Here is a 57,780-nt window from a genome sequence, read left to right on the forward strand (position 1 = left end):
TTTCCTTATAACGTTTACAAAAACCAATGCCTTGAAGATGTGTGTACTATCTTGACGTAGGTTTACGTCTTTGTTGGTGATGGACACGTTCCAATTAGTGATGGGAGTTCCAGCTCCGTTCAGGGATTCGAATCATTTGGCTCATCTCCTCAAACAGAGACAGCTTTGCAAACAAATTTTTTGCGTGTGTATTTCATAATTGTGGTCAATTTTTATATTTAATTATGATGTTTTCAAGCAGTCTGTAGTAAACTAGCATGAATGCAGTAGTTTTGTATGTTGTTTGAAATAGATTTGATAGCTTAAAACACAAATAAATATGAGCGTCTTAAACCGGTAGCATACAAAGTGGTATCTGACCTTTATTTGTTTTCATGTTCCTTTAGAGTCTAACTGCCTAAAATGGAGATTAATGCACTGTCGTCGGTATCTACAACAAATACAAAATTAGAACCTGAATTGGACTTTTGAAAGGGTTTGCAGGACCTGCACCTTGGCACACCTAAAAAAAAAAAAAAGTCCATACCCTTGTCATTTTTATTTCCAATTTTTTTTATTTGATTAATTTAATTTTTGTGTGGCTAACACAACTATTTGAAAACTATGATAGCATAAATCGTTTTCCAACCTAACCTTTGATCTGAAGCATGTAATATATAGCAGCAAGCATATGCCTTTTGTATCAGACCAAAATGTAACTTGCATTTTATTTCAATGGTACAGAAAGATACAGGGCAATAGGTGAGCAACCCTCCAACATCACCTTGCTAAATATTCTGTGATAATCTGTAAGAAATATCTTGAACACATTCACAAGTTCTGCACAAACGTTGTAGGTCCGATGCCACCATTACCACGCACAGAATCACCACAACTGTGACTCAAACGTCAAAGCATTGACCTAATAAAACCATTGCTTAATCTCATAATTTGCCATGCAAATTCAGTGCTCATGGAAATTTACTAATCTTGATGTGCAGAATGCTTGAAACTGAAAGTGAAACTGACTACATTATACACATTCTGATTAATTTGATCAATAACTGTCTGCTTGGGGACACTTATAAAGCACTGAAATTTAATTCTCGGATGGTCGATGCTGATGTTTTGGATGGGGACAGTGATGTCAAGACAAAAGAAAGTTGCCTAGTTTGATGCAGTAGAACACTGTTTCATTCCTTTGATCCCAATGGTATGATTCAAACCGGGAGCATATCAAAAGCGACACATATTTCAATGTTCAAAACAATCAGCGTCCTTTTATTATGCATTATATAAACGTGACATGCATTTTTCAGCCTCTTTACATGACAAGTCAAGAAAAAGCCCTTAAAAACACTTCAGGGTGATGCTGTATTTACAACCAATTTTTTTTAGAAATTACTAATATTTTGTGAACACGTCATTTTCATGAGGACAAGTGGATGTGCACCAAACTATTGCTCAATTGTAATTTACATGTATAAAATAAACTTGTCTGAATTGCGCACCAAACCTGTCTCTGGTCCAGGGGCTTGGATCTTTTTAAAGCTGGCCCTGATGGACAACATGACTATTGAAGAGAGGAAGTCAAAAAAAGCCATTGCCTAAAATAAATAAATAAAACCTACCTGTTCACAGAATGCTTTATGAAAGCCTTTTGAAGTAAAATTTAATGGGGGGGGGGGGATATTTGGTTGAAATAGTCTTTAGAGGACTGTGAAGGAAAAAAAATAGCACCTATCAAGTATAAAGTATACTGTACTGTTTATGGAAGCACTTTTGCATTTCAACATTTCTGTTTGAGAAGGATGTTTCATTAGTCTGTAATACTCAAACTTTCTGTGAAACAAAAGTTTGGGTTTTCATTATTTGTAAACCAGCTTTCACTCTCCCTAATAAATTGTTTCATTAATATATATATATATATATATATATATATATATATATATATATATATATATATATATATATATATATATATATATATATATGTGTGTGTGTGTGTGTGTGTGTGTGTGTGTGTGTGTGTGTATGTATGTATGTATGTATGTATGTGTGTGTGATTTCATTTTAAATATTATTACTTAAAATCATGTCTGATATATCTATAAATAAATATAAAACCATTAAACACAATGAAATAGGACTGTTTGTTGAATTGTTTTGTTCCTGTTCTTTAGCGCTCCATTTCTTTCAAGGAAGACCAGAGTTGTTCACGTTAATGAGTTAGCAAATCGAGTCGGCTCGGCCACGGGCGACACATCGCTGGTTTCAATATGGCCACTTCTCATCCGGCAGTTCCCCTTCATTTCAATTTGCCATGCAGTTAATAGCGCAAGCCAGGGCATGAGCTGATATCCAGAAAATGACAGCAGCAATAGCTGATGTTAATAAAATAATTAAGTTTACTTCTTGTGTAGGAATTGCTTAAAAATATATATTTTTTGTATATCCAAATTAATAAATGCGGTCTAAGATGAGTTTCCAACTGGCAACAGCCAATCAGTGGATAACTGAGCCACCATGTGACATATTCTACTTTTATTGTACGCATCTGAGTTTTGTGCATAAAATAAATCTTACAGCGGTGGATCCACGTGGAAAAGTGAAAACGCGCATTATGCGCAACTTTTTCTTTCCATCGACTCCTTCATGTATTTATTCATAGGGCGATACGTCTGTGTATATACTTCCAGCACGTGCGGGAAACTTGTACTTTTATAAACACGAATATGTCAAAGTTTACATTTCCTCGTGAGAGCAATAACATGTCTTCTTCTTTAAAAAAAAAAAAAACTCTTATCTGTTCACTTTCGCTTGTAGGGAAAACACCTGCATATATTATTCAAATCATTTCCACGTCCGCACCTTGGCCGGACCCAAAAAAAAAAAAAAAAAAAAAAAAAAGAGAAACCCCCCCCCAGGTAGAAGGAGGAGAGCAGCGCAGCCAGGTGTCTGAACTGCGCGGCCGTGAGACGCACGTTTCCCACATTTCTCCCCCTCCCTGATTTTCAACAGTTTTATCCATGGATTTAACTCAGGAGTCCATCGTTTCTCTGCTGGTGGCGGAGGGGGGCAGAGTGAAGAAATCTGAGCTGGTGGGAAAATTCAGATCCTCGGTGGAGTGCGTCGATCCGGCGCAGAGGGATCGGAACAGAGAGCTCTTCAAGACCTTCGTGAACAATGTCGCCTGCGTCAGAGAGATCGACGGTGCCCGGTACGTTGTTCTCAGAAAGACCTACCAGCACTTGCTCGGTGGGAGTCAAACGACTGAAAACGGTAAGAACTATGGCAAACAGGAGACGTCAGGCGAGCAGGATCAGCAGAGTCCACATGCGCAAGATGGAAAGCCTGAGAGCTCCACGGATCCAGGAGGGTCGGCTGTTTCTGAGGAAAGCAATGCGCATTTATCTCCCATACAGCTGGCTCTGCAGAGGAGCAAATGTGAGGAGGTCAGAGTTAAAAGGGCGCTGAATTTTGGGGTGAACGCCACGGAGAGGGTTCAGAGCAAGCCCTACGGTCTTCCCCTGAGAACGCCAAATCCTACCAGGGTGGAGACCCACAAGCTAAAGGCGAACCCAGACGATCCGCCCCAGAGCCAAAAAACCGACCCCACCAGGGTGAAGAGGAAGCCGTCCTCAACGGAGAGCCACTCGCCCCAGCTGAGGAGGGCGGCGAGGAGCTCCAAGGTCCCAGAGGAACCCAAAGACCAGAGGGTTTCCTCCGTGGTCCCCCTGGAGGAGGCGGAGCACGACTGGCTGGTGAAGTGCGCCGCGGGCCACTGGGGCCAGGTGTACGGCCTGCTGCTGGGCGACTGCCAGCTCGCCGAGAAGAAGGACTTCATCTCGGGCTTCACCGTCCTGCACTGGGCGGCCAAGTGCGGCAACAGCAAGATGCTCCTCAAGGTCATGGAGCTGTCGCGGGAAGGCGAGGCCGACGTCGACGTCAACGCCAAGTCCCACGGCGGGTACACGCCTTTGCACATCGCCGCGCTGCACGACCAGGAGTACATCATGGCCATGCTGGTGGGCGAGTTCAGGGCCGACGTGAGCATCAGGGACAACTGCGGGAACAGGGCCTACCACTACCTGCACAAAGGCATCTCCAAAACCGTCAGCGAGATGCTGAGGGGGCCCAAAGCTCAGGAGAAGGAGCCTTCGCCCCAGAGGGAGGAGCAGGACCTGCTGCCGGACCTCTCCAGGGGTCTGCACCCCTTTGGCCGGTTCCTCCAGCCTCCCGTGATCAGCCTGAAGAAGAAACCCAGCCAGAGGTCTGGAGTCTACTCTCTGAGCGACGACTTCGGTGGGGAGAAGCAAGACTCCGGCTTCAGACGCAGAGCGATGTCCAACGCGTCTATGTGTTGATGAATGATTGAAGCGTAGCTTTATTCTGTTTTTTTTTTTTTTATTCTTTCTTTCTCGCTGTTAAATCTTGCTGTCTTAAACGAGACAAATGCTGCACAACAGACCAGGCATGAGCCGCTGTGAGATTCTCACAGAATAATTGAGTAAAAAGATCACAGGTTTAGGTTTTACACACAAATCTAAAAAATCCTTTAGCCTAGTTCTAGTGGTTTGGCAAAAAAAAAAAAAAATCCCAGAAAAGCAAACAATTACTTCTGCTGCTACTAAAACGACCCGATTTACTGCCAATTACAGGTGTAATAAAGTAATCTCTACCACGTTATTGATTACTTAAATTATTAAAAAAAAATGTAGGAGAAGCGCCTGTATTTAAGAGGATCTGAACCGTTGAACCAGAATATCTGACTTTTTTTTTTTTTTTAGCTGTTCTGCCTTTTATAGAGTAATGCACTTATCAAAAAATATTAACTGGTAAATTGGGCTAGCTAGCTCGTGTTAATAGGAGAGATCACGTCACTTTAGTTTTTCCGTGAAGCAAATTATTCTTTCTTGTAAGCGAGGGATAAAAGTAGCAGTTTTCTTTCAGCTGGCTGACCAGCAGTGCACAGCACCGAGTTGAGGGGGGGGGGTTCACGCTGCGTCACTCCCGCTATGATGACGGCGACGTGATACAATTGTCATTCCTAATAGCGCTTAAATAACCAGGCATACCAACAGTTACAGGTGCAGCGATATTATCCATACCATTTGTTTTTGATTGCCATACATAGACTAGATCATAGGTATAAATAGAAAATACACAGCCATTACATTTAGGCAAACGTTTCAAATGTAGGATATACATTTCTATGGACTGAGACACGTATAACAAATTGTGTTTATCACGACCCGAATTACTTCCACACAGCCTAATTTATCTCTCTTGTAAGCTAGGGTTAACTGCGGTCGCCGTCGTTCAGCCTGCTGACCAGCAGGACGCAGCAACAGGTGGGGGAAGGGCCGACCCAAATCCTTTTTTTTTTTTTTCAATTCATTAAGAACTTTGAATTATTGGAACACTTTGATGACATATTATTGTGGGTTTTAAGTCATAACTCTACAATCTTGGCATACCTTGATCAGAACAACCAGCCCACGGCTACAACAGATTTAAGGAATGTACAAGAACAACACCTTGAAAACAAAAAAGTGGGTTTCTGAATCAAAAACATTGAATGTGGTTTCCACTTTTGTAAAAATTATTTTTGTGGATTTTGTGTCATTGTTTTTTTTGTTGTTATCATTTTGATCTAAGAAAGAAATGTTCTCACAGTTTGGAGTCTATGTTCCCAGGAATTCAATAGAAGCCAAAGATTCACTGATCAAGACTCGACACGTTTCGCTCCCTGAACTGTTTAGTCAGATATGAAGAAAAGGGAGCGATTACAAAAGGAAAAAAAAGGAATTAAGGGACGCATTCATGTATCTTTTTGTTACAAAAAATATTTATAATTTCTGTTAAAGTTTTTAGATGTTCTCAACCACTGAGCTGATTTTATAAAGGTATTTATGATGCAACTAAGGACATTAAAACCTGCTAAAAGCTTTAAAAGTGAGTCGTTCCGTGGGGGCTGTCCAGGTGATCCTTAAATCTTTTATGTGTCTCGGTGCCAAGATTTCCCTGAAATATTGCTCGGCTTGTTGAGACAGCTGTGATTCAGCCTGATAAGCAGCAGACTGGGGCTGGATGTGTACACATGCAGCTGGAGGCGAGGGTTAACGGCATCGTCATCCTTCATGATAAGCAGTCTGAAGCTGAGACCCGCGAGAGGAGAAGTCTGCTGGGGGGGGGGGTCATCTCCCTCCCCACTGTTCGTCCGTCCTCTACTTCTTCTGTGACTCACTTCCCCGCCAGCCTCCATTGTTCCTGCGTCAAGACGATAGGTCAACTCCAGGCCTGAAGGTTTTGTGACGCAAATGTCCATTTTCTGAGGCAGCTGTGTCGGGGGGGGGGGGGAGTAAAGCTGGGATGAGCAGTGTGATTGAACGGAGTAAAAGTATGACATACATTCCTGAGCTAAAGAGCCAAGATTGCTATATATGGAAGTGTTGGGATGAAACGTATCAGGAAAACATGTTGTTTTTTTCATGCATGGTCTATGTTAGCTTCGTGACGGTCTTTTAAAGAAAATAGTCCCTTTTAAGTGGTTACTTTTTCTACATCTTAGCTGTTTGACATTGTATTAAAGCTATAGTTAGTAATCCTGTTCAGAAACACTTATTGTCATACTGGGTGAAATAGTGCTTCCATCCTGACAGTAGTCAATACAGTATGCATTCAGAAAAAGGAGGTTAAAAATTAGATCTCTGTGAGAGCTGCAGGCCTGTAAAAACTCTAACCAATTCCTGCCATTCGGTCTAAATGGAAATGACCAATCAGATGCCTTCATGTCTCATCCTGCCCTTGCTCCCCCTCTGTCCCTTGATGTCGGGGGATATTGTCTTATCCATTGGCTGTTCCGCATGCGGATCATTCTGACGTTTTCACGTGACGTTGTGCATGCACCTTATTAGTTTCATGTTGCTTATTTGGGGTCTAATATAAACGCCCCGGTCTTGCAGCTGCACTACACATAGCGAACATCTGATATCGTCCCACCTCTCCCCGTACACACATACACACATAAAGGGGGAAGGAGACGAACAAACGAGCCATCTCTGCCTGCCGGGAGGACAGAGTAGCCGCTGGACCGCGACTGGCCTGTTTCTAACATAACGGCAAAAATAAACTTCACCGTTATATTGAATTAACTTACCTACTATCCAGCAGAAAGCCTGCAGCCTCTGCATCCGTTTTGAATGAATCGTCTCCAACTGGTAATAATAGCTGCGCCGATATAGACTCTAATTTCTCCCATTACTATTTTTTCTTTTCTTGGTTACTTACTCTTCCCTCTCGCTGGGCAAATAGTATGGATGGTCTTTACATTTCGACAGAAAACGGCAAATAGAATGACCTATAGTTTTCTTTTCTTGTATTCTACTCCTCCGCCACAGACAGTGGGTCTTCATATAGAAAACAGATGACAAGTTTGGTCCCTTTCAGCTACTAAAATCAGAAAAAGTGACGCAACACGGTGTCTCCCAGTGGGTGCACTGACACCTATGTATTTATAATACTAATATCTCATAACTAATTCTAAGTTATGAGAACACTTTCATTTTTGATGTAATGTTATTAGCCTTTGCCAGAACATGTATTTATAAAAGCAATGCTTGATTGTTGCTAATTAAAAGCCAAATTAGTTCACTTAATTTTTATTGCGCCAATCCACAACTAATGTCCTATTATGGAGATGAACAACACAAAAGGTCCAATTCATATCCGAGAATGTAGAATCCGATTCGGTCACCAATAGATCTAACAATGGCTTTATCCAGGAAAGTCCATTACAGAGGGTCCTGAGCCTTTCTCTGGGAAAGAAAAACAAGAGGAACTCACACAATGAATCAATAAAAGCTCTGTTAGTGGCTTTAATCAGGAAAGAGACAAAGAGAGTATACAATGTTCTAGGAAGCAAAAGGTCCATCTGTGACTCCTTCCAGGGAAAGAGATGCTGCTAAACATAGAAGCACTGAGTCCTTTCAGGGTAAAACACAGAAAAACATTTTAGCAATGACAACTACTTGATTTGTATTGAATTTGCATAATCAAACATAGCTTTTCTGCAAGTATATTACAGCAAAATATAAAGAAAAATAATGAAAATGTGAGTTTTGTAGTGATGTCTATTCTGTTGGTTAATATTAGTGGCTAATTACCCGAATAAAAGGGGAAGATGTCTTTTTCTTTCAATCTAGGTAAGCTTTTCTCAAAAACATTGTAAAAAACTTACAGATTTAGTAAAAAAAAAAAAAAAAAGCTACAATTAAAAAAAAAATAGCTGAGCAGCTGGGTTTGTTTTTATTCTAATTATGTTTAATAATCAGTATTTCTGGTAGTTCACAGTTTCTGTATGCAAAACAGCAACTAAACAACAGAATTAAGTAGGTATATAATATACATTTGTGAATATTTACAAAATGCCGATCAAAGTATGCAGATGTAACGGGAAAGGGTTGTAATATCTTCCCCAAGAGAAAACTGACATAATAGCCTTATAGTTTCTGTTTTAATTTTTTTCTTTGATTTCGAGACACAGAGATACAAGAGATTCCCTGATTAAATTTTTATTGGAGATACATTGAACAGACGGCTTTGACCTCTAAAACACATGTAATCGGAGTTCAAAAAGTCACTTCGATGTCTTTTTTCCAGGAGAAATTTGCCAACATTTTCAACATAGATTATTTTACTAGGATAGATAAGATCATTAACTTTCCCACTTGAAACACCCCTAGACAACCGTTTAAAGGGATTTTGTGGGTCAAAGTTGTTTTTCTTCCTCCTGGCTCAAACCAGCTGCTCACCTGCACTCATGTGATGCCATAATATCAACCCCCATGCTTGCAGTTTTCCATTATCCCAACAAGCCACATGCTAATGGTTTCCTGTTAACAATTAACGTCAAATGGCTCCAGCAGTGTGATCAAAACTGAACCTGTGGGAGATCTAACATAACCAACAGAGCTGCCCCAATGCAAAAGTGAACTGAGCTGCTTTATCTACTTTACAATTTGTTCTCAATGTAGCACATTTTAAGACATTTTCAAAATCTTTTATATGTGCATTTACTCAGGATTTTAATCAGAAAAACAGGCATACTTCACAGTCATAATGTAACGTCCTGCCGCTTGTGTCTGTGCTGAATGTGCATTTCTTTGACAATTCAACTGCAAGTTAAACCTTAAAAAACATGGCAACTGGCTCCCTTTTACCAGCTTTACACTGAACTGCTCCACTCTGATTAAACTTATGACTGACAGACCAAATTAATATATATGTATATATATATATATATATATATATATATATATATATATATATATATATATATATATATATATATATATATATATATATATATATATATATATAAGCTCGGTAGCCAGAAATACATAATCTGATGTATTTCTAAACTGCTTCACTCTGATTAAACTTATTAAACTTATGACTGACAGACCAAATTAATATATATATATATAGTAAACATGAGAAGCTAAATTTAATTCAAGAAAGACAAATAGTAACAAGCAATAGACGTGAAGTGTTGAGACAAAGTTAAAATGTGACTTATAAGACTTTATGTCTGGCCAGATGTAGAAAAGTAAAACAGAAGCTAATTGTAAAGAAGAATTTGACGACAGTTTTGTCTTTCGGATCCTGCTGATCTGCATGTTTACATGTATATTTAGTCTGAGGACAATCTTTGGTTAATCTTCATGGGTGTGTTAGGTAATGACTGACCGGCATGGGTGGGAGGCTGACTCAAGGTGTGCTGACATTCCTGTGGGTGGGGAGTTCAGAGTTCAGGCTGAAAACAGAGCCTTGAAGCTATGTGCGCCTGAATCATCCGCTTTTGTATATTATGGTGCGGTTTCTTTACAGCTGAGGCCACCATGATTTGGTGTGTGCAGTTTTCCACCAATTTCTCACTCTCCGATCGCTGCTGAGGCTTTAAGGTTTTCACCCTGTGGTTAATATTCATGGCTCTAACACCATGCAGCTGTTTTCCAACAAAGTTCTTGCTTTAAAATAAAAATAAAAGTCCCTCGTTTAAGCTCCCTGTCTCTGCTGCTTCTGTTTCCACAGGTCTTTGTTGCTTTTAGGGTTAATCCTCCTTCTTCCTTTTAATTATCTGTTTGGTGAGGCTAGAAAAAGTGGCAGCAGGAAAGACAGGGACGATTGCTGCAGCCCCGGTCTGCTCTCTGTTCGTGCTCGGAGATGATCGGCCCTGTTGACAGACTACAAGGAAGGCGGATGCAGCTACCGTGGCTCTGTTCAAAGTTCAATAACATACCTGTCAACACACCTTGCAAATTAGCTGTGTCTCTCTGTTTAACCTGCACGCACTAAAGAGAAAGACGGCTCTTTGTATTGAGCAAGCAGGTAGTTATTTATAGAGGCGCTCATGGGCGTTGGCTTTTTCTTTTTACCTTTCAGGAATTCAAACATGCCATTTCCTCACCTTGAGTTTTAAATCCTATCTCTTTACTTCCTGATACAAATGACCAAACCCCACAGATATTATGACAAAAAAACAATGTTTCTTGTTTCGTTCTGTTTAATTCAAACCATTTGGATGTTGAATCCATTTTAAGCAGACACAGGATGGCAACAGAATCATGCAAAAATACCCATAAAAGTGGCGTCCAAACTTGTTGGTTATGATTACTAAAACAAATCTATTTTTAATTTACGCTTGAGTTCTTCATTTTCTATGAGTGGCGAGTGAATAAATAATCAGGGATACATAAGTCTTTAACAAAAAGGAATTTTGACAGGTAAGCGTTTTTCTTTGGGTTAAGCATCAATCTTTCAAGTTGATCATCAACTACATTAAAGTACAGAAACTGTATTTGTAATGTTTTTTTTTTAATATCACACAGTTTAACAAGGGTGTATTAAATACTTCTGATTAATTTTGCAAGATCTCTGTGATACTTTTGACACAGTTGACCGTAACATGGAATTATCTGATACTGAGTGAGTTTATAATGTTTCAAAATATTTAGCAATTTTGACTCTTAGCGAGCAAAAATCACATGCGGGGTACCTCAAGGCTTTATTCTCGGAGCACCTTTATTCAATATCTACATACACCGTCTAGCTCAGCTCAGATTATGGAATAGTACAGCATCCCTTTTTATAGGTATGTTGATGACATACAACTTTATATTTCTGTCATCACATGGCAATACTCCCTATAGTGACATAAGTAAGTGTGTCTATAATATTAAGGCGTGAATTGATCAGAATAACCTCCAATTTAGCGCATAAAAGAAGGATTTGATTCTTTTTAAAAACTACAGAGCATGCCAGAAAGCTAACACTGAACAGTCACGTAAAGTCAATTTTTAAATCAGTCTTCTGTCATCTTGAAACCATTGTCAGATTAAAGGGTTTCCTTTTAAAACTGGTACAGGCTTTTTTCATCTGGTCAGATTATTGTGTTATTTCCGTTCTCTGGGGGGGGGGACAAAAGATCAGGCATGTCCTGAACAACACCAGCAAAACTAACCAGTCCATAAATCAGTGAAGTGGTTCCCTGATTCTAAAAAGGTGGGTTATAAAATCTTAATTACCAAGAAATCACTGAATAGTGGTGGGTCCAAAAACCTTTTCGAGTTGATGTTCAGATGGGAAGGGACATAAATCCAGACCCCTCAGGTGATCAGAAACCTGCTTACTCAGTGATCCCAGGACCAGAAATAAACACAAGGAGGCAGCATTTAGTTTAAGCTCTGGAACAAACTTCTAGGGTATGCAGAAACTGTTGCCTCATTTTTAATTAGCATTTTAATTTGATTCTCAAACAGGACTATTATTTCTTAATTATCTTTCTTGTTTAGTGTAATGTTGTTTCCCTCTGTTCTTTTATTTTCCTGTAACCCGCTTGTCGTAAAGATGAACGGGTTTTGCAGAAAATAACTGCAACAAAATAGATTTGAGAACCGACACATTCTATCCATTCTCCCAAATACTCTGACCTGCTTTCCAGTTATTACTGGAAAAAAAAGCAACCCACAGCATGATGCTGCCCCTATTATGTCTTACCATATAGAGGTCAGATTTAGGCTCACCTGCCTGGAGTACCTGCATTCTTTGTGTCAAACTAAAAAGGTGCGTTCTCCTGGCTCATGGGCTAACATGGCCTCCTCTTGCTTCTCTTTGATGAAATGCAGATGAGATAAAAATGTATACTTAAATTCAACTCAGGTGAGATTTATTAACATTTAATCTGCCTTTTATTTTATTCAGTGAACATGCCACCCATTTCAGATTTTGATTTGTAACCATCTGTCATTCCTCTTCTGCTTCACAGTTATGCACAGTTATGTGTTGGTTTAGCATAATTCAAGTAGAATGCATTGCAGTTTGTGATTTTAACATGACATAATGTGCATAATGTGCTGTTGAACTGCTGAACTATAACCCATAAACTCTGCACAACATTCGCATATTTGCACATTTTGCATCATTGCATCTCCATCTAGCATTACAAATGCTGCCGAACTCTTAGTTTTTAAATCCATTCTTGCACAAAATGCCCTTTGCACAATCAATTCTGCACACACAAATGGTTGTAAAAATACTCACCTGTACACTGTGGCTTCTCCTGCATTGTCTACATTTAAATTGTTTACTTTTAAATCACTGCTGCATCCTATACTGTAATTTAATTTTACTGCAATTTACAAGCTGTATGCAACGGAATTTAATTCTGTACGCACTTTGTGCATACAAAATGACAAATAAAGTTGTCTGAGTCTCTAAAAAAATGCAAAAGTTATACATAGAAGCCGGGGACCATGTTGTCTTTTCGTTTGTCACTTTTTTAAGTTACTATTTACACCTAACAAAGTTTATTGTTTTATTATTTTTAGCTCTCATAGATTAGGGTATATGTGTGCAAGTCCTATCAGTAAAACAGTACTTCCGTCACTGTTAAAAAACAAAGTGTGCTTATAAGCCTGCAGAGGGCAGAAGCGAGCCAAGTCCACTGCAGACAACTTTTTCTTGCACTTTTGTGCACACTTGCATGAAAACACAGTCACACACAATTACATGCACACAGCAGGTAAGACAAATATCTATATTTGCGAATAAGTGGTGCAGTTTTTCTTCTCATTTATATAGCCAGTATTAAGTAGTAACCCCGCCTGCTACGTCATTAATTTGATAAAGTCAATTGTGTGACAGGAAGCATATCTTATTTTCCTTGTTATTGAGCAAAGCTGCCTTTGCCACAAAAAGGAAACAAGCAAAACCATATGAAACAAGAGAAATAACCAGATTTGTCTGTACGTCTTGTGCTGTGCTGTACAAGAAGTCTTATCTGCAGTGGAGCAAAATGATCTCAGAGGTTTATAAAGTAATTTGAATAGACATCTGCTGGGATCAGTTGTCCTGGTTTGAACCCTGAGCGAAAAAGACTGTACCTGTAGAGTTCAAATATAAACTGTGAGGGAGGAAGTAGAAAACGAAGACCAACAGATGAGCAGTGAAAGCTTAATTTATTCACAATAATACAAACATCATGGATTTTCTAAACCCCAAACAGGCACAAGCCAACGCTTCTCAAGAGAAAATGGCTGTAAAACAAAGCAGGGAAAGTAGAATTTGAACCGTTTACCATGAGTACTCTTACACTGGGTTGAAATGTCTTTCTTACAGAGATCTGTAGCGATTGAAATATTATCCCATGCCATATAAACACTGGTTTAATCGAATCGTAAAAGCGTGGAAGTTGGTACATACAGATTCATCCATGTTCTGGACCTCTCCCATAGTTTTCCTCACTTGTTTTTGTTTAGCGGTCCAAAATGTTGGGAGTTTTGCATAACTTAGGAATTCCCGCCGGCTGCAGAAAACAGCATGACAGTTTTTCCAGCCTTCGGCCCTGTGTCAGAACCATTTTTTTTTTTTTTTTTTTTTTTTACCGTTGTGTAAATCTGCCTTTCACTTTTCTGCTAGTACACCTGAATTCCCCCACTGATGGACAAAAAGCTCATTTCTAATCTATTACATTTAAATATTGGAGGCAACACAGCCAGCAGGTACAATTTCCTGAAGGGATAAGAACATGGGAGCAATTTTCTGAAAACATTCATCATCTCTCACACAGATAAACGACAGCTCTCTGGTTAAAGATTCCTATTAAAATTAGTACAAATATGGATGAACCAAATTCAATGGAGGGACTGCACGTAGATGGGTTTTTTGATTCACGTACCAAGAGACGGCTGGTGGTAAAGACACCTGAAGTGAAAAATTGTACTTTACTCCTATATAATTTAAAAAAAAAAAGTTTCAAGTATAAGATGTTGCTTCTGCAACAAAAGGACACGGTGGGAGAAAATACTTTGCGCTAATTGCTCCTTAGTACTATTCTGTCTAAGTGAGGTTTAGTATCAATTGATAATAGTTAAGACTTGGTAGCATGAAGCATGAGAGACACTTTGAGTCCTTTATTTTGTGTTTTTTTTTTTGTACCTTTCTCTTATAGGGCATCACATACATCACATATGTCAGGGGTTCCCAATATGGGGGTTGGGACACCCTAAGGGATCACAAGACACCATTTGGGGGTCACAAGAGGATCCAAATTTCTGACTTTACAATGTCAGAGGTATACTTGTTTTAACGTAGCAAATTTATGCCTTTATAGAGAGAAAATTAATTTCTTCTTTAAAATTTACGACCATTCAACATCAGAAAACTTGTTTTTTTTTTTCTCGCAAACATGTTCAGTTAATCTCAAAATTGCTTTGTTTCTTTTGTGGAAATGTATTCCTCTGTGACCATTTTTTTTTTTAAATTGCTTTACTCATCAGTGGACGTAATACTTTTTTCATTTGTAAATTACGAGAAAAAAGCCGTAATATTGCAAGAATAAAATCACACAGTCGTTTGCACAATCGTGTCAAAGTCCTGACACTAATAATAATTTGATCTGAATTAAGTATTTCCTTATTTGTGAAACCGACACCAAAGTATAACTTCACAAGATGCTCAACGTTCATCATTTTAAGACTGGGGGAAGGAAGCAATTTTTTGAGTTTCTCATAAAATTCTCATAAAATTTGAATTTTACTCTCACAATTTTATGACTTTATTCTCGTAATTTCAAAAATCTTGAAGGCTGAGGAAAAATTAATCACACGTAGTCTTTAAATTGTTTTTCAAAGCAGAAAGGGACTCTAAAAGAATCTGAAAGAAAAAGAGCCATTTGACTCACTGGAAGGCACCACCATATATGGATAATGACTTGTCTGGAAATCTCATCGTAATCATGGAAAGGATTCTTACGCTGACACAAGAAGGCCTTTTCAATGGGAAAATGTCAAAAATAATTATGTACTAAATACTTTTGCAACAAAAATCCCCTATTTTGGAAACATTGGTGAAACTACGGAAGTAAACCTAGGTATGGAAGATGAATTTTAGCAAGCCCGTGTCTGTGTTGGAAACACATTTGCCTGAGAATTATGAAACCATTAAAGTCTTGGAATTACAGGGAAGGAAGAATCAGTAGCTGAGGGAAGAGGACTCAACATAGAGCCACAGCTAGCAGATAGTCAACGGCCAGACCGCTGAGGTGACTACAGGTGTTGTTTGGGAGCAAAACGTGTGTGATGTGACAGAGCATAAACTCAAAATAACATTTTGAGTCCTTACGGATAAAATGGTTAGAAAAGTGAGCCCTGAAGAATCACTACACGGCTCGCTAATATAACGTTTTCAGGTGCCAGTAGAAATGGTACTGCTGATGGTACACAGGCAGCGGAGGGAAAATGCTGGTCAGAAGTGGAGCAGAAATTATCTATATCTGATTAAACCTGAGTTTTTGTCACAACCAGTTAGTCCCCACCTTGGTGAATTACAGTCAGACTGGGTTCGCAACAGAACATCTAAATCCTCTCATAGGGTGCCAGTGTGATGGGTCTCTAAGATACTGCACACAGACAACATTTCTAATGAGTTTTTTTCTCCTCCCTGGATTAGTTGCCATATAAATCCTCTCTTGATGAACTCACATTAGTCCTGGAGACGTTGCTGTCACTGCTGCTGCCTTTGGTGAAGGTTGTGCTATGCATTTTCCATATTTCTCTATTCCTGAACATGAGAATGAATGGAACCATCATGGGATACAAGCAGAAGCTGTAAAAGTGAAAATAGATGCAGTTTAAATCCAAGAGAAAGAAATGGGTGCTTTAACAGATGTGAGGAAGGCATTTACTTGAAATTATTTAGACTCGGATTTGATGTAATGTGCGTTCATGTATCTTTTCAAAGTGCTTATTTCAACGTTAAACTTTGTTTTTGGTTTTTTTTTTCGTGCCTTAATTTGAAATGCATTTAAAAAATACAGGCAACCAAACGGAAAAAAATATGAAATCTTCTACATCTACAGTACATTTTCCTGACGTGATCCAGCCCTCCGCTCTCCGTCCGGCTACTGAAGCGTCGTCGCCGCTCAGGGGACGATCTTAAAGCTTATAGTAGGTTTCCACAGGTGCAGGTACAGGGCCGCGGGGCTTATTGTCTCGGTGAAAAACAGAGGACTCTATCTGAAGTACTACGAGTTTCTGCACAGCAGCTCTAAGATAAAATGTCCAACAGCTACATAATAATGTATCAAGGCACACCGAAACAGTTCCATTCTGCTCAAAGCGAAAACAAATGTACAATATTAAGACATTTTAGTGCACACTGCTGATTGTGCAAACTGTGATGGGCGGAAAAAGTTCACTTGACTCTCAGGAGTTATTCCTGTCCTGATAGGAGGGGGGAGGGGGGGGGGTAGTCATGATGGGATTATCTCCAACAGGCAAACGGAGCCTGGAAACTACGAGCCAAAGCGTTTGTCCCTTCAGATATTCAGGCTGTTAGAAAGCGCCTCCAGCTGCTCCTCTCCCAGCCTCTGCTTCTCCTCCAGGTCCTTCTGCCGGATGAGGAGCGAGGCCTTGGTCTGGACGAAGCGCCGGTAGTCCTGCAGCTGCTCGGCGGACAGCTGACGCGACAGGAAGGTGGAGACCAGGTTTTCTCGGCGGTCCAGGTTGTCCTTCAGATCTTTGGCATCCTCCCTCTGTTTGCACAGCAGACGGTGGCGACTGTCCAGGGATTCCTGCACGGAGCAAAGCAGGCTCGTTAGATTTCAGACGACCGCAATGGGCCCTGTGCAGCTTTATATTGTGCCTCGCAAAAGTTTTCATACAACTTTAATAGATGGCACAACATGTGCAATATTTCTACCACACAGGACTGACTGGAATGCTATAATTTGCCATAAGATCAGTTTGCATTCAATCGAAATTTATGCTCGTTGGACGCTAATGGTAACCCCCAGTCGGTCGAGGCAGATGACCGTTCATACTGAGCCCGCTTCTGCTGGAGGTTTTCCTTCCCGTTAATGGGGAGTTTTTCTTTCCACTGTCGCTTCATGCTTGCTCAGTATGAGGGATTGCTGCAAAGCCATGGACAATGCAGACGACTCTCCCTGTAGCTCTACGCTTCTCCAGGAGTGAATGCTGCTTTTCGGGACTTTTAAGCAATCAACTGGTTCCCTTATATAGGAAATTTTTGACCAATATGTATAATATGATTGAATTTGACTTTGTAAAGTGCCTTGAGATGACATGTTTCATGAATTGGCGCTATATAAATAAAATTGAATTGAATTACTACAATATTTGTTATGCATCCTCGTTTCGTGTATGGCTTTAATATCTGTGTTTTGACTTCTGTCTCTTATGCAATGCTTTTATGGTTAGGCTTTATTTTATTTCATTCTTCCTGTAAAGTACTTCATACTAGCTTGAGTATGAATGGTGCAATACAAATAAACTTCTCTTTCCTTTTCTTACTGAAAACAGAGATGGGAAAGTTGGTAGTGAGGAAAATGTGGATGTATCACAACTAATATAGTCATTGCAGGATTTTTCTAACAATATGCGACCCTTTGCATACTTCTTAAAAGCATGGAATACGGTATATTCTAATTAAGGACCCTTTGCTCTGATCGCCCTCAAAAGTGCTACAAACTGCTTTCAGAATTCAGGTTATGAGTGAACAGAGTCCAGCTTTTTGCAATTTACTCGAATCATAAATTCAGCAGTGCTACAGGTGACACATGGTGGTGGCTGCATCATGCTGTGGGATGCTTTTCTTCAGGAGGGAAAGGGAAATTGGGAAGAATAACGCAAGGGTTGGAAAAAAAAAAAAACATGTTAGTTCCTGTTCACAGACGTTGCCCATCCTGCCTAACTGAGCTTGAGCTATTTTGCCAAGAAAAATAGGAAAAGATTTCAGTGCAAAGCTGATGGAGACATGCCTCTAAAGACTTGCAGCTGTAGCACAAAGTGGTTTTTGCAAAGTATTAACTTATGGCAATAACTCAAATTAATGCAACAGTTCAATATTTGTTTAGCTTTTCTTGCACTTAACAATTTTGCTGAATTTGGCATTTATAGATAGAATATATTATATATATAAAGACTAAATAAAGATCTAAGAAAGACCTATAAAAAATAGAACAGAAAGAACCAAATGAATACATACTATACAGAGAGCGAGAGAGAGGAGAGAGAGAGAGTAGAGGCGAGACAGAGAGAGAGAGCGAGAGAGAGAGAGACCACAGACAGCGGAGTATATAGAGATAGAGAGAGAGAGAGATAGAGTACGAGAGAATGAGAGAGAGAGAGAGATAGAGAGCGTAGAGAGATGTAGATAGATATAGATAGATGACCGAGACACAGAGATGATATAGATATAGATATATATATGAGAGAGATAATATAGATATAGAGCTATAATCTATATAGATATATAATATATATATGATATCATCTTATATCTATATATCTATCTATAATTATATATATATATATATAGGAAAACTCAAATAAAATAAAGTAGGCATATTTTCATAATAATATTGTAAGGCCCCCTTATAATGACTATCAGGATCATTTTCTTAATTGAACCAAATGATGACAGAAAGCTGTGTCTGCGGCTGCAGTGTGTCCTTATGTCAACAGAGGGCAGGGTAGATACAAATGTCATCGAAACTGGGCAGGAGTTTCGGTGACTCACTGTAAATAGTGCTGCTGCTGCTGCTGATAGCAGCAAGAAAGCAAAAGGAGGCTCGAGCAAGGCCTGTGTGCAGCACGCTCTGCAGTCCTGTTCAGCTGATGGACGCGTGAACAATGAGCTCTTTCAGGAACAAATCTACAAATCAAACGCTTCCATGCAAACACGAGCTGATGCTGAAATAATCAGGGAGGGGCATGACATCAAGAGGGATAATGAGCCACAGGATGTGTCATTTTTCTCAGTAGGACTGACGAGTTCATAAAAAAAAAGCCCTATGTCCTTGTATGTTTTAAAAATCCTCCTAAAGATTTGCATAAAGCGCATCACTACACATGCCACATTTGGTAATCTATCTTCCAGTGTCCATTAAAGTGTTTGTCCTGAACACGGATAAGCTAAACAATTTGGCAATTAAATACAGATCAACGCAGCTAGAAACCTTGACTTCATCAGAGCTGCCCTTCAACTTTCCCCTCCTGGTCTGTTTGCTGTGGCGAAAGTAAACACGACCAGCCGAAGGCCTCGGAGGCGCTTTGTGCTTATCGTTGATCCACAAGCCGTGAATGAGCTGCTGTAAAGTCAAGAAATCTGTACGCTTACATAAATAACGTGTCCTCGGCAGCACCTGCTGACGGCCTGCTTTTACTCACACGCACTGGTGTGTATGTGTAAACAGCATCAGGAGGGAATGGCAGGAGCGTAAAGAGGAAACATAATATGCAGAGCTGGTGGTGGGGCTTTAGAGGACACTAGCAGATTATTATCAAATCTTAAAAAGTCATTGATAACCTTTTAACTTTATTGTGTATTAGAAGAATCTGAATCATTGCAACACTTTTAGAAGTGAAATAAGTGATAGATAGATAGATAGATAGATAGATAGATAGATAGATAGATAGATAGATAGATAGATACATACATTGATAGATAGATAGATAGATAGATAGATAGATATTGATAAATACATAGATATAGAGATAGATAGATAGATAGATAGATAGATAGATAGATATTGATAAATACATAGATAGATAGATATAGAGATAGATAGATATAGAGATAGATAGATATAGAGATAGATATAGAGATAGATAGATAGATAGATAGATAGATAGATAGATAGATAGATATAGAGATAGATAGATATAGAGATAGATATAGAGATAGATAGATAGATAGATAGATAGATAGATAGATAGATATTGATAAATACATACATAGATAGATAGATAGATAGATAGATAGATAGATAGATAGATACATACATAGATACATACATAGATACATACATAGATAGATAGATAGATAGATAGATAGATAGATAGATAGATAGATAGATAGATAGATAGATAGATAGATAGATAGATAGATAGATAGATAGATAGATATTGATAAATACATAGATAGATAGATAGATATAGAGATAGATATAGAGATAGATATAGAGATAGATAGATAGATAGATAGATAGATAGATAGATAGATATTGATAAATACATACATAGATAGATAGATAGATAGATAGATAGATAGATAGATACATAGATAGATAGATAGATACATAGATAGATAGATAGATACATAGATAGATAGATAGATAGATAGATAGATAGATAGATAGATAGATAGATAGATAGATAGATAGATAGATAGATAGATAGATAGATAGATAGATAGATAGATAGATAGATAGATAGATAGATAAACAATACTCCAGCTGCAACAGACTGGCTTCCTACCTTCTCTTCGGCATCGGTGTGCTGGTCCACAACGCTCAGGGCGTTCTGCACCCTGGCTAAGCGGGCGGACAGGCACAGCAGCAGGTTGACCACCCTCTCCAGGTCGCCGATGAACAGGTTGTACCTCTCCAGCTCCACTGGCAGACAGCGCTCGTGCACCAGCAGCTTCATCGCCTCGCCCAGGGCGGCGTTCTCCTCCACCTCCGTCTGCAGGGCGCCACGCGACTCCTCCAGAGAGCGCAGATGCTCGTTGATGTAAAAGACCAACAAGCGCTGCGAATGCAACAGAGAAACGCGTCGGATTTGTTACTGTGTTTGGGTTTGTTCTTGCTCTTACAGTGCCTTGACAAAGTGTTCACACCAGTTAAACCTTTTCACATTTAGCCAGTCTTGCGATCACAAAGTGAAAAGTGTTTCATCGGGATTGTATGCGACGGACAAGCGCAAAATGAACGAAAATGTTATACAATTTTATAAACTGCTAATGAGCTAATGAAAATCCGCAGTGCGGCATACATTTGTAGCATCGAGTGTCGAGTCTGAGTCAATTCCACTACTCATCCGAGTCAAGTCCGAGTCGAGTCCAAGTTCCGCACTAAAGTAAGCATAGCCTACATGTTTTTAAACTAAAAAAAAAATATCCACACTCCACCACATTGCACTAATAATTTAGATATTAAAATCATACACCAAATAATATTCTAATGACATATTAAAATTATAGCCTAATGATATAAAAAAAAGTCGAGTCTTTTTCTCAATTTCCGAGTCAGAATGATCTGAATGTAGGAGTCCGAGTCATCAGTGCTCAAGTCCAAGTCAAGTCACGAGTCTCTAAATTTAGCTAATGACTCGGACTCGAGTTCGAGTCTCGGACTCGAGTCCTACAACACTGTCATCCTCCTTTACTCCGACACCCTTTGAAAAATTTTACTGAATCTATGATAGGATACTATACCTTACATCAGGGGTTCTCAAACTTTTTGAGGCCAGGGAATCCTTATTGGCAATAAAAATTTTCCAAAGACCCCTGTAGATTCCTCATGCTGCTAATATTTTTAAACACCCTTTTGTACTATTAAATACATTCGGAATTATGGATGTTTTTAAAAATATATATATAAATACACCTAGCCCTGGGATATATTGGCGACCTGTCCAGGATGTACACCGCCTCTCACACATTGACAACTGGAGATAAGCACCAGCACACATCACGACCCCAACAGGGATCAGTGTGTAGGAAAATAGATGGAGTGATGGAAATACACCTAATATTAGAGATTTGGAGGAGATTATATCCTTATTCTCCCTTATATGATGAAGTGGTCGGAGTTAAATATTAGTCCATTGTGTTACTTAGCTCAACCCCGACGCATCCGCAGCAGTGCCTCCTCAGGCCTGACAACATGCGTTTCTTTTTTTTTTTTTTTTTTTTTTTTTTTTTTTTTCCCAGTGTCCTGTCTAGCACTATGGCAATAGGAATTGATATCTCAATGCCAGATGGAGCTCGACAGATTTTGCTTTTACAAGTGGAGCAAACAGCTTTCGCCATAGTGCTCCACTTGATTTATGCTTGTAAATAGCTTTATTATGATTCCTGCAAGGAGAATTTCAAATTATATGGACATGACAATGGGAGAGTAAAGGAAGAACAAAAAGTGAAAGAAAAGAAAAAAAAAAAAAGAGTAGAGGTGAAAGAAAGAGGAGATAAAAGGAAGAGAATGATAAAACGTCCTCTGTCTGCTCCATCACCTGGAAAGAGACACAAAAAGAACAGCACAACCAACAGACATAAAGCAACAGATACACTCGAATAACACCTAGATGCCATTGCTAAATCATATATATTATTATGTAAGCTGACATGTGTAATGTGATATTTGAAAAAAGAAAGTGACACAACATAAATAAATAAATAAATAAATTATAAGATTACTGTATATAAGTGAACACTTAATACCTGGGACCCAGCACCTGTGGGAGATGTGAAAGTGCACTAGTTTAGGTGAAGATTATCCAGAAATAGCTTGATAGTGATTGTGGAGAACCAAAGACCCACCTTCCCCGAGCACAGAGGCAGGCGTCAGGGGACCCGTAACCCCGGACTCCCAAAGGGGTCCCTAAAGCAGGTCGCCCAGGAGGGGCCGACACAGGATATCTGCAACCCCCCCCCCCCCCCAAGGAAGGAGCAGAGATGACCCCGAGGAAATCCCCCAGCCACCGCAATGCCGACGCCCTCAAGAGCCGCGGAGACGAGCCCGTGGGCTCCGCCGGCAGCCAGCCCCGCTGAAGTGGTCCCGGCCATGGGCCCTGAGGGCCAGAGGCCCCAGGGGCGCCCCGCCCCCGCGACGAGGGCCCCGGCCGCCCCCCGGGGGGCCAGGCCCCGCGAAGAGGCCGCCAGGAGCGGGCCGGCGCACGCCCGGGAACCCGCCCCAAACCCGAAGCCAACTAATGCGCCAGGGGGCCAAGGCGCCCGCCTTGCCGGCCATGTCGGTGAACATGCGTTTCACCGACGCCCAACCCGTGGTTCACGGACCCCCGGGGGTCCGGGAACCCCAGTTTGAGGGCCGCTACCTTACACCATATGGAAAGTACCAATAAGTTAGCCACCGTTGAAAAGAAGTCAAAAGAGGTTTCATTTGCAGTTTGCAATCACAAATGTAGAGGATGCAGCACAACTCTAAATCCTATAAACTAACACTGCACATCACCCTGAGCATGCCATCCCCATAGTGAAACACAATGGTGGCAGCATCACGCTGTGGCCTTTAGCAGGATTAGGAAAGCTGTTGAGTTGATGGGAACATGGATGGAGCCAATGACCAGGCTGCAAAAGAACTGAGACCTTCTAGCAGGACAGCCAGCCTAAACATACAGCCAGAGTTAAAACAGGATGGTAAAGATTATAGCATGTGTGTGCGTTACAATGGCACAGTCAAAGCCCAGCTGTAATTCCAACATAAAATATTTGGACAAGACTTAAAGCTACCATTCACAGATGCATCCAATCACATCTCATCTAGTCTGACCGAGCTTGAACCATTTTCCAGTGAAAGGTTGAGCCTCCTGATGTCGTGGCAGACAGAAACCCTGCAAGAATTCAAGCCGTAGTTGCAAAGTGACCCTCTAACGTTCCTGTAATAAAAAAAAAGTCTGAAAAATCATGAATTTTTATCCTTTCATTTCACAATTATGCACTACTTTAGGTTGGCCTCTCACATTAAAGGGGACATCATATTTTCAGCCCGTAAATAAAACCTTTTGGTGTATGTTTGGGGCCCCTGGAAGTACTGAAAAGTCGAATTTACTCTTCCAAAGTGTTGTTTAGATATCTTTAGATGCTTTTTTTTTTTTTTCGAGCCGTTCAGATTTTCTGTTCCGTTTTCTTCGCTGTTAAGTCACAGCTCTTTTTGGTGGAACGTCTAAATAAGGCAATATTTTTACCGCCCTGTTCAGTTATCGCTTCGATTATGAGAGTCCAAACTCACGGATGCCGAAGCCTTCAGTGGACAAGTCTAAATTTTCACTTGTTGGGTGTATTAACTCACACAAGTCACACCCCCAGCCCCCATTATCAGAAGCTTTTCGAAGTACCTGGTTAAACGTTATTGTTCGTGGAAATCTACCCGCAAATCAATGCTTCAGTCATTTTTGCCAGTAACAAAGAGGGATTTGCAGCGAGACTTCATCTGATCGAGTATGGAAATGAAGGATGCAGCCAAGCAGTAAGCTCCTGATATCGCTGAAATTTTAACAGACTTTTATTTAGAGCTCACAGCGCTTACTGTGTGCTCGCTTACAGTTTCTTGAGAGCACAACAGTGGTGCCTATTTCGAGTGGCATTATGATATAAGCAGCATTGTTTTCCCTCAGGACAGGACGATATAGAAAAAAAGCATATCGATAAAATAGAAATCATATTGATCGATATTGATAAATGAGGAAGGAAAACTCTTATTCTATAGAACTTTTGAATTGACCCTTATTTTCATCAATATATGTCTACGATCCATATATATTGTTATTGAATTATAGTCCAGTCAGGCTCTGGGCTCGAACCTGTAAGGCTGAATAAAAACATCTTCCGCTGACTTTTCTTCATAAATTTCGGAGTAAAAAGTTTATCTTGAGCTAGGTGATAGGATCTCGGCCATTGAACTACAAAAAATGGCGAAGGTGGGTGGAGTGGAACGCCGCGGGAGATGTTAGGGGCGGGGGGGGGGGGGCATGAAAAAGACACGGTCTGCTGATAATGGGTTACAAGAGGGGTCTCCTGAGCTCAGACCACCAAAGCATTGCAGTTTGACTTTATGTAGACCACAACTGAAGGATTTGAATGTGAAAAGGAAGGATTTAAAAGCATATTTTCCCTTTAAATAACAAAGAACTAGAGCAAAGTATGTATTTGTAGCAGGATAAAATGTGGAAAAGCGCAACATGCATGACTCCTTTTGCAGTGCACTGTAAATGATTCAGGACGAAGATACGAGGCTACAGGAGAGAGTCTGCAGGGCAGCCAGGAAGAAAAACGAGAGTTGGTGCCAAAGCCAAATATTATACAAGCTCGAGACGCTGATAAGAGGCAGAACATCATGTGATAAGGGACACGGCTATCTGTAGTGAAATGAGTCCACTCGGGCCAAATAGCAACCAGATGATGTCAGTGTAAAATCACCCGTTACGACTACAGAATGGGAACACAAAGCAAGCTGTAGTTGTGCAGCTGAACACACTTTGTAAGCCTTATTGCTCTGTTGCAATGCAGCAAAGGAGGACGGTTATATTGTTAGTTATCATGTGAAGACAAAGTAGTATAAAACCTTACATTTTAAACCTGCGTGAAGCTTTATCAGCATTTTTAACCTGACGTTTACAACCAAGAAAAGGGTTTTACTCATGTCGAAGAATTAATTCTTTATGATGAACTCTTTATGTGTATTGCTTTATTTAAAACGCATATCACGATCTACTCTGAGTAAGCTAAATAATTACCTTCTTCTCGGTGATTTCAGCTTCGCTTTGCTCGTCTGTACGCTGAGATTTCACGCCGTCGGGATCGGGCAGACATGGGGATGGTTCATCTCCTTCACTAAAGAGAGAAATACGTTTATGTCAACACAACTTTATTCATCCATGCAGACTCTCCTGACTAAACGTCCTTTCTTTTGCTGAGTCAGACTTCCTATGTTTGCCTAGAGCTGGCTGAGGAAGGCCAAGAGGCAGCCTTGAGTATTACAAAAAAAAAAAAAAAAAAAGCTAAACTTAAGAGCTCTGTCTGCATGTATCTGATTACCCAGGCAGACATCCCAGTGCATGTGCAGCAGTAAGCAAATAACCAGGTGTGTCTGCACATGTGGCGTAACACAATGTAACGCAACACTGGTGGAGCTCAGTTGTGGAGCCAGTGTAGAGTTTCATGGAAACACTCATCCAGGAGTCTTTATTTTTTCATGTCTGTCAACTCCATCATTCTTCAAACAGTTTCAAATATGTGAGTGAAATGAATTTTTGATACTAGATGCACAGTTATTGTCCCCTGGACGGGTGACACGCCTGATTGTGTAAATTAAAATCCACTGCTGGAAGACGTTTCCCCACTAAATTCACCTTTCTGCAGCTCCTTTCTGCTCCTGTTTCTTCTTGTAGTGTTCCTCCATCAGCAGCGTGTCCTCAGACAGGAGCTGCTCCATGAGCATCAGCGCGGTCTTGCGATTGGCCACCGGACAGAGCACCCTGGCCAGTGACTGGTCAGCTTTGACCACTGCCTTTACCAGCTCCTCCCACTTGGGTTTCTTGGCAGACCTCTCTGAGCCGTTTGTCTCTCCCTCTGGCGTTCCCCCGTCCTCCGTCTCCTCCTTTTCTCCCACCGTCTCAGCTTCCAGCTCCGGACCTTTCCCCTCATCCGCCCGCTCCCTCACCTCCGCTTCGGAGACGGAAGTAGAGGGAGACGCAGGGGGGTTGGTTTTTTGCTTGGTGGAGATGGAGCTGCCGGGATCGTTGGGAACGTCGTTTGCCAGCTGGGGATTCAGGACGTCCTCCTTGAGCTCTTCCTCTGGCGGGAGAATCCACAGCGATGGATCAGTGGTGACGCCGCAGCTCAGAGACACTTCGTGGTTTGTCTCGCCGATTGAGTTGTCCGCTTTCTGCTCCCGCTCTACTCCAGGGGACGTCCCGCCTCTACTAGAAATAGAATATTAAGAAATAAGATTTGTGGAGGCAAAACAAGAACGGATCTAAAAATAAGTAAAATGTTCTTAAAATTTGTGTTTTTGTCCTAGATTTGAGCAGGTAAATAAGATTATCTGCCAATGGAATAAGTACTTTGACCCCTAAAATAGGGTAATTAGATATACTGCCCTTGAAATAAGATGATGGAGATAAATTGCTCCTATTTTAAGTGCAAAAATCTTATTCTATTGGCAGATTATCTTATTTACCTACTCAAATCAAGGAAAAATACACAAATTCTAAGAGCATTTTACTTATTTTTAGTTCTGTTTTTGCAGTGAACTATTAATGTGACTTTACTTTGTGAAGTATGATACAGGAAGTGTTAATTATCTTTAAAATGGGCTAGAAGGGAACCACAGTCAGTAACCAGAAACAAAGAATGACAGTCTCCTCTTACCTGGAGCTCGGTGGGCTTTCACAAGGAAGCTTTGTCTGGGTGGGTGTGGAGGAGGAGGATTTGATCTCCCGTTCACTGGTCTTTTGACCTCTGAGGGATGGTGGGTTAGAAACTGTCTCACTAAGTTCTCCACTGGAGGCTGGAGAGACGGCTCCGGCGGAGCGTCGTTCTCCTGCCGCATCCCCCCCTTGCTCAGGACGTTGCCTCTCTGGAGAATTGCTCCGGGTTTGGTGTTGGCTCTGTCCCTGAGAGTTACTCTGACCAACAAACTCCGCTTCTTTTCTCGCTTCCTGTCGTCTAGCACTTCTGTCTTCAGCAAGGTGTGCAGCCTTCCTCTCGTTTCTGTATTCGCCTGCGGGCTCGGCTGAATTCTTCCGCAGTTGATCCAGGTGCTCGGAGCTTTTACTCAGGGTCGATACTTTAGTAACCGTCGATGCGCCGAGCTCCTCCATGGACTTCCCCCTCTGTCCCACCGTCCGAGCGCGTTGCTGGCCCTCGGGGACCCGCTTTTCTGATGGCGCTTCTGCTTCGTTCTTCTGACAGCTGAAATTGAAAATTAAATCCAGGATAAAACCACAGCAATAAAATCAAATCAAGCTCTAGAAAAGTGGAAACTTAAATGTGAACGATTCAAAGAAAACCAGTGTCTTGCGAAATTATTTGCGCCTTTTCACATTTTGCCTCATAATGACAACCAACTTCAACGCATTTTCAAGTTTGCATGTTAAAGAATCCCTCTGTCCTAATGGTGTGTTCATGTTGAAGTGTGGTCTTATTTTGCATTTGCATCTAGCCCCTGTATGTAGACCAAAAGATACATATCTTTGTCTCATCTGACCAGAACCCCATGTCATGTTTGTTTTATCCCTAACACAGCTTGATTTTACACACAATTCAATTTCATTTATATAGCGCCAATTCATGATACATGTCATCGCAAGGCACTTTACAAAGTCAAATTCAATCAAATTATACAGATTAGTCAAAAAGTTTCCTATCTAGGGAAACACAGTAGATTGCATCAAGCAGCGTTCATTCCTCCCGGAAGAGCGTAGAGCCACAGTGGACAGTCGTCTGCATTGTCCATGTAGACGCAGCGACTTAAAAAGGTATTTTCTCCCTTGAAGATTTGTGACTTCAGTGTTCCAGGTTGTCGTCCTATCATTTGAATATTCTACAAAAATAATCTGAATAATAACAAAATGCAGTTTAGCAATTACTTAGCCCAGTATAAAGGCTTCTTCATTTCAGATCTGTGGACTCTGAGGTCTTCCAGAGTCACCATGGATCTCTCAGCTGGTTTTCTGATCAACACTCTAATTGCATGGAGTTTGGGTTTCCATGGATGGAAACGTCTTGGTAGGTTTGTAGTTGCTTGGGATGCTTTTCACAATCCAACATTGGTTTAAACTTTTCTTCAACTTTATGCTTGTCTATATATGTGTTATTTGCTCCATCCATCCATCCAGATGTTGTTTCTACCACCTCATCCATGCAAAGTTTAGGGGGCTGGTCTCTAGCGGTCGTTGGGATACATTCTGCCACGGTCATCTGTTATTACAGGGCAGCAGAGACACAGGACAAACAACCATGCATGCTTACACTGTTACCTAGGGGCAAGTTTAGAGTAACCAATCAACCTAAAAGCAATGTTTTAGGAGTATTGAAGGAAGGCAGAATAACCAGAGAGAACCCATGCATGTATTAGGAAAACATGCAACTCCACGCTGACAGAGCCCAGGCCAGGATTCGAACAGAGGACCCACCGTACAGCCAGGATTAGTAATTCCCTCTATTAGTTTCTACCAAATGTCTGAACCCTTTACGGAACAGCAGTAGCTAGACTGAGATTAAGTTACACATGGGTGGACTCTTTTTATTGATTAGGTGACTTCTGAAGGCAGTTGGTTCACTGGATTTTCGGGATTTTATTCATGGCTCATGGAGTATATGGGTCAGAATACACATGCACACTACATTTCTTTTAATTTTGCTTTTGTAAGTAATTTTGTAAAAAAAACATGCACCTTTTCGCCTCTACCTTACAATTTGTGCGACTCACGTTGAAGCTTACACAGGTTGAAGTTTACGGGTTATACATGCAAAGTGTGAAAAACCTCAACGGCCGCTGATCACCAGCTCTTTACTCAAGTTCCATGGGTTTTGAGTCAATCTTTATAAAACAAGGTTGTTCACTGAAGCGGCTAGATGTTAACCGTTTAGGTACCAAAATGAATGAAGTTGAGACTTACACTTGGAGGACACATCATTGACCTAATACTTTTAAGACCAAATAACAATTATAATGTCCCTATTTAGCTACAGGTCTGGTACATACCGTTGGGTTTCAACAGCGTTAACTGGTAATGGGTCCTCTTCTTTGTCATGTGCCTGCAGAGCCAACACACCAAGCACATGTAAATGACTTGTTTATCTTCTTAAAAACTCACTCACTGGTGGAAATAATATACAGAAGCATTATGTTTAAAAGCAGAGATAAACCCTAGAGTTTCCCCAATTTAAGAAATGACAAAAATCTGTTAGTGATGTACCTGAAATGTGTGTGGTGTGGATGTGGATCTGTTCCTTAGGAAACCGGTTGGCTCTCGCTGGTCCAACAGACTCTCTGCAGATGCAGATTTCCCCTGAGGTGGGCCTTGACTCTCCCTCGGTCTGGAAGGGTTTTGGTGGCCAGGATAGTGGCCTGAGCAGGACTGTGCAGAGAAAAACTGGGCATACCTGTTTTGGGAAATTTAAACAGTATTTCATACAGCTGAAGAGTACCAAGGTTAAAAAAGTCAAGCTTTTCCACTGTGTAATTTCCTTTGGTACCTGATGGAGCTAGTTGAGGAATCGAGAATGCGGCCAGCGGAGTGGGGTCTGTGGTGTTTCTTCTTCGTGGGTTTCTCCTGATTCCCTGATTGTGGGCGAGGACTCCAGTCAAACGGTTTCTCGCCAAGAGAATGCCTCTGTCTGGGCGGAGTCGGTAAGTGAGGTGTCGGGAGCTGCGGCTCAGCCACGTTCTGGCCCGTCTTTCGTTCTATGTATTCCATGAGGGCCTGATGCTGTAGATGCTTCAGGGTCGTCTTTGACGCGCTTGAGACAGACAGAGCTCGCCCTCTTGACTCAAACATCCTCCTCCGTGCTGCAACCAGTCCCTGCTCCGCTTGCTGCATCCCCTCCTCTCCCTCACACTCGGCCGCAAACAATCCCTCGCTTTCGTTTCCAAAGGAGCGGGAGGGCGAGTGGCTGGATGTGCCACCGATCAAGTTCAGTTTCTCTGGCTCAGAGAAACACATCTTTTTCTGCTCTTGGGTCAGTCTCTTTCTGCCTCCGATGCGTGCCACCTGGGGCTGGGCCACATTCGCCAACCTCCCGTTTTGCTTCTCCGCTGATTTGTCGATTTCCTTTTGATTGTCCCAGGCCTCTTTTATGCTGCCCTTCTCCGTGTCCTCGGATGTCAACGAAGGAGTGAGTGTGTCTGTGGATATCTCAGAGTCCTGTGATGAGGAGAACGAGTGAATGGCTACTGGCCTACATTCAGAGTTCTGCGTCAAACTGTGTGGCCAAGGCAGCTGCAGGTCCCTCCTCTTAAACGACGTCTCTCTCAACACTTTGCACTGGGCGTCCTTTAGTTTCTCTTTGTAGTACTTCTTAAAACAATCATCTAAAGTGCCACATGCCACGGACGGAGCCTCTCCCCTCGGGTTCTGGCAAGTGTCACCTTGTGCTGGTCTCTCTGTATCACCTACTGCTACATCCCCCTGGACGGATTTTTTGAAGCTTGCCTCCTTTCTTCCGCCGAATCCAGGATCCACCTTGGGTTGGAAAACTGTTCGACTAGCTCCGGTGAGGTGATACAGCAGCGGCGTGGTCTCTTTGCTTATCCTCTCGCTAGCAACGTCCTCCAAAGGCTGCCGCTTCCCTCGGTTTGCAGGATCTTCTATCTTGCTGTAGCTCGGCGACTCGTTGCTCGTCACCAAATTGACCTCGCCTCGACGAGCGGCTGAATGCGGGGGGCTCTGTCCGTCCGGTCCGCAGTAGAATATCGGGTTGCTTGCGGTGTGGCGGCCGATCTCACGACTTTCTTCCACGGTGTTCAAAAAGTGGGGCGGTCTGTGATTCTCCTGGTCCATGCCCTTGAACATCAGGTCCATTTCCTGATCCACTGAAATGAAAACCTCCTCGTCTTCTGGAATTGTACCACTGGAAGAGTGGGGACTCTCCTGGGGAGGTCGGAAAAAATTATCCATAGTGCTGTGAGACCGCTGTTTGTCTCGGTGACGGTGGGACTCTAAGGCAGCGGAGACCTCCCTTGCAGCCTCTGTACCGCTTACGGTTGCAGAGTGGGTCCGCATACCAGAGTCGGATGGCTTGTACACCCCTGTGACAAAGTAAAACTGGCCCTTGTGTTTAATGCTGCTGCTGAGAAAACTCTGGCTGCTGTTCCTGGGGCTGGCGGGTCGCTGCGGCTCTGGACCACCACGCCATTCCTGAGCTGAGTGTGCCCTTTTGCGCTCACTTCGAAAAGGACTACTCGATTTGGTCAGATGGTCTCCATTAAAGTCACTGCTGCTAGAAGGCCGTTTGGGCGTCAGGTGTTCCGGCTGGTTTTTGCCTTGAGGAGGTGATCTGCTTGGGGCGTTTGCTGACCTGTGCGGCTCAGAGGCAGCACCGTTGTCCACGGTGGAAGGGTTTTCTGGGTTCACCCTTGTCTGGTTGTGAAGCTGGAGGTGCAACCGGTAGCTTGGTGGATGCTGGGCCTGCTGCATCTCGTGAGGGCCTCTCCATACTGAGTACACTGGCTCAGAACTCAAGCTTGAGCTGCCTTTATCCTGGATCTCAGTCCTTGGAGCATTTAGACTCTGAGAATGTGGTTGGCCAGGGGGTTTGAGCTGCTGTGGAGGTTGTTGGGGCAGAGGCTTAAATTCGGTACCATGAAGGTGAACCCCGCTGTTCTCCAAGTTTTTAGTGGCTATAAAACTATCAAGGCGTGCTGGGACTGGGGGAGCATGGCCAGCAGCTGGAGCATTTTGGGACGGAGTCCTCGAATGTGCCTCCTTTTTGGGGTGTGCAGTGTTGTTGAAGTGCAAACTCTTGCTGCCATTGTGGCTATGGTAGTTCACTTCTGTGTTATTGCGATACTGCTGTGAGATGGCTTCGACAGAGCGGTAGAGCTGATCCATAGTCTTTGAGTCAGACTGCAGAAACTGGGTGGGATGGTAGATAGACTTCACGTATTTAAGGTCAGCATAGTGGCTGAAGGAGCTAGACTGTAGGTCATCAGGGAGGAACGGAGACGGGTAGTCTGGGGCTGTGGACCCACCAGAGAAGGAGCTGTAAGCAGAATCTCCTTTACCGTGCTGGTGGTGGGCTAAATGGTCAACTATGCTGCTGTTGGACTTGGCTGGCGAAAGCCGGCTTACAGACAGGCTAAGAGGATGCAGGTCCACGTTGCTCATTCTCTCAAAGTGCAAGTTGTAAGAATCCATGAAGGCCTGGGGCAACTGGCAGGAAGGGAAAGGCCGGGCTTGTAGATCATACGTATGTGAATGTGCAATGATGCATGTGTCCGTCTTGCAGGGGGGAAAACTGGGGGGAGTTCCACCCAGTCGTTTCTCAAACTTTTCTCAAATTAGGTCATGTTGCTGACTCGGTTAAGTTAAAGCCTCTTGAAGCAGTCTGCTCCTGGTGGAGAGAACATAAAACACAGCACAGACAGTGTTATTAGTCCAAAATCCTAACTCAGGAGTCAGTTTCAGACATGCATGGGTAAAACAACAGACCAGGGGGTGGAATTATTTGACAAAATATGGGCTCTCAAACCGCAACAGGAAGACTCTTTCGTTCGTGTTAGATCAGCTGGGCACAATATATGGGCTAGTTACAGTTATTAAGGTTTAGCGCCTTTAACAGACAATGGGCTGAACAGAAAACCAATAAAACAACAATTAAAATCAACTACTAATAAAAAAATGATAAAATGACAGTAAAAAAACAATAAAATAAACATTCAGCAAAAGGCCTGACTGGTTACCACAGTTTACTGAGGTTTCTGTCTTTTTCTCTTGCTATACAACAAATTCCATTTAAAGAGATGCCAGAAACGGTGGCTGTCATTTTTCCCAGCTGAATGGAGCATACCCCCCACTTGATGCGCACTGGTCAGCTGGCTGAAAGACAGTAGCTATACTCACACTGCTGTTTTTAGCAGAAGGAGAAATATTTACTCATTTAGATCATGTCATACGTTTGTGTTTTAAAATAACTGTATTAATACTGTGAAACTGGGGTCATTTTTTACTCCAAGTTATCAAACTGTGAGAATCTCATACTGTCCGAGGCCTGATATTTCAAACAAAGGCACTATTTTTTGTGTAATATATACTTTGTTCTTATTTTAACCTCATTAGCACATGACAAGGCGAGGTGGATTTCTCTTGTTTTCCCAAAGTATATGTGTTTGCATATTTGAGTCTTCAGAGCCGATCCGAGGATCAGAAGGGTTAACCACCTGCTGAAGGAGGCTGTTTAGCATCAATAAAGCCTCTCACTCTCATTAAGGGCTCTGAGGTTGGCGGTGCACATTGCAGCCCACTCGAGGAAAAAAAAATGTCAGGAATCTCACATGAAATATTTGGGGATTAGTCATGTGACAGATGTAATACAGCGATGTGGCACGCACAAACTGTCCTGAACCTGTTCCGTTTTCAAGAGATACTAAAGTGTTGCTTTTTAAATCTTCTTTGTTAAACATTTTGATTAAAATGTATTTGAGAAAATACTGATATGCAACGTGAATATTTCTGACCACGCGCTGCTCACCACCTGTTTCAGTCACTGGCTGAACTCTGTAGCACCTTACTAGTGAACCTTTACAGAAACCAATCTTCCTCAGTTTAAAAAGGGCAATTCACATGTTTCATATCAAAACTCATTTATACATTTACAGATTAAAAATTAGAAAGTTTTTATTCACTGAGGTGCAAATTTAGAACAAATTTAATACAACGATGGATAGTTAGTTGTAGTAGCTAATGTGCAAATGCATGCACCAGCTGCAATTCACACACAGATAAATCTCCCATAAATGACATTGGTAAAAAAAAGGAAATCTTTAATAAAAAAAAAATTAAAACCAAAGTTGTCAAAGCAGCTGTTTATCTACTAATAAGACAAGATTCAAGGATTTAAGGAACAAATTGTTACTGAATCCTTACAGTGGAAACTACTGCATCACTTCTACACACACCACCTTTATTTAATCTGGAACAAGTGATCTTGAAGCAGCAAACTAAAAGTTGTCCTGTTATTGTGTACATCATGCTAAAAAGCTACTTGTGTTTAAAAAAATAACTGTTTATTTAATGAGTTGGTAATACATTAAGCAAATTTATACCACAAGATTTCCAAAGAACCTGGGAGCGTTGTTGGTACTGAAATGAGCTCCAGCAAGCTAATGATAGGTTTAAGACTCTAATAACAGGACTCTCTCATGACCAGCATGCCTTACTATGACTTTGCCATTTGAACCCTCTAAGCTTGATGCTTCTCAAGCATGTAAAAAAGTAAATGTTGCTGGTAAAACAAAGACGCACCAACCAGTTATCACACAGTGACTTAGCAGAATCAATATTATATTAGTCATGGAAACAAGACATCTCGTTCCCATCCGGTATCAGTTGAATTAGGGCTGTTTCCCCCTGGCTTATGATAATTAAATGTTTTCCCAGTTATGCATGAACTAAACCGATGACTGAAAACTATTCGTCTGTTTCAAGAGCAGGATTTTCTCAAAGGTCTGCCAAGTCAAGGGAGTTTGAAAACGTGCAAATGTGACGCAAGGTGGTCAAGTTTGCTTACACACAAAACCCACCTCCTGAGGGTCTCCCAATGGGAAAACTTAAAGGGAAGTGAGTGAATTTATGAAGAGGCTTCTGATCTGCAGGGTCTCTGAGTGTAGTTTCCAGCCCTCCTCTCTCCTCTGAGAACACAGAGAGGCTACCAAACAGAGGAGCGCTCAAGTGGAAGTGATGGAGGGGACAGGCAGTGACAAAATGTACAGAGGGGAGCAAAGCGGGGGGAGGGAGGGGGAGGCAAAGGGTGACTGGCTCCGGCAGACAAATACTCTCACACGCAAACCACAACAAGAGACAGGAGAAGTGAACAATGACAGCAAGAAAGCAGAGATAAGTTGGGAAACTGGATGGGCGGACGCAAACACCCGAGACGTACCGGGAGCTGCTTTGATATCAACAGTTTGAGGAGCGGATTTAAAAAGTCTGCGAACAACAGGCGGCTATGAAAGATGGGAACAAGTAATGAAAACTCACCAAGGTTCGAGTCTAAGTCACTGACCTTTCCGAGCCCCATCTGAAAAGGAACGATTTCTTGTTTGTTTTTTTGTTTATCCCTAGATGCAGACGATCCGAATTATCTCCGTATTTCTTCTAAAATACGACCGGAGCAAGTTACCAGGAGAGGCAAGTGCGAGAGGGAAGACTTCTAAGTGGGTCCCTTTCTCCCCCCACAGAGACCTGAGGCTGCCTAGTGGGAGCCCCTGATTGGCCAGCCGATGACGTCCGGCTCTCCGGTGCACAATGAGCGCAGCAGAGGGAATATTTCACTGCTGCGGATAGCTGCTAGCGCTGCCGGCTGCCCGAACAACGGAGGGAGAAAGGGGTGAAAAAAAAAAAAAAAGAGAGGCCTCGCATTCCAGGCTGGCTTCAAAGACGGAGCAGAGCCGGGGCACCATTTATTCCCAAGGCCCTGAGCCTGGCGCATGGAGACCAGCCAAGGCAGGAGAGAGCACAGAGAAAGGGAGGAGGGGGATAGCGGCGCAGGGGGGCGTGGGTGTATGGGTGACCTACCAGCCTCCACCCCACAGAGGGAGAAAAAAAAAAAAAGTCATAAGACTAGCTAGCCCCCACAAGTACCCCGGTCTTTCCCTTTCCCCTTGGTTTGGTTGCTTTAGTAGTATAATGTAATAACAGTTACGTTTTGATATCTTGATAAGATATACAAAATCTGAATATCAGCTATGTATTGATGCTCCAGCTCAAGAGATGAGATGATACACCATACTGGGTTCACAAGAATGAGCGTTTGTTTTATATATATTTAGGGGAAAACTAAGGACATAGAACTCAAAATAGAGTAAATGTTTAAAAACTGAAAAACTGTGTTTTTAAATCTGTGTCACATAAATCATCCCAGGTTTTACGTGTCAATATGTTGCCTTTTTTTTTTGTTTTTCTTGTTTAGTCCTAAGGTGGTTCAAATACCAACAAAGGCAAAGAAAAATGCCTGGAAAAATCCCAGTTTGAGTGTTGGATCCCAACACATTTTTATTTTAAGAATCTACTTTTCCAAAGTTCAATAGTTTAACACAAAATTTCACAAAGGATTTAGAAGTTATTTCTACAGAAGTCATGCTTTAATACTGTACAGAATATGCACACATGTGTATGGATGGATCTTTTGGAACATTTGGATCATTTGGAGCAAACTGATGGAGTAACGTTTGAAATAAAAGTATTTTCTATCCTCCAGTTTACAAACTTCTAAATCTGAAAGACAGTCAAGTGTTTTAAATACCCTTTGTGCGGACGATGATTATCTAGTTCAGGTTTGACCAATTCAGCTATTTCAAATCTTAAACTAAGGATGATCGAATGCAGTCCTTCAAACTAAACAACTCAAGAACGACCTTCTTTCTTCGTTAACAATAAAAGCGTCAAAAAATTGATACAACAGGGTGCCACGCATAATCGGTCACCTTTGATATCCCATAATAACCGCCGGACAAAGTCACATTCTGATAGTAATTGCACAGTTCGTCCCATGACAAAGGGAAATGTGACAAGAAATATTGTGCCATTTTAATGTCACAAAACTGTGATGGACTGCCGACCTGTCCAGGTGGTAGCCCGCCTCTCGCCCAATGATTGCTAGAGATAGGCATCAGCCCCCCATGACCCTGCACAGATAAGTGGATATAGATGATGGACGGATGAATAGATAATGTCACAGAATCTCCTCATGGTCCTCCTTTGTCATATTTAAAGATACTTGCTGCACTTTATCTCAGAAACCCTTTAAATTACTCATGCTATATTGCCTGCGTTCCTAGCCTCCTTCTGACTTCCGACTTATCTGAAACAAAGCAGCTAGTCTCTCAAATGTCGTGGATTACTGCTACGCAAAGCTAATACATCCCGTAAACCACAGCCTCCAAACTGGACACTGTTTGGTCTGTTACGAGGCTCAAACCCACTCCGGATAACAATGTGAGCTTTCTGAACTCCTGCGTGTTGGTGCGGTGATCAACAACAACCCTTGTTGCCGTCGCTGTTGTTTGCTATTGAAGCTGGCAGCCCTGGTGCTCAGCTATGCAGAGGTTTTGTTGCTGTTAGGACGGTGTCAACAACCAGCTCCATTCAGGTCCCGCCGGTGGCTCGCTCCAGCATAATGCCCGTCTATGAGGGCTGAATGTATGTGGAAGAAAGAGCGAGGAGAAAGAAGCAACTGCGAGACGAAGACTGGGCGGGTGTGCGCAGCCACAGAGACGGGCTAAGTGATACGTCACGGTTGCACGGAGGACAGAAATTCAAGGACAACAATTCATTCTGGGCGCGAGACAAGAAAATACGCGATGCTAGGTCCATGAAAATGAGATGAGATTTTAATCAATATTCTTAATAAAAACTAGGAATTCCCCTTTGTTTTTGTTTTTTTGTTTTTTTCACAAATAAATAATTTTACACAGATTCACATTGTTTTAATTTGTGTCTTTTCGGCATGCAGTTCGGCTTTTATGATTCAAAAGATATTCGTATTTATTCCCGGTTAAAAAAAACCCCTGATATAGCACTTTAGTTTACATTTTCAATTTTGAGCAGCGATGTGCATGAGAGGTTCAGCATTGTGCCAAAAAAACCTTTTAATAATACATTTCTGTGAGGTGTTTTTTTTACTAGGTAAGGAAATGGTTTACTGAATCATAAAACATTTTTTTAGGATTTGTAAGCAGAGTAAAATGCAGCAACCTCCACAAATATTGAAACAGCTTCTATAGACTTAAATAAATATTTTGTATTGCAGTAGTAACACCACAAACTAAAATCCTAACTAGCAAAACTTGCAAATCTTTTTTTTTCTTTTTTTTTTTACATCACTGGTGCCACAACTAGTGGCGTCCCTAAACATTCGCCTACGATAACTATTAAGTATTAAGGAATTGTTCATTAGTAATCCATGACTTTCTGATTCCCAGCTAGATGTATAAATATGATGTAACACAGAAACTAATTTCTCACAGCCACTCCTCAAAATGGGAAAGACATGAGAACATGGTGTTTAAATAAGGCAGATGTGTGCTGATCATCAGAATCCAGGGAATGCCCGCAAGAAAAGAGCTACACGCCTAAACTAGCCCACATCTAGAGTCAGAACAATCGTTAACATTCATAAAATGACTGGAAATGTGACAAATCAGGCAGGATGAGGATCCAAATTTCTCTTGCCACCAGACACAGCAAGGAGGATGATATGGGAAGTCGCATGGTCCTCAGAGATCGGGGACTGCAACAAAAATACTGGCATCTAGAAATCTTTTCCAAAGTCAACTTCATTTGACTTTAGTGCCAACTTTAGCACTGGTAACCAATCAGGGTGTATGGCATTTTTGATCTTTCAGTGCATAAATTACTTGTCTCTTCAGTCACCCTTTATCTTTTTAAACGGGACAAAAACATTTTGCCACACACAAAGCCTGATTTATTATGCAGCCAAATAATAGGACACCAACAACAACTGGATATGGTTTAGTGAGACAGAGCTCTTCTAGATGGGAAATATTGAGAGGTTCTAATGTCATAAGATCTACATAATGCCAAGAAACATTTCAAGAAACTAATTTAATTACAGAAGAGTATATTCACCTGAATGAAATGATGCAAAATGATAGAAAAGAAAAAAGAGACAAAGTTGTTCCAGGGAGGGAGGAACATAATCAAAATAAATGATTAGTTTCAGCCTCAACCTTAACCATGGCATCAAATCTCTGGGTGTCAGAAAACGTAAGTAAAGAAAAGGTTTTGGGTCCACAAGTTGTATTCGCAAAAGAAAACTTCTGGCCTGTTTACCACTGTTAAATCTTATCTGGAGGATGGGCTGATATTCCTTTTGGATGGACTAAAAGGACCACATAATCAGCATATGATCCAGGCAAGACAGAGGAAGTAGACAAAAGAAACCGACTGACGGTAAAGCTAAATTTATATACCTGCTCACAGTTTCTGTGTCAGGAAATATATAGACGCTGGGACAAGGTGATCTCCTCTTTCAGCACAGAACAATCACTGTGACAAAGCTCCACCACAGCAAACAAAATGTTTCCCTTTGAACAGAAGCCGAGCATTGAAGAAGTTTACATCCCTGCGGGCAGACAAGTGGCTGATCTCACAAGGTTTTACTTATTAAAACAAAAAGACATAGAACAGCCACTTCAAACTAAATTAATACCCGGCTACGGCATTACTTCTGACATCAAGCTTCCAACAGGCCAGAAAAGCCTTCATTCCTGTTGTCCCCGATCAGACAGAAAGTAAGAGGAAGCCGGTTAGAAAAGCAGGAAGTTGTTTGACGTTGGCCACTTACGGAGCAGAGCCTCTGGCAGCGGTGGAAAAAGGAAAAAGGCCCCGACACCTGCAGAAGCTTTCCCTCCGATCTCAATGTCAACACTGAAAATAATGGATTCCATTATGTCTGCAACACATATGCTGCCGAGAGAAACCATGGCTGCCTGTTGCTGGGCAGTGCTCACATCAGCGTCTAAAACCTCTAGCTGACCAAGACGAGCTGTCACAGTCTAATAAGCTCTGCATTCCTGCCCCGATCTGGCCCAAATAGCAACAGAGACCTTTACTCCACTTTGTTTAGAGGCTGCATGTAGCCCAACCAAATCATATGTTTGCAGAGCCATGGGTAATATCAGCGCATTTAACAGCGACAGCCATTTTCTGTCTTTGAAGTGATGGAAAGTGTTAACGGCGCAGGTTACGTAACATCACAAGCAGGATATGCAGCGGGGTCATAAAGAGGGCAATAATACCGTTTTTTTTTTTTGTTTTTTTTTCTGTATCATCTTTGGTAAACCATTAACCGGGATCTGCATTTTCCTTTCCTGAGAAATGAGCACAAGCACTCGGTGAATGACAAACTTATTACATTCATCCGGCCTCTGCGAACACAATTACTTTTGTATTAAGGACCCCCCGGGGCTTTGCAACAAGATCCGACCCCAGCGAGTTTAACTGGATACTGCAGGAATTCCTCGCCACTGGAATAGCTCACAGCTGCGGGACATTTGGTTTTATTTGTACGTAGGTGTGTATTTTACGTGAGGCTGCATACCTTTTGGAGTAAAATTCTTTTAACATATCTTACTCATCAAAAGGTGACCTGGACATTTAACACACTTAACCCCCAAGGCTCGTGTTTCAAAATCATTGCACCTTACACCTTAATGTGGTGAATTCAGTTATTTAGAGCAAACATGTCATATTGACAACAAATCAGAGATGCCCCATTCAATGGGCAGAAATCTGATTTAGCCAATTTTACGTTGACAGGCACTTACAGCTGGTCCAAGACTGAAAAACCTGTTTTTTTTCTCCCCCTTTAAATCCCAGTGCATCAAAACCAAGAATTTTTCTTTTCTTGTTTGTAAATGTACCAAACAGCTTTGATGAACAATTTCAGTAAAAAAAAAAAAAAAAGTAAATAAAAAGGTTAAGAGACACGTGATATGATGGCCAATACTGATTCTGACATAGGAAATAGCCTGGTTGTGGCACGCATACGAAAAATGCATTGGACAAAGAAGAGCCAGAGCAAGGAGAAACCCGTCCCTGTGGGATGCCCGGGAGACAGCAAGCATAATACCAGCTGACCCACTTTCTGCTTTAAAACGGGAAAGTCTCCATGGTTGGGAAAAAGTTTTCCCTTTTGGAGAAACAAACCCTTCTGTTATTTGTTTGCTCCAAGTGATTGCCTTTGTCCAGCCTTCATCTATCGGCTGTCCCTGAAGACACCTTCGTCTGAGAAACAAACAAGGACAATATTTTGAATTTTTGACTCTTCATTCAACATTTGGGGTCAAAATTAGTTTATGTTTGTTTTTTCCATCTTTATTTTCAGTCTAGGAATAACTCTCTGAGTTAAATGAATACTTTTATGTCCTTATGTCAAAGCAAAATACAATTTTGAACGCCTAGGGAAAAATCCATTTAAACTTTATAACAGAAAACATTCTTATTTATCTTATCCAATTAGCTCAACAAGGCTCTACTTAATCTAAAATGACAACATTTACACTGAAACCACATTTAATTATGAAGAAGCCAAAGTGATAACTGTAGAACATGCAAAGATATGCAGTAAAGTGTTGTTTTTTTGGGGGTGTTCTTACATTTAAAACTTGTCTGGTTTATTGTTTTGCCAGAGAGTTGTAGCTTAAATGGTTTACGATGAAACCTCGTTCAGCGGAAATGCTGCGAGACGTCTAACCGAGCAACGTGTATATGTGAGAGAGCTGCAGCGCTTAGCTCACTGCCAGGCTTCAGTGACCATCGCTGCCTTGCTACATAATCAGCTGTGCTCAGATCAGCGTAGAGAAACTCGCCCATAGGGGCCCCTGTGTGTGCTCACACTGTGACAGCAGTGACTAAGTGACTTTACAAGATCTACACAAGGCGCTCCATACAAGAGAAGTTCCAACTGATTAAAAGACCATTTGTATCAATCACAGATTAATCCTACGGTACTTTTTAAAGTCCTAAACAAAGACCATTGTTACCATAAAACAGAATCTAGTAACAACCTACAGATAAACACTATATATAGCATGGTAGTATTAGCCAAAACTGTTAGCATGTTGGCTAACAGAATAGGAATTATCCTTTTTTGTTGCTCGTTTGGGGACATTAAAGTGGGTCACCATCAACACCTTGTTTCCCAGAGAAGTACGGCTATTTTGAAATCAGATTTATTTTTTCACTTCCACAATTGTCCCTGACAAAAAACTGTGATAACCTTGTTAGACGATTTCAAAATACCACCCAATAAAGGCTAGAAAACAAAAAAAGCTGCTATCTTTGGGTGCCGAGCGATCAGACTGACAAACTCTGTCAGCAGGCCAAACACCCGACACTTTATGGCAACATGGCAACCCGCGCGTTATCTCGGAAAAGTCTGGGTGCTTTGCAGAAGCACATGGAAAGGAATGTGCTGGATAAGCAGCCGGTGGCAGGTAGAGCAGGCAGGCGACGCGCAGGTTTTCATAATCAGCACACAGGCCTCCATTTGACTGGTAAAAACCAAATATGTAAATATTAGTCAAAGATTAAAACTTTCACATACCTGTGTTTGCTGTTTACCTGACGCATACAGACTTTGGCCAGTTAGCAGCTCCACAATGCCACCACTCTGTTGGACAACTTATTCTTACATCCAGTCCCTTACACATGTCTTCATTAACCCCGGACAACTTAGTTTGTTACATGAAAACCAAGAATCTGTATTTTATCAGAGTTTTTATTTAACAGACCAAGAAAACCTATCTTTTCCTTTCTAAATTAATATCTGGAAAAGTGTGGATGCTTTCAGTGCCCCCCAGGTCTGCACCACCCACACCAAGTCAAATTCCTTGTAAGTGCAAACCTACTTGGCAATAAACTTGATTCTGATTCTGACCTTGCAGAACCATCCTTCAATGCAATCACAGCTGGAAGTCTTTGGAGTTTGCGTCTACCGGCCTTGCAGGTCCAGAGACTGAAATCTTACCCACTCGTCTTTGCAGAATAGACAAAGCTCAACCAAACTGGACGGAGACCAGCAAAGAGCGCACAGTTCCAGGTCCTCACACAGACTCTCAACCAATTGAACATGACTGTTCTTTGATCTAAATCATTCCCTTGCCGCTCTGATGCATGTTTTGGGTCCACACACAGCGTTTTGCATGTAAGCACAGGTCTTTTTCCCCCCCTTCTTCCACATCCTGGCTGTGCCCCCTGCATGGCTCGTGAGGGGTGGGTTTCTGCAGCTCCTCCAGAGCTACCATGGGCGTCTTGCTCTCCTCGTGAGGCCGGCCGGTTTAGGTGGACAGCCACGACCTCTGTTACTTTACATCTTCTTCGTTTTATTTTGCTTGTATTGGATACTACCCGATACAGATCCCCGTACAATGCTCTCACCACTCATCGGTGACCACGTCTCCCGATAAGAGAACAATGAGTGGGAGTCTTCCGAGTGGAACAAAGATTTGCATGCAACACAAACCCAGGCATATGAAGTCACAGCTTTAAATATGAGCGAACAATACGCACATCCAGCTTCAAAGCTATCAGAGAGTATTGTTGGTCTGAATCAACCCCCCCCCCGGACACATATTTGAATATAGCCAAGTTTTGTTTGGTCATCAAATGGTTCTCCTCCCACATCCCGAATGGAAAAGTAAGCCCATCTTGAAGCTGTTACATCATCAGCACAAAGATTTAGATTCAATATCTCTTACATAAGGACATTACATATTTAATCCCAAAGGGAGAACAATATGCAAGGGAAGAGGTGCCAACCTAATAACGTGCCGCAGGCGATTGTGGCAGATGCCTAAGCACCAATTATGAACGCATGACTTGCAACTGTAAGCGACCTGGCCTTGATTAAAGCCCTCCAGGAAAACATTTTCACTATGGAGACTCGAGCTAAGCCGAACACAAGCGCAAAAACCTTAGCCTTCTTTCTTTGCATAGAAACAAATTTCAAGTCTCGACATCAACACCACCCTTTTTTTCCCTTTGAGACGCAACATTATTTCCTTTTGTAATCGGCGGACCTGGGTGGGCGTGGGCTGAATTCAGGTGACAGAAATTTAGATTTGCAGAATGACATGTGGAGGCCCGGGCCAATCACAGTCCTTGCACGCTCCTCTTGCTCCTCTGGGCCGGTCTAATATCAATCAGGCAATTATGGCGAGAGGACGAACAGTTGTTGAATAGAGAAACGGCACACGTCAGATCCCAAGGTTAAAGTGGCAGGTGTTTGGACTTAATGTGAGGTTAGAACGCCTGTAAGGTGTCGGTAAAACCCTGCAGAACTACAGGTCAGCCTCTGAAACATCCCAAACAGTAAATAAGTGCTAAAAGGAGAATTTAAAAAAATAAAAAAATAAAGGTGATTTAAACATTTATATCAGAATAAATACCAGCGCTAAAAGATGATAAGGAGCAATCAGAAACTCTGGAAAAAATAAAAATAAAAAATCACAGTTCTCTACTATGGTGCGATATAACAGTCATGACTCTAAGATGTCCTTGTACTTTTAGAAAGTATGAAGAGGACAGCGCAGGTATACAACACGCGGCCCTGTAGGGCAGCAGCCTCGGGACAACAAGGAAATGTTTGCTCAGTGTTGCATGGAAGATTTGCATTGCAAACCAACCCACCAGGCACACAGAGCCACAGTGTGGGAGCTAACAATTGACGTTCACATTTCCCACACCCCACTGGCACGGCTGACAGGGAAGTCGGCAACAGACCGGAGGACGGGCGTGTCGGATGTTTTGATCAGAGGCTGCTTGGCCGCTGTGACGGTCCCAGCGAGCTCGATAAATTCAGAACATGAGCCACAAACAAGCTAATCTCCGATTTGATTTAGCATTTATTCACATAGAGAACAAATGACCCACATCTCTAGAACTTTTTGCTCTTTTTTTTAATATACATTTTATGGATGTATACAATAGATCCAAATGAACTTGTGGTGACTATTTCTACTGATTTAAAAATATGAATAGATCGACCGACGGATGAACAAAAATGGCATTCATTAGATAAGTAAAAAGCAAATACTCTGATATAAGATCAACACCAAATAAGTGTCTTTTATTCATCTAAATCAAATCCTCTAACCTCTCTGAGCCCGTTTCTTTCTTATCTCCGCTGTCTCCCACTCATTCCTCTGAGAAGGATCAGTTGCTTGAGGTCAGAGGAGTACCGAGGGCTTTCTTAAAGCTGGAAATCTGATCTAAGTTTCTACAGTGCGTAAAAAGATGCTGCAGCACATCTGCTTTTGTAGTTGTAAAACACCACTGCAGTTTTAGAGCGATGGTTGTAAAGCGAGGCACATGTGGTCTTTTACTCTTTAAAGCGTAACGTGAGATGGGGAAAAATGCAGAGCAATTAAAATAAAAATGTGGCTTGAAAAAATCTCGCAATGTCTCCGATTTCAAACTTTTTAAATGCCTGAACGTTTTTCGAACTTTCTCCGTTGAATGAGAATACAGGCCACTTTAAGAATAACATCAGAATCTAAAATTAAAGAATTGGAAAATTACATTTATCCTACGACCTACTTTCTTCAGCTTAGTCATATATTTGAAGGGAATTATTAACAGTCTTGGAACCGGGGCCGAAATGATTTCATTATTAAAAAAAAAAAAAAAAAAAAAAAAAAGAGACCATGTCTGTTCCAGATGGTGCTTTTTTTCCTCCGCCCAAAGAACTGGCTAAAACAAAAAGGACCTCATGGTCAAAAATGTATCCTTTATCCTGCACAAAGATTTATAGTAAAATAGTAAGAGAACAACTACTTTATCTAGAATAATCCCATTCCTTCTCATTGTGCAGCAAGCTTTCAACAGATTTGCTTTTCCTATTCATCCCACCCCTATCTGGGTCATCTTATCGAACAGACGTCAGAGAAAGAACAAATGCGTGTCTAATGGGGCAGTAATTGCCTAGAACCACCCACAACTTTTATTAGAACTCTGCTGGGGTCTGATGAAATGACACCTAAATTACCCGGTGCTACGTCTTAATAGTCCTGCTTTTGAAACTAATACAGTAACCTAATAACAGCGATAATCGCTCTCAGGAGTCAAGTGATTTCTAATCCTCATTGTGCAGCACCTCATCTGCCACCGTGGTTAATTCTGGGGGACCTGATCACAATAGGGTCATTTTTACTGCTGCCAGGGGAGGTTTTTCCATCTCTTTGCAGAGGAGGAGGAGGAGGGGCATTATTGGTGTTGTTGGTGGGTGGGTGTTGTAAAACAATTAATCAAAAGATTAAACGCAGCTAGAAAACAGAGCATTGCAACCTGGACTTTGCAACTTGGGAGAAAAAAAACAAGGGTGTTGGTTTCAGGTGTGTAGACCCTGGCGCGACCGACTCCTGGCTTTGTGTTCTATTCAGCACTTTTGTCTTTTGTGTCTCAAACAAACCTTTGAAGCAGTTGCATCTTCAATTACTTTGGCTAATATTATAAAAACAGATGATTACCTAAAAGGAGCATAGCGTAAGTTCCAGGATGTTTGCAGACGTCTGCCCCCTCTGGCGACAAGTTGAAATGACAGCAGTGTTGTGCAAGTGCAAGGGAGAAGAGGCAAAGCATCTGCTGCCGGACTACATAGGTCTTTTGTTTAGAGCCGTGATGTTTTCCGAGAAAGAAGAGTAAAAAAGTTGTGAATATTGATATTAGTCCGTGTTCTCTCGCTAATGCATCGATTACGACAGACTAATTTCACACGTCGGGCAATTGTAGGGCATGTACGAGCAAGAAAATAAATAATATTAAACTTCTAAACTTGCACTATGCACCTTTAACAATTACAGAAAAAAAATATTGGATTTATAAAAGGGCTGGAGCTAGAAAGTTCTCGTTATTTTTGGGTGAAAAACAATAAAGTCGTTTACTATAATTTAAAATAGTGAAACATTACAATACATGAATAATAAGCAACAAATACTTAAAGCTGTAATTTTACTGTTATTGTAACAACTGACCCAGAGCCAAGCTTGCACAGCTCAGACTGGCACATTCAGGCATGTAGCCTTTACTTTCAGCCGTGTCAGACAGCCGTAAATGCCATTTTTTATTACCCCGACATCACAGCCTTAATAATGAGTCTGCTGCTGGCTCATGTCACCTTTTCATTGGGCCTGTGAAACCTGAGAGGATCCGCTAACAGACATGATGTATTAGTGTGCAAACACATGTGAACGCCATATATTGCTTGTCTCTTTCCATAAAGTGTGTATGAGACCCGTATTTAAAAAAAGTATAAAGTAAAAAAATAGATTCATCTTCAGAGTCCATGCAAAGGTAGATCAAAAATTTATCATACAAGTTAATAGCGCTTGCTAGACTTGTTTTTTTTTTTATTATATCATATTTCATTTAATTTTTTTTTTTTTGCATGAACAGCTCTGCTTCAGGAAACATGAAACAAAACCAACTAACAAACGGTGAAGTGAAAATGTCATTGCTTGGTATAATGGAAATAAGTCAGATCAAACCTATTATTGCAATGATGTACACAGCTCAAAAAATAAAGTGAGAAACACTTAAACAACAAAATGTAAATCCAAGTCAATCGCACTTCTGTGAAATCAAACTGTCCACTTAAGAAGCAACGCTGATTGACAATCAATTTCAGCTGCTGTTGTGTAAATGGAATAGACAACAGGTGGAAACTAGAGGCAATTAGGCAGACTCCCGCAATAAAGGAGTGGTTCTGCAGGTGGTGACCACAGACCACTTCTCAGTTCCTCTGCTTTCTGGCTGATGTTTTGGTCACTTTTGAATGCTGGCGGTGTTTTCACTCTAGTGGTAGCATGAGACGGAGTCTACAACCCACACAAGTGGCTCATGTAGTGCAGCTCATCCAGGATGGCGCATCAGTACTAGCTGTGGCAAGAAGGTTTGCTGTGTCTGTCAGCGTAGTGTCCAGAGAATGGAAGCGCTACCAGGAGACAGGCCAGTACATTAGGAGACGTGGAGGAGCCCGTAGGAGGGCAACAACCCCGCAGGACGGCTACCTCCGCCTTTGTGCAAGGAGGAACAGGAGGAGCACTGCCAGAGCCCTGCAGGATGACCTCCAGCAGGCCACAGATGTGCATGTGTCTGCTCAAAGGATCAGAAACAGACTCCATGAGGGTGGTATGAGGGCCTGATGTCCTCAGGTGGGGGTTATGCTTACAGCCCAACACCGTGCAGGATGTTTGGCGCTTGCCAGAGAACACCTAGATTGGCAAGTTTTCCACCGGTGCCATGTGCTCTTCACAGAGCCGTGGTGGAGAACGTTCTGATGCCTACAACATCCTCCAGCATAGGGCCGAACGATTTTGGAAAATAATTTAATTGCGATTTTTTTTTTTTTTTTCTTTTCTTAATATTGCGATTTAATGCGATTTTTTTTTTTCCCAGTTTAATTTATCATGTCTTTTTAAACATATACAAACAACGAATCATTTTGTTTCCTCGCTGTGCAGATTAGTTGCTAAAAGACCCGCAGCGTCTAAACTCGGAGCAGAAATGATTGCGTTCTGCCTACGATATATTTCAACCAAAATTGCAATTTTGACTTTTCTCTGCATTAACCACAAGCAACAAAAATGGCGTCTAAATAAAGATGTTTGTAAACAAGGACTATTTAAAACAAGAACTTTTAATGTTTCTATTAATCAGAATATTATTCAAGAGGACAGCTTTTAGTTGATTTGGACATCAATCCTTGTTGAACATAAAGTCCAACCAACAAGTAAGTCTATGTATTAAACTGATTGACCAGTCCTTATGATTATATAAACTCTAAAACAAGTAATAAAATTAGATTATCTCACTGCTGCAACTGTCTTCCCTTCCATGTGGAGGCAAACCCACTTTAAACATTTTACTAACACCTAATGGACGCGTCTAATTCCCTAATTGTTACATAACCAAAAATTGCAAACTGTGCGATTTGGAAATTGCGTTTTTTTAAATCGCGATTATATTGAAAATGCCATTAATTGTTCAGCCCTACGAGTCCAGCATGACCGGTTTGGCAGTGGGTCAGTAATGGTGTGGGGTGGCATTTCTTTGGGGGGCTGCACAGCCCTCCATGTGCTCACCGGAGGTAGTCTGACTGCCATTAGGTACAGAGATGAGATCCTCAGACTCATTGTGAGACCATATGCTGGTGCTCTTGGCTCTGGGTTCCTCCTAATGCAAGACAACGCTAGATCTCATGTAGCTGTAGTGTCAGCAGTTCCTGCAAGACGAAGGCACTGATGATATGAACCGGCACGCCCGTTCCTCAGACCTGAATCCAGTTGAGCACATCTGGGACATCATGTCTGGCTCCATCCACCAAAGCCACATTGCACCACAGACTGTCCAGGTCTGGGAGGAGATCCCTCAGGAAACCATCCGGCACCTCATCAGGAGCATGCCCAGGCGTTGTAGGGAGGTCATACAGGCACGTGGAGGACACACACACACTTTTGAGCCTCATTCTGACTTGTTTAAAGGACATAACATCAAAGTTGGATCTGCCTGTATTAAGTTTTTCCACTTTAACTTTGACTGTGGCTCCAAATCCATACCTGCAAGGGTTAATAAATTTGATTTCCATTGATAATTTCAGTGTGATTTTTGTCGGCAGCACATTCAACTATGTAAATGACAGTTTTTAATAAGAATATTTCATACATTGAGATCTAGGATGTGTTATTTTAGTGTTCCCTTTATTTATTTTTTTGAGCAGTGTATAAGTACAGGTTATTTTCCTTCATTACATTTTACTAAGCTTAAAAAAACAGTTAAAGTTTCAAAACCGCTCTACTGCTTAAAGAAGGAATGGTATAATGATAGATAGTCGTGGTGTGGAAAATAAAGTGGCACTGTGTTAAAGTTATGTTCATGCGCCACACAATATATCTAATAGGAAACAGACTAGACGGTGGCAGATAGCCTGACTAATCAAACAACTCATGGAAGGTTGTTATATATCTGTTCGCCTATGCAGAGTAAAAAAATATTTTTTATTAGTTAAACTCAAAAATAAATCTTAATTTTACATATTAGTTCTACATTGTTGCTTAAGTCTATGCATAAGAATAGAAATAATATATAAATGTAATAGAAAACATTTTTACAACTGTTGTAATTCATGTTATTTTTACAGAAGAAAGACAAGCAGCGTTGCTTATTTAAAATGAAAGCAGTTGTATTTTGCCCTTGTTAAATTTTGGTATCTTTTTTTTTTTTTAAAGTGTAACATTTCTATTCCTCTTTATGAAACCACAAGAATCTTAAACCTGCCCATTGCCCTGGACCTGTTTTGTTCATTTCCTGTTTCTGAACCAATCACCAGTCATCCGCACATTAAGTGTAGCTGAAGAACAGGAAAAGAAAAACAAGAAAGTGTGCTAGTTAATAAACCTGAAAAAGGTTTTTCTGTGTGTGTAAAGCTGTGTTCTGCATGCCAGCGTTGGATGGGATTATTTTCTAAACACACATATGACTGCAGCAAGGCTCTTTGAAATGAAGGGGTTTTTTTTGTATCTCAGTTTGTTGCATCAGCAAAAATCTCTACTGACAAAGGGCATTGCTTTTTGACATTTATAACAAGCCCAAAGTATTCAAATTTGAAACATAATTCTGATAAGCACCGTCTTTTTTTTTTCTCCACATCAGCACCTGGATGTCATGTGCTAGCAGCACAACAATGCCGTGAAAATGCACCAGCCTATCAGCCAATCACTGCATTGCTTTTTAAGACGGGGGTGGGGTTGTTTTCCCAGCTCACCTGACCAGAAAATTTTAAATAAATCTAAATCCATGTCTGCTATCACAGTTTTAGATTCCTAACATTAAAATAAACTCATAATAACTGTCTTTGAGTTTAGAATATTTCATTATTTCTGTCAAATATGCTCATGCAATATTAATATATCAAAGATAGTAGAGCACTTTTCTCACAATCCAGTGTTTTACACATTAAAGCAGACAAAGTAGAAATGGTCAAAAAGGGTAAAGAACTAATCTAATCATAATTAAACAAACAGAAAAGATGAAAAATCTCAAACGCACAAAATAAAAATGTCAAGAAAAAGAAATATTTTTGATTGGAATCAAGCCTAAGAATGTTAAACTTGTTGCATAATATAAATAAATGAAAAACGTAATAAAAGTATAAAAACTTAGCAAAACGTTTTTGTTTTTTTTTTAACTATGGATCACTCAAACACTCCTAAACCTTTACGTGTTATACGATCCTGCCAAAACTACAATGGGGGTCTTAAAAAGTCTCACAATAGGGTAGGAGGGACCTTGTCAGGAAACCATGGTCGGTATTGACACATAACCAAACCCAACAGCCAAAAGGGGCTCTAGTATCATCCAGCAATAACCACTGGCAGCTATTTTTCCCCCTTTCTTTGCGTCTCTTATTCTTGTTTCGTATATACGGCTTAAAGAGGCCTTTCTGCTGGTTTGACAAAAGAGGAAGGGTCTCGTGATGGATCGCGTTTACAGACAAGCTCAGGTTTCACAACCCCATGAAATGTAGACAGGAAAGCAGACTAAAATGAAACATACAGAAGGGAGGGCTCACGTTTAAGTGAGGCGAACGGAAAGGTTTTGAGGTTACGTCTCAAGTGACCAAACAGAGGAGTACTACAATACGAGGAACGTCGGCCGTGCGAGGAGAAGGAAGTAAGGGGGGCCGGCTTGAACCTGTACAGTGCGCGGCGATAAAAAACCCCTGAAAACACAACAGTCTCCATCCGTCCCAGCTGGTTAACCTTTTCTGTGGTATTTCCATCATTTAATCATCCAGCAGAGAAGTTGCACCTCGAATATACCAGCCTACAGTCCACTTTGGCCTCACTCAACAGAATCCCATAAGCCGGCCTGATTTCCTCGTCAGTGCTTGACGTGACCTTTGCAGCAGCTACTGCAGCGGCGTCACCACACGACAGAAGACCTGCGCGTATTTATTCGTTGCCTTCTACGCATCGATCTTAGCAGCTGCCTTTTCCGAGGACGTCGTGGTCAAAAGCAACCACCTTCTGTGGGGCAATCAAGGCCGCTCTCTTCGGTTTAATTATTACGCGACAGTGTGACCATGGTGTCACCAAATCTCGAAAACGGCTAACTTCTGCATGACATAACCTCCCAGACTGAATGGGAGCGAGGCTTTTCCGCGTCTTTCACGTAGCTGATAGCGCGGTCTGGAGGACTTTGATCAGCAAAGGGCACTCGACTTGACTTTTAACATACTCAAGCACGGGCCAAACTTTATTATTTCAGCGTACACCGTTTGGAGGTTTCGACAGCAACAGCGGCAGAATTAAGCGGGGAACGCTTGAGTGCGATTAATCATTAATTTTTTCTGAGGGTTTACGGACCGTTTGAGTCGTGCCCGGCTTCCGCTCCTTCCTTCGCGACTGGAAGACGTGTTTATTCTCCTGAAAACTTCACGCGGGTGCAAATAAAAGAGAATTCCATTACAGGAAGGTGCGACCGACATGAGGGTTGGGATAACAAAAAAAACTAACGAGCCGTTAACCGATTTAAAGCCACGACGCCTTTCTGACACATCCTACCCAGCTGGAAGCCTAGCAATAGGTGCCGTCGGGTTGATTTGCGGTGCAACAGGGTTTTACTCTTATCTTTTCGATTCTTCGAGCTTAATAACAAATATCAGGGCTTCGGGTCACATTTCGGCACAGCTCCGCTGATCCCTCATTACCAGAGCAGGTCATCCCTTGCAGAGGTGGGCTGAGTAAAAGGTCACATAAAGAATGTAAACATCCGAGTCTGAGCCACATACTCAAACGCTCAAAGAGTAATTTTCCACTGCTTGAAGAAAAAAAAAAAAAAAAAAAAGAAAACACCACACAGTCCCCCTTCCTCTAAGCCTAAAGCCAGTACCATGGCGACACAGAACAAATATCTTCTATCTTTTTTGTCTTTTTTTTCATTCCTGAGTCAAAGAGAGACGGTTAAAAAAAAAAAAAAAAAAAAAAAAACAAGGATGACGAAAGAGATTGGGTTTCGACACCCTGGCTACATTTACAAGACTCCTGTTATTTTATTACAGCCGTTTCCCTTCTATTTACTTCCACCTTTTGTTTCCGTCTCTTTCTTCTCTAATCTTCCAGCAAACACATACAGAAAAAAAAAAAAAAAAAACATCAACTTAGGCTTGGATTGAACACGTCCGCCAACTATACGACCTTACAAAAAGGTGTGTATGCCTCCACGTACTGGATTTGTATATCACTGGGCAATCTGCCATTTTAAATGTTGAAACTGCACTTGGATCAACAGGTGCTTCTGCAAAGCAGCAATACCTTCTTGACAAAAAGCAAAAAAAATCTGAGGGGAGGGACGCATACAGTGCAACCAACTGCTCTCAGCAGTCATTTAATTAGCAAATAAAGTCAATGCCTGAGTAATTTAATGGCCGACTAAATACAGCTGTTCTGTAAAGGCTTTAAAAGGTCGGCTAAAGAACGTTAGGGAGCAGACAGCGTCATAAAGATCAAGATCAAAAAGCTCAAGTGGGAAGAATCTGGCAGAACAATGATTAGTTATGCAGTCCACAAATGTTGCCTTTTTGTAAGAGTAGGAAGAAATAAGTCAGTGTTGAAAGGATGCCATAGGGAGACCTGTTTGCGGTTGGACACAGCAATAAAACATTTAAGAAGGTGGTCTGGTTACAAAAAGTTATGGGACGTAAAAAAAAAAAAAAATCAAATCATGGCACCATGTGTTTAGGGTGACACGTGGTGGCAGACTCATGCTGTGGGGAGACTTTTCTTCTGCAGGGACAGGGAAGCTGGTCACAGTAGATGGGGGGGGGGGGAATCGATCAGTTAAGAACAGGTCAGTCCTGCTAGAAAAACCTGTCAGGAGGCTGATAAAGACAAGAAGGGTTCACATTGTCATGCGTAGGTCAACGATCCAGACAAAGATCCAACCCAGAATCTGTGGAAAGTTCCTCAAGCTCGACTGAGCTTGGGCTGATTTGCAAAGACGATCCAGGCAAAAACAATCGGACTGTGGATGTGCAAAGCTGGTATATATGGAAAGCTCCCAGTAGACTTTCGCTTCTAATTCTAGGAAACGCCGGTTCTCAGTTACAGAGATCTGGTCGTTTTTCCTTCCACTTTTAAACCCCAAAACAAACCTGCATGCACATCTGCAGTTCCACCTTGAGGAAACGCGACTCTGTTGGTGCATCATGCGGTCCATCTCTGTGAGACAGTAAAAAAAAAAAAGGGTCTGTGCAGGGCCAGCAGTCAGAGCATCCCATCCCATCAGCAGCAGCACAGAGGGCTCAGTGTGCTCCTCCTGCACCCTCCATCTGATCAACTCACCGCATGAGTGCATCAACTTCTGCCGCCGCACAAAACACCAGTGTCTGGTTTCCACTCAGCAGCCCTGGCCACAGCACTGCTGCACCTTTGTTCCCCACTCTAAATAAAACATGGCCCACTCATTTTGGTGAAAAGGGTCCCCCTGTGCATAATTTAACAGTCAAGTATCAGTTTAAGGGACTTTTACGCCCCTTTTTTTTTTTTTTACTAATACAACATCATGCTCAATTTAATGTGTGGATAACAGTACAGAGAGCTGCCAGGGGCCAATCGCCTCGGCCTGGTATGTATTCTTAGTGGTGATTATCTGCGATCCGGTTCGTTTGAAAACTGCGAGTCATCATAGGCGGAGATGTTGTTGGCCTTCCTCTCATCTGTTTTCCAAGAAGTTAATCAGCGCGGACTACAAAACCTGAGGCTACAAAAAAAAAAAAAAAAAAAAAAAAAAAACTAAAAGCAACAATAAAAACATGGCAGTGTTTCATAAATACACTCTGATGCTGTTTGGTTTTCCCATTTTCGAAAAAAAAAAAAAAAAAAAAGAGCCGACGATAGGTTTATTCCACTTCAAGGACACTCGACTTTAAACGCCTACAGAAAGACGTTCAAAGTAAATAATATAATATTTTCCAATAAAGATGGGATACAGCATCCGGTAAGAAGTTAATTATCACACAAACAAACAAACAAGGCAGCCGTTACCGAGCGAAACTGAGACGATAACGGTCGATACCGGAGGCACCTGCCGCCGCCGAAGTCGATCCACCCACCTGACAACATTCCCGCTCACTTTGGCCCGTGTTTAACTTTGTTTTCCTCGACAGGGCTTCCGGTTCCAGAGGCAGAAACAGCGAAGATATAGCCGCATAGTCTCAGAGGGACGCGTCCTTTTTCACTGCGCCATGAGCGGCGCGGCTGGTAATGAGCTTTCCTCTTTTCCTTCTACTCGGAGCTGGCTTACCTTATTCCCTGCGGAGAGGAGAGGACGAAAGGTAACGGAGGAGCGAGGGGACCAATCAGATGCCGCGGTGGGCGGGCACCTTGGGAATTACGGGAAAGCCCATTGGTCAGTTGGATGAGTCGCGGAGGAGCGGTGAAAGGGCGTGCTTGTCCTGCTTTGATGATCAACAAGAGGGAGAAAATAAATAAGTATCAATAAAGTGGAAACGTGTAAGTGCTCTTTAACAAGCAAAATGCCTTTAGTGTCCAAACATTAAACAATTAAATCACGGGATAAAAAGTGGATCATAAAATATTCATTATTATTATTATTATTATTATTATTGCTTTTTCTTATCTGTAAATATAATGTATCATCCATCCATCCATCCATCCATCCATCCATTTTTCTAACCTAATATTGGAAGGAAGTATATAACTTGTTGCACATTTTCAACAAGTAACAGATCAGTGTGAAAGAGCGTCTGATAAGGGTGTAATTATAAGTGTCTACTTCTCACCACCCCTGGAATGTGGACTACAGGTTGTTTTTTAAATCGCCATCGTTTTTTCCTTATCTTGTTCTTTCGACTTTCTTTTCTACTTATTGTTTTTTTTTTTTTTTTTTTACTTTCTGAAACGTAAAGGTTCAAGGCACTAGCATGCAGATATGTAATCTCTTGTATATGTAAAAGTATGGCTAGAACTCTGTTAGAATTTGTGAGGAAGAAGAGGACTTTTTTTAAAACAAGCTGTCTTGATGAATAATTACTGTAAGGGCAAACTGAATTTTCTAGGTTTTATCATAATCAGCTACACTTTCAAAAATAGTTGGATAAAGAGCCTCGGAGAAGAACCGAACAATTCATACGCATTTTCTTCTTTTTTTTCCCCAATATTCAGCCTATTTTTAGTCATACAGGTCAAGCTTTGTGCAAAATACCTGCATGGACAAAGTCTGGTTTTTGCCACAAAACTTCCTTAAAGTAAAGGAAGTTTAAAAAAACGTTACATAAGTGCTATTCAGGGACTTGAAGGTGTTGTTCATGTGAATTGTGCTTGTTGTGAAACCAGCAGGGACACAAAGGTTCATTTATTATAGTACTTTTGGTTTACAAACATTTGGAATCAAACTTTTCACGTTTTGTTTCTGATGAGTACCTTAATTTTTCCCGATGGTGGAACAATGTCTTGTTTGGTCACACAGATCCTCAATAAACTTGATTCTCAATTTTATGTTATTAACCTGCTGTCCATATTCTATATTCACAAATCCAAACTCTCCCATCTTAAACCAAAATTCACAGAATTATATTTGTACATGGAGCATTATATTTTCCTAGTATTTGGACAGAAAGAACAACAAAAGCCTTGACAACGTGTCATGTTTTTAACCATTTGAATATATATTTTTAATTTTGTGTGTTAGAATCATTTGAAACCCTTGCCATTTTGTGCTTGTATACTGAAGTATGTTTTTCATGGATTTTCTTTGGTACTGCTTTGTGTGTTCTTGTCATTTTGACGTATGCCATGTTCCCTTTTGTTGATCTTAATAAAGTTAAAAAAACGAGTCAAACTAAAGACAGATAGGGGAAATACACAATACAAATATTGAAGGACAAATGAGTGAGTGTAGATTGATACCAAAAACATAAAGTATCTCTAAATAGGTACACATTAAATTAAATTAAATTGTATTTACATAGTGGCAATTCACAGCACGTCATCTCAAAGCACTTTACAAAGTCAAATTAAATCAAATCAGATTGGTCAAAAAGTTTCCTATCTAATGAAGCCCAGCAGATTGCATTGAGTCTTGACAAGTAGCATTCACTCCTCCTGAAAGAGCATAGAGCCAAAGTGGACAGTCGTCTGCATTGTCCATGGCTTTGCAGCAATCCATCATGCTGAGCATGCATGAAGCGACAGTGGAGAGGAAAATTCCCCTTTAACAGGAAGGAAAACCTCCAGTAGAACCAGGCTCAGCAGGAAGGGACCGACAGGGGGTTGGAGAAGAAAGAGCAGAGACACAAAAAAGCACAGAAGCACACATTGATCCAGGAATCCTTTCTATGTTATATGGTAATGGCAGATGATCTGCCATGGAGCTTGATTATTATGGGCTTTATACGTGAGAAGGAGAATTTTAAATGAATGTTGTGCCAAGT

The 57,780-nt window shown here is 41.4% G+C and overlaps 2 protein-coding genes across 6 annotated transcripts; one reads left to right on the forward strand and one right to left on the reverse strand.

The window, feature by feature from the left end:
* The first annotated feature begins 2,847 nt into the window (after positions 1 to 2,847).
* On the forward strand, positions 2,848 to 5,937 carry LOC105935672 (ankyrin repeat domain-containing protein SOWAHA). Its single transcript, XM_012876193.3, has one exon. The coding sequence runs from the start codon at positions 3,009 to 3,011 to the stop codon at positions 4,344 to 4,346; it is 1,338 nt and encodes a 445-aa protein (XP_012731647.2). The 5' UTR covers positions 2,848 to 3,008; the 3' UTR covers positions 4,347 to 5,937.
* A 7,965-nt stretch (positions 5,938 to 13,902) lies between these two features.
* shroom1 (shroom family member 1) lies at positions 13,903 to 55,661 on the reverse strand. 5 transcript variants are annotated; one of them, XM_036142881.1, is made up of 10 exons: positions 35,787 to 35,871; positions 30,286 to 33,141; positions 30,006 to 30,192; positions 29,792 to 29,844; positions 27,626 to 27,996; positions 27,454 to 27,592; positions 26,433 to 27,005; positions 25,818 to 25,914; positions 20,823 to 21,095; positions 13,903 to 17,116 (listed from the first exon to the last, which is right to left on the reverse strand). In XM_036142881.1, the coding sequence occupies exons 2-10, from the start codon at positions 32,943 to 32,945 to the stop codon at positions 16,862 to 16,864; spliced, it is 4,608 nt and encodes a 1,535-aa protein (XP_035998774.1). In that variant the 5' UTR covers positions 32,946 to 33,141; positions 35,787 to 35,871; the 3' UTR covers positions 13,903 to 16,861. The 5 variants fall into 5 exon arrangements, with proteins under 5 accessions (XP_035998774.1, XP_012731643.2, XP_035998772.1 ...); XM_012876189.3 differs by lacking the exon at positions 35,787 to 35,871 and adding an exon at positions 55,441 to 55,661 and having other exon boundaries at positions 27,454 to 27,996; XM_036142879.1 differs by having other exon boundaries at positions 27,454 to 27,996; positions 35,812 to 35,899.
* Positions 55,662 to 57,780: the final 2,119 nt, after the last annotated feature.

Source organism: Fundulus heteroclitus, chromosome 11 (genome assembly GCF_011125445.2).
Source record: "Fundulus heteroclitus isolate FHET01 chromosome 11, MU-UCD_Fhet_4.1, whole genome shotgun sequence".
NCBI lineage: Eukaryota > Metazoa > Chordata > Actinopteri > Cyprinodontiformes > Fundulidae > Fundulus > Fundulus heteroclitus.

Coding starts and splice junctions, on each gene's coding strand:
- LOC105935672 (XM_012876193.3), top strand. CDS start 3,009: ATGGATTTAACTCAGGAGTCCATCGTTTCTCTGCTGGTGGCGGAGGGG.
- shroom1 (XM_012876189.3), bottom strand. CDS start 32,945: ATGGATTCTTACAACTTGCACTTTGAGAGAATGAGCAACGTGGACCTG. Junction 21,096..25,817: donor CTGAAATCACCGAGAAGAAG/GTAATTATTTAG, acceptor TTGCATTCGCAG/CGCTTGTTGGTCTTTTACAT. Junction 17,117..20,822: donor ACACCGATGCCGAAGAGAAG/GTAGGAAGCCAG, acceptor TGCTCCGTGCAG/GAATCCCTGGACAGTCGCCA.